Source organism: Triticum aestivum, chromosome 3D, assembly GCF_018294505.1.
Source record: "Triticum aestivum cultivar Chinese Spring chromosome 3D, IWGSC CS RefSeq v2.1, whole genome shotgun sequence".
Lineage (NCBI taxonomy): Eukaryota > Viridiplantae > Streptophyta > Magnoliopsida > Poales > Poaceae > Triticum > Triticum aestivum.
Genome location: NC_057802.1, coordinates 527,802,560 through 527,874,648, shown reverse-complemented (window position 1 = coordinate 527,874,648; position 72,089 = coordinate 527,802,560). Strand labels below are relative to the sequence as shown.

The window sequence follows — 72,089 nt, the reverse complement described above, 5'->3', positions numbered from 1 at the left end:
CTTTGTTGTAGGGAAAACCAGCTTTATGCAAATGATAACCATAGAGCCTCCACCAACCATATATGCATGTAGTGATAGCTGTTATTTTGTTCTTTGATCTATAGTGTTATCTTGCCAGCATATTCCATGTGCTGACCCATTTTTGCAGACTTTTCAGACGAAGAGTAAGGTGCGCTAGGGATCAAACCCTAACAAAACTAACTCGATTACATGATAAATCTCTTCCAACCCATCACGGTCCAGCAAGCCTACGATGGAATTACTCACGCACGGCGATGAGCATCATGAAATTTGTGATGGAGGATGGTTGATGATGACGACGGCGACGGATTCCCCTCTCCGGAGCCCCGAACGGACTCCAGATCAGCCCTCCCGAGAGAAATTAGGGCTTGGCGGCGGCCCTGTATCATAAAACGTGATGAATCCTTCTCTCTGGTTTTTTTCTCACCGAACGTGAAAATATGGAGTTGGAGTTGAGGTCGGTGGAGTCTCAGCGGGCCCACGAGGCAGGGGGCGCGCCCTCCACCCTCGTGGACAGGGTGTGGCCGCCCTGATGCTGATTCTTTGCCAGTATTTTTTATAAATTCCAAAAATAATCTCTGTGAAGTTTCAGGTCATTCCGAGAACTTTTATTTCTGCACGAAAATAACACCATGGCAATTCTGCTGAAAACAGCCTCAGTCCGGGATAGTTCCATTCAAATCATGCAAGTTAGAGTCCAAAACAACGGCAAAAGTGTTTGGAAAAGTAGATACGTTGGAGACGTATCAACTCCCCCAAGCTTAAACCTTTGCTTGTCCTCAAGCAATTCAGTTGACAAACTGAAAGTGATAAAGAAAAACTTTTACAAACTCTGTTTGATCTTATTGTTGCAAATATGTAAAGCCAGCATTCAAGTTTTCAGCAAAGATTATAAAATAACCGTATTCACAATAACATTTAGGTCTCATGTTTACTCATATCAATGGCATAATCAACTAGTGAGCAATAATAATAAATCTCGGATGACAACACTTCCTCAAAACAATCATAATATGATATAACAAGATGGTATCTTGCTAGCCCTTTCTGAGACCGCAAAACATAAATGCAGACCACCTTTGAAGATCAAGGACTGACTAGACATTGTAATTCATGGTAAAAGAGATCCAGTCATACTCAATGTAAATCAATAGTAATGCATGCAAATGACAGCGGTGCTCTCCAAATGGTGCTTTTTAATAAGAGGGTGATGACTCAACATAAAAGTAAATAGACAGGCCTTTCGCAGAGGGAAGCAAAGATTTGTAGAGGTGCCAGAGCTCGAGTTTTGAAATAGAGATAAATAATATTTTGAGTGGCATACTCTCATTGTCAACATAAAACCCAAGAGATCTCGATATCTTCCATGCTACACACATTATAGGCGGTTCCCAAACAGAATGGTAAAGTTTATACTCCCCCAGCGCCAACAAGCATCAACCCATGGCTTGCCCAAAACAACGGGTGCCTCCAACTAACAACAGTCCTGGGGGAGTTTTGTTTGCAATTATTTTGATTTGAGCATGGGACTGGGCATCCCGGTTACCGGTCATTTTCTCATGAGTGATGAGCGGAGTCCACTCATCATGAGAATAACCCACCTAGCATGGAAGATATAGACAGCCCTAGTTGATACATGAGCTATTCGAGCATACAAAACAGAATTTCATTTGAAGGTTTAGAGTTTGGCACATACAAATTTACTTGGAACGGCAGGTAAATACCGCATATAGGAAGGTATGGTGGACTCATATGGAATAACTTTCAGGTTTATGGAAGTGGATGCACAAGCAGTATTCCCACTTAGTACAAGTGAAGGCTAGAAAAAGACTGGAAAGCAACCAACTAGAGAGCGACAACAGTCATGAACATGCATTAAAATTAATCAACACTGAGTGCAAGCGTGAGTAGGATATAATTCACCATGAACATAAATATCGTGGAGGCTATGTTGATTTTGTTTCAACTACATGCGTGAACATGTGCCAAGTCAAGCCACTCGAATCGTTCAAAGGAGGATACCACCCTATCATACCACATCAAAACTACTTTAATAGCATGTTGGCACGCAAGGTAAACCATTATAAACTCCTAGCAAATTAAGCATGGCATGAGCAACTATAATCTCTAATTGTCATTGCAAACATGTTTCATTCATAATAGGCTGAATCAGGACGATGAACTAATCATATTTACAAAAACAAGATAGGTCTAGTTCATACCAGCTTCTCTCATCTCAATCAGTCCATCATATATCGTCATTATTGCCTTTCGCATGCACGACCGAACGGTGTGGATAATAGTAATAGTGCACGTGCATTGGACTAAGCTAGAATCTGCAAGCATTTAATACAAGGGAGAAGACAAGGTAATATGGGCTCTTGGTTAAATCAACAATAATGCATATGAGAGCCACTCAACATTTTCATCATGGTCTTCTCCTCTCGACCCCAAAGAAAAGAAAAGAAATAAAACTATTTACACGTGAAAGCTCCCAACAAACAAAAGAAGAACGAGAAATCTTTTTGGGTTTTCTTTTAATTACTACTAGACTACAGGCATGGAAAGTAAACTAGCTAAAAGCTACAACTAATTTTTTTGGTTTTTCTTAAGGTTTATCAAACACACAAGGAAAAGACTTAGAAGAGAAAATAAACTAGCATGGATAGTACAATGAGTATGAGCACCGACAACTAGAATGAGTGTGTGAACATGAATGTAATGTCGGTGGGAAATACGTACTCCCCCAAGCTTAGGCTTTTGGCCTAAGTTGGTCTATGCCCACGGCTGGCCTGGCGGATATCCAAAGTCGTAGCTGGGGTTGTACTGAGATCCAACAGCTACTGCCTCAAGAGCTGCAGCTCGGAGGCGAGCTGCTTCCGTACTCCGATCATACTCGTTCGCCTCCTCCCTAGTTATAACATATCTCTTTTTTGCCTAAAAGTTAAAGAAAGTAGGAGCAGGGAGGGCAATATGGACAGTGCGACGTCTGATGTCTACTACGCAACCTTCTTCTTGTAGACGTTGTTGGGCCTCCAAGTGCAGAGGTTTGTAGGACAGTAGCAAATTTCCCTCAAGTGGATGACCTAAGGTTTATCAATCCGTGGGAGGCGTAGGATGAAGATGGTCTCTCTCAAGCAACCCTGCAACCAAATAACAAAGAGTCTCTTGTGTCCCCAACACACCCAATCCAATGGTAAATTGTATAGGTGCACTAGTTCGGCGAAGAGATGGTGATACAAGTGCAATATGGATAGTAGATATAGGTTTTTGTAATCTGAAAATATAAAAACAGCAAGGTAACTATTGATAAAAGTGAGCACAAACGGTAATGCAATGCTAGGAAACAAGGCCTAAGGTTCATACTTTCACTAGTGCAAGTTCTCTCAACAATAATAACATAATTGGATCATATAACTATCCCTCAACATGCAACAAAGAGTCACTCCAAAGTCACTAATAGCGGAGAACAAACGAAGAGATTATGGTAGGGTACGAAACCACCTCAAAGTTATCCTTTCTGATCGATCTATTCAAGAGTCCGTAGTAAAATAACATGAAGCTATTCTTTTCGTTCGATCTATCATAGAGTTCGTACTAGAATAACACCTTAAGACACAAATCAACCAAAACCCTAATGTCACCTAGATACTCCAATGTCACCTCAAGTATCCGTGGGTATAATTATACGATATGCATCACACAATCTCTGATTCATCTATTCAACCAACACAAAGAACTTCAAAGAGTACCACAAAGTTTCTACCAGAGAGTCAAGACGAAAACGTGTGCCAACCCCTATACATAGATTCCCAAGGTCACGGAACCCGTAAGTTGATCACCAAAACATACATCAAGTGAATCAATAGAATACCCCATTGTCACCACGGGTATCCCACGCAAGACATACATCAAGTGTTCTCAAATCCTTAAAGACTCAATCCGATAAGATAACTTCAAAGGGAAAACTCAATCAATTACAAGAGAGTAGAGGGGGAGAAGCATCATAAGATCCAACTATAATAGCAAAGCTCGCGATACATCAAGATTGTGCCACATCAAGAACACGAGAGAGAGAGAGAGATCAAACACATAGCTACTGGTACATACCCTCAGCCCTGAGGGTGAACTACTCCCTCCTCGTAATGGAGAACGCCGGGATGATGAAGATGGCCACCGGTGAGGGATCCCCCCTCCGGCAGGGTCCCGGAACAGGGTCCCGATTGGTTTTTGGTGGCTACAGAGGCTTGCGGCGGCGGAACTCCCGATCTATTCTGTTCCCCGATGTTTTTAGGGTATATGGATATATATAGGTGAAAGAAGTCGGTCAGGGGAGCCACGAGGGGCCCACGAGGGTGGGGGCGCGCCCAGGGTGCAGGCGCGCCTCCCTGCCTCGTGGCCACCTCGAAGCTTCCTTGAGTTCTACTCCAAGTCTCCTGGATCACGTTCGTCCCAAAAATCACGCTCCTGAAGGTTTCATTCCGTTTGGACTCCGTTTGATATTCCTTTTCTGCGAAACACTGAAACAAGGAAAAATAGAAACTGGCACTGGGCTCTGGGTTAATAGGTTAGTCCCAAAAATCATATAAAAGTGCATATTAAAGCCCATTAAACATCCAAGATGGATAATATAATAGCATGAATACTTCATAAATTATAGATGCGTTGGAGACGTATCAGCATCCCCAAGCTTAATTCCTGCTCGTCCTCGAGTAGGTAAATGATAAAAGAAATAATTTATGAAGTGTGAATGCTAGCAGGTGCACAATTTTGATCAATGATAATTTCAATCACCTTTTCTAGCATCATCATATGTCATAACAGTAGCTCAACTCATAAAACTTTTCATGATCAAGTAAAAAGCTATTCACATGTTAAAGTATAGATCAGAAACTTTCTTGAAAACTAACAAACCGTGTTATTAGTCATCAAACAATTACAATTCATCTTATTTTCAGGAAGAATCTATGTCAGAGCTTTGATTTAGCAAATCCCACATACTCAACTATCATATAGTCTTCCATGATTGCTACCACTCAAAGCATATTTTTAGAACAAATAGCATCCATCGAACACAGAGAAAGATAGGGGCTTAATGTTTCGCCTCCCAACTTATTTATCATGTAGATAATTGTCAACAATAATAATTCATGATCAAATATATTTGAATGGCCATATATGCTTAGATCTTTCCATCACATGATGCTTGCGAGCTAAAAAGTAGGTTGGAATGAGAAGGAATACTACTGACTCTTGCATAAAAGTAAAAGATAGGCCCTTCGCAGAGGGAAGCGGGGATTTGCAGAGGTGCCAGAGCTTGAAGCAAAAACAGAGATGAAAATAATTTTAAGAGGTATGCTTTCATTGTCAACATAACGACCAAGAGTTGACAATATCTTCCATACTAGATACATTATAGGCGGTTCCCACGCAGAAAGGTAAAGTTTTTTACTCCCCCTCCACCAACATTCACACTCCACGGCTTGTCCGAAACAACGGGTGCCGTCCAACTATCAACATTCCTGGGGGAGTTTTGTTTAAATTATTTGCGAATTTGTTTTTGATCTTTTGATCATAGGACTGGGCATCCCAGTTACCAGCCATTTTCTCGTGAATGATGAGCGGAGTCCACTCATCGTGAGAATAACCCACCTAGCATGGAAGATACTGACAGCCCCTAGTCGCTACATGAGCGATTCGGGCATACAAAACAGATTATTATTTGAAGGTTTAGAGTTAGGCACATGCAAATTTACTTGGAACGGCAGGTAAATACCGCATATAGGTAGATATGGTGGACACTCATGGAAGAAACTTGGTTCAAGGATTTTGGATGCACAAGCAGTATTCCCGCTTAGTACAGATATTTTGGCTAGCAAAGGATTCTAAATAGCAAGCACCACATGTTAGAGGATCCATAACAATATAACTTCTATACAAATATACCCAAGCATAACTCATTATGTTGTCTTCCTTGTCCAACTTCAACTAATTTGATCAAGTTTGAAAATAATTAATGGGGATCACAATCATAGAAGATGTCCAAGATAGTATATTATATGTGAAATCTCTCTTCCTTCAATATTCTTTCAAGAATTGTTCAAGTGACCAATACAATGTTTGCTAAACTTCAATAAATTTACCACCTCTACTTCCTATATGTGAAGTCATTACTCCCCATGGGAAAGGCATATGAAACATATATAATTTCAGATTCATGACATTCAAATCATTCAACCATTTACTCATAGGATATAAGTGAAGCACACGAGTAAATGACAAACTACTCCAGAAAGATATAAGTGAAGATCAATGAGTAGTTAAATAATTATGTAGCTATGTGAAGACTCTCTCTAATTTAAGAATTTTAGATCTTCGTATTTTATTCATACAGCAAGCAAAACAAAATAAAACGACATTTCAAGGATAGCACTCATCATGTGAAGAAGCAAAAACTTAGGCTCAACCGATACTAACCGATAATTGTTGAAGAAGAAAGGTGGGATGCGTACCGGGGCATCCCCAAGCTTAGATGCTTGAGACTTCTTGAAATATTATCTTGGGGTGCCTTGGGCATCCCCAAGCTTGAGCTTTTGTGTCTCCTAAATTCCTCTCATATCAGGTTTCCTAAATCTCGAAAGCTTCATCCACACCAAACTCAACAAGAACTCGTGAGATAAGTTAGTATAAACCAATGCAAAAACCTTATTATTTTCTACTGTAACAAATCACTAAAATTATTATTCAACATTGCATACTAAATGCCTCTGCATATTTAATACTCCTATCCTCAAATAGAATCATTAAACAAGCAAACATATGCAAACAATGCAAACATAACAGCAATCTGCCAAAACAGTACAGTCTGTAAAGAATGCAAGATTCATCATAATTCGCTAACTCCAAACATTATGGAATTCTACCACACTATAGAAAATTTATCAGATCTCAATATGCAAAAAGTTTCAACATTTTATCATATTTTGACTCTTCTAGAGAATGTTTGCAACAGCGGTAAACTTTCTGTTTTGAAACAGCAACATGTATACTTGCAAAATAAGCATGGTAAAGGCTATGCTTGACATTTTTATTGAAAATAGAGATGCAAAACATTATTCTAAATAACAGCAAGCAAATACTAACAAAATAAAATGATGCTCCAAGCAAAACACATATCATGTGGTGAATAAAAATATAGCTCCAAGTAAAGTTACCGATGAACGAAGACGAAAGAGGGGATGCCATCCTCTCTCATAATAATTTTCAGTAGCATCATGAATGAATTCAACAATATAACCAGCACATAAAGCATTCTTTCCATGATCTACTTGCATAGAAATTTTACTACTCTCCACATAAGCAAATTTGTTCTCATGAATAGTTGTGGGAGCAAACTCAACAAAATAATTATCATGTGAAGCATAATCCAATTGAAAATTAAAATCATGATGACAAGTTTCATGGTTATCTTTATTCTTTATAGCATACGTGTCATCACAATAATCATCATAAATAGGAGGCATGCATTCATCATAATAAATTTGCTCATCAAAACTTGGGGGACTAATAATATCATCTTCATCAAACATAGCATCCCCAAGCTTGTGGCTTTGCATATCATTAGCATCATGGGTATTCAAAGAATTCATACTAACAACATTGCAATCATGCTCATCATTCAAAGATTTAGTGTCAAACATTTAATGCATTCTTCCTCTAGCAATTGAGCACAATTATCAGAATCCATATTTTCACGGAAGACATTAAAAAGATGAAGCATATGAGGCACCCTCAATTCCAATTTTTTTTGTTATTTTCTTTTATAAACTAAACTAGTGATAAAAGAAGAAACAAAAAGATCCGATTGCAAGATCTAAAGATATACCTTCAAGCACTCACCTCCCCGGCAACGGCGCCAGAAAAGAGCTTGATGCCTACTACGAAACCTTCTTCTTGTAGATGTTGTTGGGCCTCCAAGTGCAGAGGTTTGTAGGACAGTAGCAAATTTCCCTCAAGTGGATGACCTAAGGTTTATCATTCCATGGGAGGCGTAGGATGAAGATGGTCTCTCTCAAGCAACCCTGCAACCAAATAACAAAGAGTCTCTTGTGTCCCCAACACACACAATACAATGGTAAATTGTATAGGTGCACTAGTTCGCGAAGAGATGGTGATACAAGTGCAATATGGATAGTAGATATAGGTTTTTGTAATCTGAAAATATAAAAACAGCAAGGTAACTATTGATAAAAGTGAGCACAAACGGTAATGCAATGCTAGGAAACAAGGCCTAAGGTTCATACTTTCACTAGTGCAAGTTCTCTCAACAATAATAACATAATTGGATCATATAACTATCCCTCAACATGCAACAAAGAGTCACCCCAAAGTCACTAATAGCGGAGAACAAACGAAGAGATTATGGTAAGGTACGAAACAACCTCAAAGTTATCCTTTCTGACCGATCTATTCAAGAGTCCGTAGTAAAATAACATGAAGCTATTCTTTCTGTTCGATCTATCATAGAGTTTGTACTAGAATAACACCTTAAGACACAAATCAACCAAAACCCTAATGTCACCTAGATACTCCAATGTCACCTCAAGTATCTGTGGGTATGATTATACGATATGCATCACACAATCTCAGATTCATCTATTCAACCAACACAAAGAACTTCAAAGAGTGCCCCAAAGTTTCTACCAGAGAGTCAAGACGAAAACGTGTGCCAACCCATATGCATAGATTCCCAAGGTCACGGAACCCGCAAGTTGATCACCAAAACATACATCAAGTGAATCAATAGAATACCCCATTGTCACCACGGGTATCCCACGCAAGACATACATCAAGTGTTCTCAAATCCTTAAAGACTCGATCCGATAAGATAACTTCAAAGGGAAAACTCAATCAATTACAAGAGAGTATAGGGGGAGAAGCATCATAAGATCCAACTATAATAGCAAAGCTCGCGGTACATCAAGATCGTGCCACATCAAGAACACGAGAGAGAGACTAAACACATAGCTACTAGTACATACTCTCAGCCCCGAGGGTGAACTACTCCCTCCTCGTCATGGAGAACGCCGGGATGATGAAGATGGCCACCGGTGAGGGATCCCCCTCCGGCAGGGTGCCGGGACAAGGTCCCGATTGGTTTTTGGTGGCTACAGAGGCTTGCGGCGGCGGAACTCCCGATCTATTCTGTTCCCCGATGTTTTTAGGATATATGGATTTATATAGGCGAAAGAAGTCGTTCAGGGGAGCCACGAGGGGCCCACGAGGGTGGGGGCGCGCCTAGGGGGGCAGGCACGCCTCCCTGCCTCGTGGCCACCTCGAAGCTTCGTTGACTTCTACTCCAAGTCTCCTGGATCACGTTCGTTCCAAAAATCACGCTCCCGAAGGTTTCATTCCGTTTGGACTCCGTTTGATATTCCTTTTCTGTGAAACACTGAAATAAGGGAAAAACAGAAACTGGCACTGGGCTCTGGGTTAATAGGTTAGTCCCGAAAATCATATAAAAGTGCATATTAAAGCCCATTAAACATCCAAGATGGATAATATAATAGCATGAATACTTCATAAATTATAGATACGTTGGAGACGTATCAACATCTGTCAAAGATTAGTCAGTATTGGAGAAACTGTTCATTCCTCTCAACAAACTGGTGGCGAACCATAGCATTATAAGATAGATAAGCAGGAGGCAATTCCATATCATTTTCACGTATGGGTACATCAAGATAATTAGCTACACGAGTTGCATAAATTCCACCAAACAAGTCTCCACTTAAACCATTAAGATGCAACCTTCGTGCAACAATGGCTCCCAAGTTATATTGTTTATCACCTAATACTGCACTCTTGAGGACACTAAGATCTGGAACGCACATGTGACAAGCCTCATCTTTACCATTAATGCATCTACCTACAAAGAGAGCAAAATAATGTATGGAAGGAAAATGAATGCTCCCTATGGTAGCTTATGTGATTTCTCTAGATTCCCCCATAGTGATACTAGCAAGAAAGTCTTTATATTCAGATTTGCGAGGTTCACTAACATTGCCCCACTACGGGAATTTACAAGCAGTATTAAAATCTTCTAGGTTCAAGGTATATGATTTATCATAAGGATCAAATAAAACAGTACAAGAATTGCGCAAGGATGTAAATTTAGACCTTCTCACAAAGGAATCAGTTAGGTAATAGTATTGTGGGCACTTATCTGACACGAAGCCCTCAAGATCAGCATTACGCACATATGTGTCAAATTCATCCTTGATGCCTGCTTGGACCATAAACTCCTCTGACGACCATTCACAAGGCCGCACTTGAGCTTCCCTTGGTGGCTCATTGTCCGGCTCACGTATCGCGACCCTTGGTCCTTGCTTTCTTGAGGAACCACCTTGGTACATTTTCTAAACATTTTTATTTCTCTGAAAAATTTCTGAAATTTTTAGTGACTCAAAAATAAAAGTGAACCAAACTCAACAAGATTGATAGCAACTACTCCCACAAGTGCCTAGAAGCTATACCATGCATTAAAACTACTTTGGACCATATAAATTTGACATGCAAGCTCAAGAACAGGGTCACCTAAGCATCAAAAATTTGCAATAAATAAAGCACTAGAACAAAAACTAATTGGACCATTGGAGGAGTCACATACCGAAGAACAATCCCCCGAAACAGTTTTGTGAATGAAGCTTTGAGCAAGGAGATCGAAAATGGCAGCACGATGAGTGTCAAAATCGGCGGATCTCGGGTAGGGGGTCACGAACTGTGCGTCTAAGGCGGATGGTAACAGGAGGCGGGGGACACAATGTTTTACCCAGGTTCGGGCCCTCTCGATGGAGGTAATACCCTACTTCCTGCTTGTTTGATCTTGATGATATGAGTATTGCAAGAGTTGATCTACCACGAGATCGTAGAGGCTAAACCCTAGAAGCTAGCCTATGATTATGATTGTTGTTGTCCTATGGACTAAACCCTCCGGTTTATATAGACACCGGAGGGGGCTAGGGTTACACAGAGTCGGTTACAAGGGAGGAGATCTACATATCCGAATTGCCAAGCTTGCCTTCCACGCAAGGGAGAGTCCCATCCGGACACAGGACGATGTCTTCAATCTTGTATCTTCATAGTCCAACAGTCCGGCCAAAGCATATAGTCCGGCTGTCCGAGGACCCCCTAATCCAGGACTCCCTCAGTAGCCCCTGAACCAGGCTTCAATGACGATGAGTCCGGCGCGCAGATTGTCTTCGGCATTGCAAGGCGGGTTCCTCCTCTGAATACTCCATAGAAGATTTTGAACACAAGGATCGTGTCCGGCTCCGCAAAACAAATTCCACATACCACCGTAGAGAGTACAATATTCCACAAATCTAATCTACTAACAAATTTCGTAGCATGACATCACGCCATGGCCCGGTCATTATTTGAACCGTTTTTCTCAACCAGCTACTGCACATATTGCGAGGCGGTTTTCCTGGCACGTCTTGTCGAAGCAGAGATCGTGTCCCCTTATCACGGGATTCTCATCAATACGGGTGTGGGTAACCCGACCGCACCATCAATCGCGGCGCTTGGGGAATAAGCGAGTTTACCAGGCAAGTGGGGAGGCGCACAGTTTCTACCGCCCTTATAAAGGGATAAGGACTCCTCTTTTTCACCCACGCCTTCTTCTTCCCTACCCATCCATTCTTGCGCACTCGAGCTCCAGCACCCAAGTTCGCATTTTCCCCGCAAAACCACTCCAAACATGTCCGGAGCGGGAGGCAAGTGGATGGTATCCTCCGTTACGGAGGAGAACATTACGAAGCTCCAGGAAGCCGGATACCTAGCCGCAGACATCGCGCACCGGCTCCCAGACGCGGGGCAGATCGTCCCTACCCCAGAACCCCATGAAAGGGTTGTATTCCTTACCCACTTCGTCAGTGGGCTGGGATTTCCCCTCCACCCATTTGTTCGCGGGCTCATGTTCTACTACGGGCTGGACTTCCATGATCTGGCCCCTAATTTCATCCTAAACATCTCGGCGTTTATCGTCATGTGCGAGGCCTTCCTCCGCATCAAGCCCCACTTCGGCCTGTGGCTGAAGACCTTCAACGTGAAACCGAAGGTGGTGGTCGGCCAGCAAGCGGAGTGCGGAGGCGCTATGGTGGGCAAAATGCCCAACGTCACCTGGCTCGAAGGCTCCTATGTGGAGACCGTGAAGGGGTGGCAATCGGGGTGGTTCTACATCACCGAGCCGCGCGACACCAACTGGGTGGCGGCCCCCGAATTTCGATCCGGCATCCCCATGCGGCTCACCTCCTAGAAAGAGAAGGGCCTATCCTGGGGCTCATCGGTGGAGCTGACCGGACTCCAGAACTGTGTTAAAAACATGATAAGCAAGAAAATCAAGCTTGTCAATGTGGTCCAGGTCATGCTCTTCCGCCGGATCCTCCCGTGTCAAAGACGGGCATTCAATATGTGGGAGTTCGACCCGGCCAAGCACCAGACGCTGCGAGAGCTTTTCGACACGACGCACCAAGACATCTGGAAGGTGTTGTTCAAGTCCGCCGAGGTGCCTCCTCCCCTTACCGAGGATCGCGGACTCAGCGCCAAGCGCCCTGCCAATTCGGTAAGCTCCATATATCTTATAAGATGTTCCTTTCCCCAGTATAATCATGTGAAGGATCTGAGCCTCCATGCCATTTTAATAGGACTGGGTAGCGACAGCAGAGCGGATCGATTGTCCGGCCCCACTGCCCGAAGATCCAGCAAGGGCTCTCTTAACGGAGATGCTAGTTCTGGTGCCTTATGAGGCGCCGGAGAAGAAGGCCGCGGGGACCAGGAAAGGTCTCAGGCGCAAGGTTGTATTGGACTCATCGTCCGATAACACCGAGGCGCCCTCCTCCCACGAAAATGAGGAGGAGGAAGAGGAAAGTTCTCCCCACCCAGCCGGGGAAGACAAGAAAAGGAAGGCCGCCCCATCTGGGGAGGCTGAAGGGTCCCAGAAGGAAAGGACCCTCCTTCCGGACTGCTCCACAACAGCCGCTTTCAGCGACGAGGAGTGGCTACCCAGGGACAAGCCCCTGGCGAAGTCGTAAGTATCCAGACACCATAATAGGTCTGGTATGTTTTGTTTTATTGCTTCTTATCATGCCAAACATGATCATGCAGTCCATCCAAAGCCCATATCGACGTATCCTCTCCGGATGAGTCTTTGGGCCAGTCGGAGATGAACAACGATTCACTCCCGACCGCCTCCTCCCCCCGCCTTACGGACGACATCGAGGTGTTGTCTCAAAGGGCGCTAAACCAAGGGGAGATAGTTCCGGAGGTGCCCCAAGGCGATATTCCAGACGCTGGGCGCATGGGGGGCAAGACTCCCATGGGCTCTAATGCCGGGGGCAGCAAGTTTAGCCCACAGCCGAATACTGCACCGGAACCTCCAGTGGTTCCGGATTTTGTCAGGCGGCCCCTCGCCAAGGGGGGCAAGCTGTCTGTGCCGATGGTCTTTGTCCATCCAGAGGCATCGGACAATTTGCTGGAAGCGCTTCGTGGCGCTTCCATTGACGAAGAGCACCGCACTATCATGAGTGCGGTGGTCAAGAAGGTTCGGTCCACCAAAAGCGGACTGCTAAAGCCTGTACCAGCCTCCTAACAGGCTTTGAGGTAAGTAATCAAATTATGAGAAAATGTTACAGCATAGACAGTAGCCCCTCATGCCCTGTTTGGTGTTCGCAAAGAAAGGCCGAACAGAGGATCAAATAATAATCACAGGAGTCTAATCAGAATATGTCTATGTGAATAAGCAGGCTTCGCTGCTAGTCGCTGCCGCTCGCACGGCAGAGGTCTCCGCACTGAAGCGGGACCTTGAGCGGTCCGAGGAAGATCTCGGCCTTACCAAGAGGCAGCTCGAAGAGAACAAAGGTAAGTGATACCCCATCTGTTTATTGATAAAGAAAAAAGAAGGTGGTTGTTAGATCACAGGATCGTCATGAATTTTGCTAGGGGCCACGACCAAAGTGGCGGCCCTGAAGAAGGCGCTGTCCGAGGCCGAAGGCAAAGCGGCCAAGGAGCGCGCTGAGCGCGAGAAGCAAGAGGCCCGAGTCGGCGAGGTTCAGCAAGAGCTCCAGGAGTTTGTCAAAAAATACGAGTCCTTGGAGCGTAACTCTAAGACGCAAGGGTCCGAGCTTGCGAAGGCCCTCGAGAACGCAGAAAATGCCAAGGCCGAAGCCCAAAAGGCCCTCCAGGAAATTCAGGCGGTCAAGAAGATAGCGGCGGGTAAGGCATTCATTATGCAAAGCAAGCATGTGAAGGAAACTTTCCTTTTACTTACCCGAATTCGGAGCTCTCCAGGAGCGTTCGCAGATCTACCAGCAGTGCGTCGGATGCCGCGGAGTTCTACCGGGCCGAGGAAGGGAGCTCGACGGAGAAGTTGATATGGTCTCAGTATACTGGGACCGAACATCCGATGCCCTTGAGCGACCAGTTGAAGCAATTGGTCGAGCTTCACAAGGCGGCCGAACTGGCCATGAAGGGTCTCATAGTCCGGATGTGGCCTGGCAAGCCCCTGCCTGGCAGCTATTTCGGCCTAGTAAGGTGGCTTGTGAATGCCTGCCCATGGTTTGAAGTCATAAAGCGGTCCGTCTGCATTGAGGGTGCGCGCAGGGCTTTTGCCCGGGCGAAAGTGCACTGGGCGAAGATGGACGCCGAAAAGCTGGTGAAGGAAGGGCCGCCGGAGGGCAAGGAGCATCGCCACCCCGAAAAGTATTATGACAGTGTTCTGAAGGGTGCTTGCCTTGTGGCGGAGGAATGTGCTAAGGATATGATATTTGAATGAATGTACTCATGTGATCCTGTAATATGAAAATGAGTTCATGTGCGCTATATAACGCTTATTGATTTAAAATATTACCTTCTGTGCGGCCGTTTATAAAATTTGAGAGTTGGCGAGTTGTCGGCTTCTGCCCCCATGTAACTAGTACTGAGGTGTTCGGGATAAACCTGATCACTCTTTATCCCAGTTTTGGGTCCTTCGAAGGAGGTGTTCAGCACAACGAACCAGGCAATCGGACTATAAAGCTTTATCGCTCTCACTTAGCCATAGAAGTCTATAATTTTAAATTTTGGCGAAGCCCCTAGTATTCGGAAGGCCGAACTTGGGGCACTATGTACGCCTAAATCGGACAAGGCCGACTCTTCGCCCGAAGCGGAAAATATCTTTATGGATTTGAGACCTCTCGAACAGCGACCAGCTCTCGCCGCATCATGACAGTCAGTTTTCGGCTTTCTCTACTGAGGTGCTCGTCCGGAAGAACCAGGACATAATCGCAGTAGTTCTCCCAGTGCTACCTTAGCCGATATAGCGGAACGTAAGGTACCAAAACATGGGAGCCGGGCAAACCCAACTATTGACCCAAGACATGATTCGGAGCTGATGCATATAGTGCTATAAGTTCGGGGTGCCACACTGTCGAAAGTGTTCGGACTTTTCATGCCGTGTTATGGGGTACACTGAAGCCCCTGGATACTGGACGTATCAGAATGTACGGGTGCAATTTGTCGTAAATAAGCAGACAAGGGAAAAAGATGAAGGAATGCAATAATGAGCTAATGTTGTACATTGTTATTTAAGTGATACGTCAAAACGTATGTATACAAGTAGTGCAATAAGTAAAAATAGGACTATTTGACATGTCCTATCCAAGGGCAAGCTGTGTGTGGGTATGCAAAACAGGTATAGCGATCGTTGTCAGAGACCACCTAGGGATTCCCTTGTACGTCAAAGCTTCTTGCTTCCCCGGTGTTTCCTTCCCGTGACGGGTCCGATAATCAGACGACCGGAGAGGGCCTTCAGAGAATAGGGGCCTGAAATGAAGAAAATGTTAAAGGTATACGGGTCCTGAAGCGGTCGAGCCGCATTGTGGGTCGTGCCGTAGCCGTGCCTCCGCCTATGCCCACGGTATCTTGAGTGCGTAATTATGTACACACGGCGCAAATTTCGCCGCTTGACTGGGACTAGGACAAAGGCCGAATTGCTAGGCAAACTCTGAACGTGCCTGGCGATCCTCTTGCAGGGTACTCCGGACTCGCTTGAAGGTGTCCGGGGTCTTTTTCGCCGAATTGGCGGTTTGCCTCATAAGGCTGCTTTGCGCTTCTGCTGCGAGGGCCGAAGTGTGCTCCTCCGTGCGGAGCGAGTGTTCTGTGTTTCCATTAATTGTTATAACCCCGCGGGGTCCTGGCATTTTGAGCTTGAGGTATGCATAATGTGGTACCGCATTGAATCTGGCAAATGCGGTTCGCCCGAGCAGTGCGTGATAGCCACTACGGAAGGGGACGATATCGAAGATTAACTCCTCGCTTTGGAAGTTGTCCGGAGATCCGAAGACCACTTCCAGTGTGATTGAGCCCGTACAACAGGCCTCTACACCTGGTATGACACCTTTAAAGGTGGTTTTGGTGGGTTCGATCCTCGAGGGGTCTATACCCATTTTGCGCACTGTATCCTGATAGATTGGGTTCAGGCTGCTGCCACCGTCCATAAGGACTCGAGTGAGGTGAAATCCGTCAATGACGGGGTCAAGGACCAATGCGGCAGAACTGCCATGACGGATACTGGTGGGGTGGTACCTGCGATCGAAGGTGATCGGACAAGAAGACCATGGGTTGAATTTTGGGGCGACTGGCTCCATCGCATAGACGTCCCTCAGTGCACGCTTCTGTTCCCGCTTGGGAATGTGGGTTGCGTATATCATGTTCACCGTTTTCACTTGGGGAGGAAATTTCTTCTGTCCTCCTGTGTTCGGCGAACGGGGCTCCTCCTCGTCGTCGCTATGCAGCCCCTTTTCCTTGTTTTCGGCATTCAACTTGCCGGCCTGTTTAAACACCCAGCATTCTCTGTTGGTGTGGTTGGCTGGTTTATCAGGGATGCCATGAATTTGACACGAGCGATCGAGTATGCGGTCCAAACTGGATGGGCCCGGATTGCTTCATTTGAACGGCTTTCTCCGCTGACCGGATTTAGAGCCACTGAATCCGGCATTAACTGCCGTGTCTTCGGTGTTGTCGTCGTTGTTGCGGCGCTTGTGTCTGTTCCGACGTGGCCTGCCGTTGCTATCTTTGGCATCTGAATTGCCAGGGTTTCTTGATGTGTTATTGTTGCGAGCCAGCCAGCTGTCCTCGCCTGCACAAAAGCGGGCCATGAGTGTCGTGAGGGCTGCCATGGACTTCGGCTTCTCTTGGCCGAGGTGTCGGGCGAGCCACTCGTCGCGGATGTTATGCTTAAATGCCGCTAAGGCCTCGGCATCCGGACAGTCGACAATTTGGTTCTTTTTAGTTAGGAACCGAGTCCAGAATTTCCTAGCTGATTCCCCCGGCTGTTGGGTTATGTGACTCAAGTCATCGGCATCCGGTGGTCACACATAAGTGCCCTAGAACTTGTCAAGGAATGCGTCTTCCAAACTCTCCCAACTGCCAATGGAGTTTGCCGGCAGGCTATTCAGCCAATGCCGAGCCGGTCCTTTGAGTTTTAGTGGGAGGTACTTGATGGCATGTAGATCGTCACCGCGAGCCATGTGGATGTGGAGGAGGACATCTTCATTCCATACCGCGGGGTCTGTTGTACCATCATATGATTCAATGTTCATGGGTTTAAATCCTTCTGGGAATTCATGATCCATCACTTCATCAGTGAAGCATAGGGGGTGTGCGGCGCCTCTGTGCCGGGCTATGTCACAACGTAGTTCATACGAGTCTTGTCTGCTGTATTCGGCCCAGCCGGATTTGCTTTTAGTATATCCGGCGTGACGATCGTCGTCGCGTGTTGGGGCGTGCCCCCGTGATCCGTAGATCGATCTTGCATGTCCTGCTTTGTTTTCCAATATGTCTCGCAAGTCCTGCGTGTTACCCCGGACCTTGGCATTTTTATTTAACTGGCGCCGGGGTGCGGTCTGGACTTCGGCCTGATATGCCGCTTTATCTCGGCTACGAGGTGGCCGGTCAGCCGCATCATACGCTGGAGGCGTAGGCTTTAATGCTTCCTCCTCGAGTTGGGGTAGCAACCTGCACTTTGGGTAACTTTTGGTTGGGCGCTCGAGTTCGTATTCCTCGGCCGCCAGGACCTCAGTCCATCTATCCGCTAGCAGATCTTGGTCAGCTTGAAGCTGTTGTTGCTTTTTCTTCAGGCTTTTTGCTGTGCCTATAAGCCGGCGCTTGAAGCGCTCCTGCTCGATGGGATCCTCAGGCACGATAAATTCTTTGTCGCCGAGGCTCACCTCGTTTTCGGAGAGAGGCATGTAATTGTCATCCTCTGATTCTCCGTCTGCTGCCTGTTCCTTAGGGCTAGCTTGCCCATCCTCCCGCTCGAAGCCTGGCTGGAGGGGACTGTCTTCATCTTCGGCACTAACTACATCATTATTGTCTCTTGTGCTGGTATCGCTGCTTTTGCTATGGCGGGGCTTAGAGCGGCGCCGATGACGCCGGTGCTTAGATTGCTTCTAGGGGGGGTTATCCTTCGTTGCCTTATTGCCATCGCTTTCTTTGGGGGTGTCCACCATGTATATATCATATGATGAGGTGGCAGTACAGTGCCCTGTGGGCGGTGGTTCCTATTCGTCTCCTGCATCGTCGTCCATACCGTCGACGTCTTCGGAGCCAAAATTGAGCATGTCGGTTAAGTCGTCGACAGTGGCTATTAAGTGGGTGGTGGGTAGGGAACGAATTTCTTCGTCGTCCGCTTCCCACTCGAGCCGGACATAGTTCGGCCAAGGGTCTCCTGACAAGGAGAGAGACCTTAATGAATTTAGCACGTCGCCCAGGGGCGAGTGCTGAAAGATATCCATGGAGGAAAACTCCATGATCGGTGCCCAATTAGATTCGATAGGCACGGACGTAGGCGGTTCGGAGCCCGTGGCCGGGGACGAATCCAATTGTCCGGCAACACAGGTTTCATAGAACGTGAAGTCAGTATTCGGCTCTATCGCCGCTGAGTGTGCGGCCTCCGTGGCGGGGTCCATCCACCCGTCCTCGGACGGCGCGATCTGCTCCGGCTTGAGGGCCGGAGTAGCTACAGGTGTGATCTCCCGAACACCGTCCGACGACAGAGCTAAGTCATGCTCATCGTGACTGTGCGGCGCACCTGACATGGGTTCGAATCCGTCGAAGATCAAGTCTCCGCGGATGTCGGCAGTATAGTTCAAGCTTCCAAACCTGACCTGATGGCCAGGGGCGTAGCTCTCGATCTGCTCCAGATGGCCAAGCGAGTTGGCCCGTAGTACGAAGCCGCCGATTACGAAGAGCTGTCCGGGGAGGAAAACCTCACCCTGGATCGCATCGTTGCCGATGATCAAAGGGGCCATCAAGCCTTTATCGTGACGGCACAGTGGAACTCTCAATGAAAGCACCAATGTCGGTGTCAAAACTGGCAGATCTCGGGTAGGGGTCCCGAACTGTGCATCTAAGGCGGATGGTAACAGGAGGCGGGGAACACAATGTTTTACCCAGGTTCGGGCCCTCTCGATGGAGGTAATACCCTACTTCCTGCTTGATTGATCTTGATGATATGAGTATTACAAGAGTTGATCTACCACGAGATCGTAGACACTAAACCCTAGAAGCTAGCCTATGATTATGATTGTTGTTGTCCTACGGACTAAACCCTCCGATTTATATAGACACCGGAGGGGGCTAGGGTTACACAGAGTCGGTTACAAGGGAGGAGATCCCCATATCCGAATTGCCAAGCTTGCCTTCCACGCAAGGGAGAGTCCCATCCGGACACGGGACGAAGTCTTCAATCTTGTATCTTCATAGTCCAATAGTCCGGCCAAAGCATATAGTCCGGCCAAAGCATATAGTCCGGCTGTCCGAGGACCCCCTAATCCAGGACTCCCTAAATGAGCTAGAACACGGGTTTGAGCTATGGGAAGATTTTTTCTGGAGGAAGACAAAGTGAGTGGGTGCTGGAATAAGTGGAGGGGGTCCACATGGGGCCCACGAGGCAGGGGCGCGCCCTGCACCCTCGTGGCCAAATGGTGGGACCCTCTGGTGTGTTCTCAGTGCCAGATATTCTTAAATATTCTACAAAACATCATATTTCATTTTCGGGATGTTTGGAGAACTTTTATTTTCGGGGTAATTTTTTATTGCAAGGATAATTCAGAAAACAGATAGAAAATACTATTTTTGCTTTATTTAATTTAAATAACAGAAATTAAAAGGAGGGTACAGAGAGTTGTGCTTTCTAACTTCATCCATCTCATGCTCATCAAAAGGAATCCACTAACAAGGTTGATCAAGTCTTGTTAACAAACTCTTTTCGAATCGCATGAAACCGGAGAATTTTCGAATAACACTAGGTTACCTCAACGGGGATATGCATGTCCCCAACAATAAGAATATCATATTTCTTCTTGACAGTAGGGAGAGGAAATTCAAAACCTCCAATAATAATCGTTGAAGTTTTTCCAATAGAATTGATATTGTGGACTTGAGGTTGTTTCCTCGGAAAGTGTACCGTATGCTCATTACCATTAACATGAAAAGTGACATTGCCTTTCTTGCAATCAATAACAGCCCCTGCAGTATTCAAAAAGGGTCTACCAAGGATAATCGACATACTATCGTCCTCGGGAATATCAAGAATAACAAAGTTCGTTAAAATAGTAACGTTTGCAACCACAACAGGCACATCCTCACAAATACCGACAGGTATAGCAGTTGATGTATCGGCCATTTGCTAAGATATTTCAATAGGTGTCAACTTATTCAAATCAAGTCTACGATATAAAGAGAGAGGCATAACACTAACACCAGCTCGAAGATCACATAAAGCAGTTTTAACATAGTTTCTTTTAATGGAGCATGGTATAGTTGGTACTCCTGGATCTCCTAGTTTCTTGGGTATTCCACCTTCAAAAGTATAATTAGCAAGCATGGTGGAAATTTCAGCTTCCGGTATCTTTCTTTATTAGTAACAATATCTTTCATATACTTAGCATAAGGATTCATTTTAAGCATATCAGTCAAACGCATACACAAAAAGATAGGTCTAATCATTTTAGCAAAGCGCTCAAAATCCTCATCATCCTTTTTTTTGGATGGTTTAGGAGGAAAAGGCATGGGTTTCTGAACCCATGGTTCTCTTTCTTTACCGTGCTTCCTAGAAACGAAATCTCTCTTATCATAACGTTGATTCTTTGATTGTGGGTTATCAAGATCAACAGCAGGTTCAATATATACATCATTATTATCGCTAGGTTGAGCATGAACATCATCATTAACATTATCACTAGGTTCATGTTCATCACCAGATTGTGTTTCAGCATCAGAAATATAAATATCATTGGGATTCTCAGGTGTGTCGACAACAGGTTCACTAGAAGCATGCAAAGTCCTGTCATTTTTCTTATTATTTAATTCATTGAGCAAATCATTTTGAGCTTTAAGCACTTGTTCTACCTGAGTGGTAACCATAAAAGCATGTTTACTAATAAGTTTAAGTTCACCTTTAACTCTAGATATATAATCACTCAAGTGTTCAATCAAAGAAGCATTACGTTTCAATTGTCTACCAACATAAGCATTGAAGTTTTCTTGTTTAACAATAAAATTATCAAACTCATCTAAGCATTGGCTGGCAGACTTATTACGAGGAATATCACCTTCATCAAATCTATAGAGAGAATTTACCTTTACTACCTGTGTCGGGTTATTAAGACCATGTATCTCTTCAATAGGTGGTAAATTCTTAACATCTTCAGCTTTAATACCCTTTTCTTTCATAGATTTCTTTGCCTCTTGCATATCTTCAGGACTAAGAAATAGAATACCCCTTTTCTTCGGAGTTGGCTTAGGAGTTGGTTCAGGAAGTGTCCAATCATTATCATTACTTAATATATTATTCAATAGCAATTCAGCTTGCTCAACAGTTCTTTCCCTGAAAACACAACCAGCACAACTATCCAGGTGGTCTCTGGAAGCATCGGTTAGTCCATTGTAAAAGATATCAAGTATTTCATTTTTCTTGAGAGGATGATCAGGCAAAGCATTAAGTAATCAAAGAAGCCTCCCCCAAGCTTGTGGGAGACTCTCTTCTTCAATTTGCACAAAATTATATATTTCCCTTAAAGCAGCTTGTTTCTTATGAGCAGGGAAATATTTAGCAGAGAAGTAATAAATCATATCCTGGGGACTACGCACACAACCAGGAGTAAGAGAATTAAACCATTTTTAGCATCACCCTTTAATGAGAACGGAAATAGCTTAAGAATATGGTAGTAACGAATTTTTCCTCATGAGTGAATCGGGTGGCTATATCATTCAATTTGTAAGATGTGCCACAACAGTTTCAGATTCATAGCCATAGAAAGGATCAGATTCAACCAAAGTAATTAACTCAGGATCGACAGAGAAATCATAATCGTTATCAAAAATACAGATAGGTGAAGTAGAAAAAGCAGGGTCATATTTCATTCTAGCATTCAAAGACTTTTCTTTCAGCTTAGCTAATAGTTTCTTAAGATCATATCTATCTTTGCAAGAAAAAAAGTCTCTAGCATTTTCTTGATCCATAACATAACCCTCAGGTACATCAGGCAATTCATATCTAGGGGGAGAATATTCATCATCACTTTCATCAATATTATCAGTTTCAATAATTTCATTCTCTCTAGCCCTAGCAAGTTGTTCATCAAGAAATTTACCTAATGGTACAATATTATCAAGCATAGAAGTAGTTTCATCATAAGTATCATGCAAAGCAGAAGTGGCATCATCAAATAACATGTGACATATTAGAATCAATAGCAGGAGTAGGTGTCGCAAGTTTACTCATAACAGAAGGTGAATCAAGTGCAGAGCTAGATGGCAGATTTTTACCTCCCCTCGCAGTTGAGGGATAAATCTTGGTTTTTTCATCTTTCAAGTTCCTCATAGTGATCAACAGATATAAACCCCAAGTGACTCAAAGAATAAAGCTATGCTCCCCGGCAACGGCACCAGAAAATAGTCTTGATAACCCACAAGTATAGGGAATCGCAACAGTTTTCGAGGGTAGAGTATTCAACCCAAATTTATTGATTCGACATAAGGGGAGCCAAAGAATATTCTCAAGTATTAGCATCTGAGTTGTCAATTCAACCACACCTGAAAGACTTAATATCTCTAGCGAAGTATTTAGTAGCAAAGTAGTATGGAAGTAACGGTAACGGTGGCAAAAGTAACAATAGCAGTTTTGTAGTAATTGTAACAGTGGCAACGGAAAAGTAACTAAGCAAAGATCAATATGTGAAAAGCTCGTAGGCATTGGATCAGTGATGGATAATTATGTCGGATGAAATTCCTCATGCAACAGTTATAACCTAGGGTGACACAGAACTAGCTCCAGTTCATCAATGTAATGTAGGCATATATTCCGAATATAGTCATACGTGCTTATGGAAAAGAACATGCATGACATCTTTTGTCCTACCCTCCCGTGGCAGCGGGGTCCTATTGGAAACTAAGGGATATTAAGGCCTCCTTTTAATAGAGTACCGGACCAAAGCATGAACACTTAGTGAATACATGGACTCCTCAAACTACGGTCATCACCGGGAGTGGTCCCGATTATTGTCACTTCGGGGTTGCTGGATCATAACACATAGTAGGTGACTATTGACTTGCAAGATAGGATCAAGAACTCACATATATTCATGAAAACATAATAGGTTCAGATCTGAATTCATGGCACTCGGGCCCTAGTGACAAGCATTAAGCATAGCAAAGTCATGGCAACATCAATCTCAGAACATAATGGATACTAGGGATCAAACCCTAACAAAACTAACTCGATTACATGATAAATCTCATCCAACCCATCACGGTCCAGCAAGCCTACGATGGAATTACTCACGCACGGCGGTGAGCATCATGAAATTTGTGATGGAGGATGGTTGATGATGACGACGGCGACGGATTCCCCTCTCCGGAGCCCCGAACGGACTCCAGATCAGCCCTCCCGAGAGAAATTAGGGCTTGGCGGCGGCTCCGTATCGTAAAACGCGATGAATTATTCTCTCTGGTTTTTTTTTGATCGAACGTGAATATATGGAGTTGGAGTTGAGGTCGGTGGAGTCTCAGCGGGCCCACGAGGCAGGGAGCGCGCCCCAGGGGGGTGGGCGTGCCCTCCACCCTCGTGGACATGGGTGGGCCCCCTGATGCTGATTCTTTCGCCAGTATTTTTTATAAATTCCAAAAATATTCTCCGTGAAGTTTCAGGTCATTCCGAGAACTTTTATTTCTGCACAAAAATAACACCATGGCAATTCTGCTGAAAACAGCGTAAGTCCGGGTTAGTTCCATTTAAATCATGCAAGTTAGAGTCCAAAACAAGGGCAAGCGTGTTTGGAAAAGTAGATATGTTGGAGACGTATCAAGACACATCTCCGATCAATAACCAACAACAGAACCTGGATGCTCATATTGGTTCCTACATATTCTACGAAGATCTTTATCGGTCAAATCGTAATGACAACATATGTCATTCCCTTTGTCATCGGTATGTTACTTGCCCGAGATTCGATCGTCGGTATCTTCATGCCTAGTTCAATCTCGTTACCGGCAAGTCTCTTTACTCGTTCCGTAATGCATCATCATGCAACTAACTCATTAGTCACATTGCTTGCAAGGCTTATCATGATGTGCATTACCGAGAGGGCCAAGAGATACCTCTCCGATCCTCGGAGTGACAAATCCTAATCTCGATCTATGCCAACCCAACAAACACCTTCGGAGATACCTGTAGAGCATCTTTATAATCACCCAGTTACGTTGTGACGTTTGATATCACACAAGGTATTCCTTCGGTATCCGGGAGTTGCATAATCTCATAGTCAAAGGAATATATGACATGAAGAAAGCAATAGCAATAAAACTTAACGATCATTATGCTAAGCTAACGGATGGGTCTTGTCCATCACCTCATTCTCCTAATGATGTGATCCCGTTCATCAAATGAAAACTCATGTATGTGGTTAGGAAACTTAATCATCTTTGATCAACGAGCTAGTCTAGTAGAGGCTCACTAGGGACACTGTGTTTTGCCTATGTATCCACACATGTATCAAGCTTCCGGTTAATAGAATTCTAGCATGAATAATAAACATTTATCATGATATAAGGAAATATAAATAAAAACTTTATTATTGCCTCTAGGGCATATTTCCTTCACCCACGATGAGTCAAGAGTGAGGACGACCGCTCCGATGTGGCGTGATTGCCGGCAACACCATCATCACCGGCTGGGCCTCAGCAGCGCCACCATCTGCACCTGCCCTCCGCTTTCTTCCTCCCAACTGATCCTGGGGAGTCGCCGAATCCCAGCTAGGTCTTCCCTCCGTCTTTTTTGTCTCCCCTGCGGTTTCGAGGAGGGACAGAGCAAAGGCATCACAGGGCACTTATTTTTTTCAGTCTAAAATATGTAGGCATCTGCCGAACTTTAGTCTAAATTATGTAATCTTCTTTATCCATGTTTGTGTTCTGTAAGGTCTATACTTGCTTATCAGCATATTAATGAAAAAGATAAGCCTTGATGGGTACTTGTGCATGTTTCATGTGATTGCAGAGGTGATATGCCTCTATACATTTAAGTAAACAAGTTCTCCCCGACAGGCTATCCTGCCGGTGCCCTTAGTTTGTTGCCGCGGGGCTAGGCCTGCCCACTTTGGCGTCAACTTGTTTGTACCCTTGGTGGACTGAACACGCCTAAGGACAAGGCCGCCTTCCTCAAAGCTCACGAAGAAGCCAAGTAGCTTGCCGGAAGGAATGCCAAACACACACTTCTCCGAGTTCAGCTTCAAGTTGACCTTGCGTAGATCTTCAAAGGTCTCTTAAGTCCTAAATGAGAGTCAATCTGTCCTTGGTTTTGACCACTATATCATCCATGTAGGCTTCAATATTCCAGTGCAGTTGGGACTCAAAGCCAATCTGTATTGCTCTTGCAAAAGTGGACCCAGCGCTCTTTAACCCAAAGGGCATCCGTACAAAACAGTATGTGCCGCATGGGGTTATGAACATAGTCTTCTCTTCATCCTCCCTGGACATGAAAATCTGGTGGTATCCGGAGTAGGCATCCAGGAAGGAAAGCAGGTCACACCCGGAGGTGGAATCCACAATCTGGTCGATGCACGGCAAGGTGAACGGGTCCTTCGGCATGCTTTATTTAGATCCACGAAATCTATGCAAAGCCTCCACTTTCCATTTTCCTTGCGCACCACCACTAGATTTGCTAATCACATTGGATGCAATACTCCTCAGACCAGACCAGCTGCCTCAAGTTTCTTGATCTATTGGCAATAAACTACTACCGCTCCAAAGCTTGCTTCCGGACCTTCTGCTTGACGGGCCGGGCATTCGGGCAGATAGCTGGGTGGTGCTCGATTACCTCCCTGGGAACACCGGGGATGTCAGATGGTTGCCAAGCAAACACATCGACACTCGCCCACAGGAAGGCAACGAGCGCGCTTTCCTATTTGTCGTCAAGGGTGGCACTGATAGTAAATGTACCATCAGCGCTAGCCAGCCTTGTCGGGACCTTCTTCACAGCGGGTGCAGCAACTTTGGATCTGTTGCTATTGGAATTCTCCGACAAGTCATCAATAGGCGCAGCGCACTCCGAAGAGGTGCGCTTCCCGAATTCCTTGTTGGCCTCCTTGCTAGGTTTCTTCCCTTTCTTGCTTTCCTTGGTGGGAGCACTAGCTTCTGCAGTGATTGCTTCTCGGTACATCTTATCCATGCATATAATTGTGTCCTTCTTGTCTGATGGAATGGAAATGACGCCCATTGGCCCTGGCATCTTCAGAGTGTTGTAGGCATAGTGGGATGCCGCCATGAATTTTGCCAGGGCTCGGCGACCAAGGATTCCATTGTACGGTAGGGGGAGGTCAACCACATCAAACATGATCTTCTCAGTCCGGTAGTTTAACTCCCTCCCGAACGTTACCGGCAGTGTGATCTTCCCCTTAGGAGGACTCCTGCCGGGGTTGATCCCTTGAAAGGTACCAGTAACCCTGAGCTCTTCATCTGCTATCTAGAGTTTACTGATGAACTTGGGAGAAATCAGATTCAACCCGGCCCCGCCGTCAACCAACATCTTTGTGACCTTGAGGTTGCGGATCGTTGGTGAAACCAACAATGGCAAACACCCTACCGCGGTGGTGCGGTCAGCGTGATCCTCTTCATCAAGGATGATGGGCGTGCGGGACCATTTGAGCGGTTTTCGAGAATCCGCCACTAGCTCCACGACACTGACCTCACGCACCCACTATTTAAGTTGGCGGTGAGAGGAGTGCAACGACGCACCTCCGTCAATGCACAGGGCGTCAGTGGCCTTCTGGAACTCCTGCTCGTTGGTTTCCTTTTCACCTCCTTCATCACTTTCATCATCGCATTCCTTCTTCTCGCGTCCCCTGGCGGGTTTCCCTTGATACCGAGGAGGCTTGCCGGGGCGACCTAATATGCCGCCTCGGCCCTTCCCGTCAACGCCATCTTGGTCTTTCTCCTTGTCGCGGTACTCGTACTCAGCCCTCTGCTTCTTGACGAGTTGCTCAACCTGGTGACACTCCTGAGGATAGTGGCCCTTGGTCTGATGGATCTTGCAGTACGGCCCGTCAGCCTTGCCAGCCTTCTCGGCAGCCGCGACTTCCTGACAATCAGTGCACGCGGCAACTTCCTTGCCGAGAGCCTCGGTCTTGGCATTCTTGCCGGTACTAGGAGTGCTCGATCCTTCGACAGCCAACACTGCTTTGTCCTTGCGCTTCTTGTTGTGTTTCTTGTTCTTCTTCTTCTGACTGACGGCGTCGTCGTCGTCCTCTGAGTCAACGTCGACGCCATCTTCTTCACCGGGGAGTCGCCTCCCCTCCTCTACTTGGGCACACTTATCCACCAGAGTGTACAACTCATTCACAGTCTTGGGCAACCGGACATTCATTTTAGAATGTATCCTGCGGTTGCACACGTTGGACTGGAATGCAGCTATCACAGCTATCGGGTGGATGTCTGGAATGTTCATGTGCACCCGACTAAACCTCTGCATGTACTTCCGCAAACTTTCTCCTTCCTTCTGCGGGAGGAGCTGCAAGTCACTGGGCCGCCCTAGTTCTTGATGCCCGCCCGTGAAGGCGCCAACAAACTCATGGCATAGGTCAGCCCAGGTCGAGAGGGAGTTCTCTGGCAGGTGCATCAGCCACGACCTCACATTTGGCTTGAGTGCCAAAGGGGAAGTAGTTGGCGAATACCTTCTCGTCTCTTCCCCCGGCAGCTTGAACAACGATGGTGTAGATGCTCAAGAACTCTGTCGGGTTCAATATTCCATCTTACTTTTATGGTATCTATGGCTTGAATGTGTGAGCAGATGGCCAACGGAATTGTCGCAGCTCGCGAGTGAAGGCGGTGCACCAACCTCGAAAGGCAGGTACCCGCCTTCACCGGGCATGGGCTCGTCGACGTCGGGGCCGTTGCGCCTATCAAACTAGCGATGGGTTTCGCGGCGTCACTCGACGGTGACGCGCGCGTCTTCCCTCCGCCTATCTTCCAGGACTCGTCGCTGGTCTCGACATGCTCGAGGATCGGATGAAGCCATCGATACACCGTCGGGATCTTGGTCGTGCGGCTCTGGCTGCGGCCCCTGTGTTGGCTACCATGGAGGGGATTGCACCGTGGCGGTGGCCCCTTTGGTACAGCCAGCGGCTCGGGCCATTGTCGCCACCTGTGGAGGCCGTGATGGGCCCGCTCGCTGTGACCCTCCCGTCTCGGCGAAACCAATCAAGCTCTGAATGGTGGCCCTCCACTCATCCATCTGATCGGCCGCCGGAGGAAATCTCAACAGGAGTTGGGCCCGCGCCATGGCCTCCGAAGTGGTGCTTGGCATGGACGACGACGTAGATCATAATGTTGCTTGGCTTCTGACAGTGCCGGTAGTGGCAGCACCATGCTCTCATTGCCGTGAGCCAGTCGCCAGGGTGGCGGGTGGCGAGGTAGATGCGCTTGGGGATCGGCGGCCCCGTTTGGCACATCGGCTCAACCAGCTCATCCCAGGGGTGGCGCGTGTCCTGTAGCCGCTCCTGCAGCGGGGGCGGCCAGAGGGTTGCGGTTCGCCCCGTAGCGAGCATCCTCGCTGCGGCTGCGTCCTTCGATGGGGTGGAGAGGTGGGGACGGAATGATCTCTCCACCCGCACCTTGTGGAGCGTGGCCGCTGGGATGCTGTTGGCACTGTCCTTCTCCGGTGCCTCCTGCTCCTGTTTTGGCCGCAGGGGGAGTGGTGACGGCGCCACCTACGCCGGCCACGTCCCCGTGCGGCCCCGCAGCCCCCACAGCATCGGCCGTCGCGTGCGAAGGGGCCTTCAAGGTGGACGGGTGAGCTGCGGCACCAGACTTTTTCTTGGACGCCATGGATGGTGAAGCCGTCGATGAAGAAGATGATGATGAAGATGACGCGCTACTTAAACTCTCAGGTTCGCGCAAGCGCTTCGCCCTACCTGGCGCGCCAAAGATGTCATGGGAAAACACGACCACCTATGGGGCCATCGGTCCCTTGTGGTTCGGCAGGGGGGAAGAGCGCATTGCACAAAGAGCGGAGGGCGCAGAGCAGCACGGCAGTGATCACGTGGGCAGTTTTTACCCAGGTTCAGGCCGCCGCGAGGCGTAAAACCCTACTCCAACTTTGGTGGATTGATGAGAGGACCGTGGTGAAGACGCGGCGCTCTAGCCCGGCAAGGTCGCCTCGGGGCGAGAGAAGCTACGCGCGTATGAGTGTACAAGGGTCCGAATCCTTTCTAAGGTTGCCACAACCCTCCTTTTATAGGTCAAGGGGTCACCACAATGACAAATCAGTCATTGCATACTGATTAGATAGCAAACAGTGCTATCATACCTAACTCTGCAGACGGGACAAGGTGCATTAAATGCACCACTTAGTGTCACATCGTAGCGTAGCCCGGCAAGCCTTGTCGTGCCGTTCGGCCACGTTCTCGCCTGCCTGCGTGGCGCGTCCCTGGACGGGTGTCATTTGGAGGTGTTTTCCTTCGAAAATGGCTGCCACATGCCTAACAGCCACTTAGTCACTTGGGGGCTCGACAACGCACCGATCGGTGACTTGCGTTGCTGTGAGGTGGAGCGGTGGAGCCTTGGCAGGGTAATCCGCCCTCAGCGTTCCTGGCAAGCTTGCCGGGGCAGTCTTGAGACTTGTCTTCGAGGCAACCTCGACCCCGCCAGGCTCGCCTGCCCGGCAAGGGAGGTTTTTCCTTAGTGGTATCTTGCTCCTTTAGCTTGACTTGGTCTTCTTGATCCACCCTTTGATTTCTCAAAGGGCTATCTCTTCAGCTTGGCCTTGTCTTGGATGTTGCAACCTCGCTCTTGATCCTGTGTACAATCTAGGCAACATACGCCTGGGGTTTGTTGCACCGACACCAAGCATCTTCGAAACTAGGGGGCCCATCTGCCCCCAATCCGGTTCCTAACAACTTTTACCTCTCAATAATCCACAATGGCAAAGAGCCAGCACATCCTACCAAAAGGTCGTCATGTATCCATTGTGAACCTCAAATCGTGTTCCTAGAAGAAGCAAACACTTCATCTGTTTAGCTTTATTATTCACCAATCCTTGATGATGTTCCCCCAACCCAAGTACAGATTTCTAGGTACAATTTTTCCCAATCTAAGAAAAATGACATAGCTACATCTGTTATCTTGGGTTGATGCTTCATTCTCTGCGAGTAATATTGTAATTTTCATCGTGTACGCTACTATCATATTATGTCGAAATTTTGACATAACTACATCTGCTATCTTGGGCTCTGATATTGTACCCAACATGTTTCTGAGTTTTAGTTATCTTGCATCATTATACCGCGTCGTCCCCGCTAGGGCGACTCGGGCGGCGCCCAAACCCTAGCCATCGGGGGCACGATCTCCCTCTTCTCCTCCCTTCGCTGCCGCCGGGCTAGGCCCGGAGGCCGATGGCGGTGGCAGGGGACTCCCTCTCTCCCACGTCTTAGGGTGGTGCGGGGCCCCTAAACGCATGGTGGCATGGCCGATCCAATCTATGCGATGCGGCGATGTGGTGTCCCACCCTGCCTCGGGCGGCGACAGCTGCAGGCGCGACGCATCACTGTACTAGGAAGGGCGATGGCTACAGTCGGCGGCGATGGGCCATCGGGCGTCGGATCGGCGGCGGTGGCATGGAAGGCCTAGTGACTGTTCAGCGGCACCTCTAGTCAGATCTGATCTGGCGGGTGCAGCCAGCGGTGGTGGCCATCTCCTCCGTCGGAGGTGGTCGGCCTGAGACTGCATGGCTAGATCTCGAGATCCGTCATCTAGTCTCGGTTGCGAGTCGGGAAGACAGAGTTGCCGGTGAAAACCAAGCCGATGGCGGGTTCTGTGCCATTACCTTGACGAAGGCATCGTCATGTAACTTCTATCGACCCACTCGTGTTGATCCGGGGGAAACCCTAAGATATCGTCTTCTAGATCAGACGATGGCTGCACTGTGGTGTTGTTTCTCTCTTGGGAGCATCGTTTGTGGAGCAGCGCTGGAAGACAAAGGCAAGAGGTGGAGCGCTTTCATCTTGCATGGAGCTTCGGTGGAGATGTCAAGTCATGCCTGACCAGCAGGTGCTACGCTGTGTCATGCCTGATCGGCAGGTGCTATGCATGACAAATCCTCCAGAATCTTCGCGTCTGGATGGACGAGCGCAGGGTGGTGGCGCCGTTGGGTGCCATGGTGGTGTCGACGGATGGACAGACTGGCAAGGACGATGCGGATCTCTCTCTTGAAGATGGGCCAGCGCTTCGATGATGATGGTGGCTTGTAAAACATGTGCATGTGGTGTACGCTTTAGGTCTGCTGCACCGGCTTTAGTTCCGATACGTTATGTGGATGGATCAGTGACGACACGAGTTTTAGATATGGGGAGTGAGAGCACTCCACATTATCGAGTTTTGTAGGTGTGAGTGGTGGCTTCGGGTGGCTTGATGTATGTTCTTGTTAGACCTTTGTTGAATAATAAATAAAGATGGCCATATGCATCGATTGATGTAGAGGCCGAGGGTATTAACCTCCTTTTCAAAAAAAGTTATCTTGCATCAATATTTCCATCCTGTTCTCTATTTTTTCCTTATCCAATTTTTAGTATACAAGTGCTTACATCTTATTCCTTGCTTACATTTTCCTGCTACAATAATCAATTTTCCCAGTTATTTTTACATGCTTCCTATGTACTCCCTCTGTTCCTTTATATAAGCACTACTAGGGAAAACCTTATACACAGAAGCTTATCAGTAGCGCGGGCTAAAATGAGGCACTACTACACATTAGCAGTAGCGTGTGTATAGAAAGAATGCTACTCCTATGTGCATAGCAGTAGGGCGGCAAGTATAAAATGTGCTACCACTATACATGCCACACCGTTGCCAACAGACTAGGTACAGTAGTAGCGCCCCTGTGGGAACCGCGCTACTGCTAACTAGATAGGAGTAGCGCCGGTCCGCGGCCCGCACTACTGCTAAGCCGGCCTTATCCCCACGCCCTGCCCGTTTCCTCACTCTCCCTGTCTTACTGTCACCGTCGCGACCATCCTCCTCCTACCATCGCCATCGTCGCCGCATTGTCGCCGCCGTCGCCGCATTGCTGCCGGCGTCGCCGCCATCCCCCGGCCTTGGTAAGCCTCCTCCTTCTCCTCTTCCTCATCCCTCCTCTAGCTGCACCTCCTCCCTCCTCCGCCCCACTCCTCCCTCCTCTAGCCGCCTCTCTTCCTCCCCTCATCCCTCCCCCTGCTCCTCCCTCCTTTGGCCGCCCCTCCTCCTCCATCAACAGCCCCTCCTTCCTCCACAACCCCTCCTCCCTCCCCCCCTCCATCCACAGCCCATCCTCCCTCCCCTCCTCCATCCACACAGTTAGGGTTTAGTTGATAGCTTATCATGTTTAGATTTAGTTGACATGTAACACTTTGATTTAGTATGCTTCTAGGGTTTAGTTGATAGCTTATAGTGTTTAGAGTGAATTAGTAAAAATTCAAACATAGTTCATAGATTTAGTTGATATGTAACACTTTGATTGTAGAATGTAGGTTTTTTGAATAGTATAGATAGGTGTAGAAGGTAGATATAAATTTTTAGTAATACAAAAGTTTAGTAAAAAATTAGTAATATAAATTTTTAGGTATGTACTTTTTGAATTATAGAAATGTATTGGAATGCTATATGACAAATTTTTAGGTATCAAATTTAGTAATAGGAATTTCAGCAATCAAACTCTAAGTTATATTGTGAAATTAGGGCATTTTTCTATGGTTCAAGAAGTAGACAGTAATTTATAATCAAATTGGATATTTACTTGATAGCTTATAGGGTTTCACTAAGTCCTAACATGAGGATAATATTGTTTTTGTTTATATTTTGTTTTTTGCAGAAATGAATGAGCCCTACATCATTCCCGATGTCATCCCCGTCACCGAACCCCTCCGACCTCGAGGTGAGACCAGCCAAATCCCCATGTTGATGATGATGTAGATGTCTCGATAGATGTAGTAGAGTAGTAGATGAGTAGCTGTGACAATTTCCATGGAATAGAAAATTGTCAATGTAGGTCTTTCAAATATGATGGAGATTTAGACATGTCATATGTAGTGTTGTATACTACTAGTGCTTTCCCAAGTGGCCTATGTTTGCAGGGAACACCTCAGAGTGGCCTACGTTTTGCCGGAGTACTAATTAATTTCCATTCCGGCAAATTTCAGGCGCTCAATATATGTCGTTTTTAGCAAAGATCATGCCGTATTTTTTTGTGAATTTTGGCATGACTTGTGCTAGAATATGTAGGAAATATCGAGTGGCCTGGATTTTCTAGAAAGATAATTAAACGACATTTCAGGTTGACTTTAAGTCTGTCGGGACTCCACCATATATGAGAGAAGAAGAATGTCGACTGTTGTCGTGGGGGTCGTTCTTCCTCTTCTTTCTCGTGATAGACCTTTTGGTAATGCATGGGAAGGAAGAGAAGAACGACCATCATCGACGGTCGCAAAAGTCAAAGAGGAATCAGTGAGGGAGAGTCTCCATCATATATGAGAGGACGAGAATCTCGACTGTTGTCGTGAGGGTCGCTTCTCCTTCGTTCCCGTGTGCTAGAAATTATGGTGTAATGCACTCAGGGACGAAGGGAGGAGAGGCCATCACCAACGGTCGAATATATACACCACGGAGCTGAGAGTTTTCAAGAAAAGACTCGACAGACCGATAGTCAACCCGTGATGAATAATAATGATCTAATTTAGTTTTTGTAGTACATATATTTTATTTTAGAACTTTAATCTTTGAATTGTGAACCTAGGAAATGTCTGACGACGACGATAGGATCCCGTAGTGCAACTACTGCGGCAACGACCGGGGTCTGTGCGACTGGCCTCACCTGGTAGACGGTCGGCGCTTCAGTATTAAGCTCGACGAGACCTTCAATGTTGAAACGGTATGCAACGACAAGTCTTTTTCATAATTAAGCATGACTTTTGCTTCTTCAATGTGTAATTTTCGTCATTTACAATTCGACTAGCTTATCCCATGCCATGCAAGACGCTATGTCTTGGAGCATCTGAATTTCGAAGATCATGAAAATTTGGAGACAAAGATAGTTCATCCCAGGACCCATCATGGTTATGATTTTGCTGTCAAGTTATACAATTCGGAGAGCGTATCCCATTTTGGTTGCTCGAATTAGGAAGCACTGTGCAAGGCGTATGATTTTCAGGAGGGTATGCATGTCACCTTCGATCTTGGTGATCCTGAAGATGACATGAACGAAGATAATGTCAACGAAGATAATGTCGATGAAGATAATATTGATGAAGCTAATATTGACATTTGGGTCCTTGTTGATACGCTTCCACTTCTACCTCTATGTGAGTTTCTCAAACATATCTATTAAGTAATTTATATTGTTTATTTCAAAATAGTTGAGAGCTTATTTTTATTCTTCAAAAAATGTACGGAAGATGGTAGACAGAACCTACTATGGCGCTGAATTAACTTATGAGGAGAAAGATCATCTTATCTCATTTATTATTGATGTTGAGAATTACAATATCAATTATGAAACTCCTGCATATTATGGTCAATACGTGCCACTAGTGCACGTGTTGAACTATGGTAACATCCATGGAGATGGCATGGTAAGATTTTTTACTATGACGACACCCGTGCATCTTTTGCATAAATTTTTTTAAAGCTAAAATACATTGCTAACTACGATGTTATTATTATGTTTTTCAACAAAAAATCCCGAAGGATTGTGTGCCTATCTGATGTTTCCAAAAGGTCGGCTTGGTGTTATTAGCTTACGGCCAGGTCATCCTAGGCTTCACCGCTGTTCATACTGGATGTCTAAAACCTATGAATACATGACAATCAAAGAATGGAAAAAATGTATGTACAATCATAGGGAGCTACTTGGAAGCAACATTGTGCGAAACGCAATAACTGGAGACAGGACGATCTCCATTCTCCATAATGGAGCGTCAGGGCCTATCTTGTTTTATGCTATTTGACCTTAGAGAGGGTAGTAGGTCCTAGCTAATACTCATGATCATGTGCTAAGAACAATTAAGTAGGGTTGGTTAGATGACTATGATGATGATGAGTATGACTTGTTATTATGATAACGATGCTGAGTTATTAGATGACTATGATGATGATGAGTATGACTTGTTATTATGATAACGAGTAGAAGTTGTTAGATGACTATGATGATGATGAGTATGACTTGTTATTATGATAACGATGATGAGTTATTATTAATGATGATGATGCTTAGTTGTTATATCATTATGAGCATGATCAGTTATTATATATATTAGTGGGTGAAATAAACATGGATTAGATTCAAGTGGAGGCAACACATGTCCAAACTTGATCACGTGATCAAGTTTGAATTAGTAGTACTTTCGATCTGCACCATGTGTTGCCTCCACTTGAATCTAATCCATGTCTCTTTCACCCACTGAAATAATAACTCATCATGATTATAAAATCATATGATGAGACTACTATAAACCAGTACAAATATAGTGGCAATATGCAGAAAAAATAGCAAACTTTACAAGTAGCGCTGGTAATCCGACAGGCGCTACTGCTAGGGAGGTGTAGTAGCAGCGCTGAGTAGGGAAACACGTTGCTGCTAGGAATGTGTAGTAGTGGTGCCAGGTGGGAAAACGCGCTACTGTTATGCAGCATAGTAGTAGCGTGTCCCAACCCGCGCTACTGCTAAACAGTAGCTGTAGCGCTGTATCAGTAGCGCACCCCCCCCCCCCTCGCCACTACTATGCCTCCAACCCGCGCTACTGCTACGCTTTCCCCTAGTAGTGAAGGTGTATTTGTTTCTTGTTAAAATTCTAGAATGTAAGGTGCATTTCTTCTAATTTCTCATAATTCCCTTGTTAGCCCTCCAAAAAAAGGAAAGTATCTCTCTCCTAATTGTGTGTATCTCTCCTTGTAGCAAAAGAAGGAAACTATCTCCATGTCGATTGCATGTATCCCTTATTTTCCTGGACTAACTAATTTACTTGCCACTAACCAATAAATTTGCCAAGGGTACTTTCGTCCTAACACGTCTATAATCATGTGCCTTGGTCACCGTGCCAAAAATAATATACCTTAGATAAAGGAAAGGAGGGAGTATGAAGCTTCCAAAGTGTACTACAAATGCTTCTATAATATAGATAGATTTTGCTAGAAATTCTTCATGTGCCTTATTTTACTTTACAATTTAGTTATTGTCCTTGTTATCACCATTGAAACATATCATGCTCCCATATGATACTACATTTTTGTTTCTGTCTTTGGTAGTTTGTTTCCATAGTTTAGCCTACAAAATTTGTTTTAAATTTGTGTATGCCGTTTGAATGTAAACATTCTCTTCATCAGAAATGTAACATACATGTAGTACCGATTGTTGCTTCCTACCTTCGATACTTGAGCATCATGCCTAACTAGTGTATGCTTCAAACAATTGTATGCTGGCTTCGGGGCTGATCGGTGCCGGCGAGACAGGTATATATGGAGGCAACTAGTACATGCACTAAGAAGCATGACGACACCTGGATCTACTACCTCACAATGAAGATGGGCACACGCTAGATGAAGGGAAGCAAGTCCATATCATTTAAGAAACATACAGTATGAACCTAGGAAGCAAGAAAATTTGTGACTTGAAGAAAGAAAATGTGTAGCATGTCTGAAACATGTTGTATGAATTGACATAGCACGGTGAAAACTTATGTTAAGTTAGAAGCAAATTATATTTGCGGTCGAAGCACTTTTGTACTGGATGGAAACAAAATTTTCTTGTGTTGGAAACATAAAAAAAAGATAGATGGGACTCAAAATTTCCCGTGTGAAAATACTTGGATGCAAAGTTTTGTTACATTGAAGCAGCAAAAAGGAAATAGTTAGGTCCAACAAAATTTCACTTGTAAAATAAGCAAATAGCTTGATGGAAGCAAGTTGGAAGCCTGTGTAGGAGGGGACTTGGCTACATCGTCAAGGTTTACGGAAGCAAAGAGAAAGCAAGTTGGAAGCATGTGGCATAACAATGAAAATATTTGTGCTGCGGACCTTACAGTAAACAAATATTGTGATTACAGATTGAGATGTTTTGTCCATTAAAGCAAATTCTTCTTATGATGGGTGCAAATGTTTATTTGTTTAGATGCACATCGCCACTTCGGTTGAAGCATGTATAATCATGATAGTCAAAATACTTTATATTGAAGCAAATTTCATATATTGTGGGAAGCAAATTATCTGGTCAATGGAGACATTGAAAACAATATTTGCTTCCCCAAAATCTACAATAATTATCAATATTTGCTTCCAAAAATCTGGAATAACTTCCTAAAAATACAACGTAGAGTTGAAGCACTAGATAAGGGTCAATCTCACATTATGAGCGTTGGAATAGTTATTGGGAATAAAAGTGCAATGTATTGAAAACACCTAGGCCCACATCCTTTTTTCAAGACCATCGCTCGCTCCAGGCTAAATCATCATGGGTTTTTATCAATTTTGCCATCGGTTGTATAACGCTACTCAGTTTTGCCACTAAAAATTTTCACTACTCAAAAATGCCACTGTATCGTTAGACATGTGCTCAAAAAGACCATTTTTCACCATTACCATCAGGTCAATGCACGTTGACTCAAGGTAGATGTCAAAAATACCCCTATTCTGTTTGTCAACTCCCCTCTCTTTTTATTGACTTGTGGGGCCATCTGCAACGGGCGCATGAAAAGAGAAAATAAAGATGGGCTAGACAGGGTTTCGAACCCAACACCATGACCTACACGTTGCACAGGCTAACCAACTGAACTACGAAAGCCTTTGGCTGTATCGAGAGATATATCCCTTATATTGTTTAGACGAAATAATATGCCAACACAGCAGCGTACCATATCTTTTCTTGTTTGAAAGTTAGTTGGGATCACCCGCACGAGTGGTTAGCCAACTAGAAGAATCTCTCTACTACTAGTAAGCATAAACAACCGCCACGTCCAATCGATTGATGCGTCACACACTAATTGGCAGCAACACCACATATGACAGCAGGATCACATGGTTTTCTAATTTTCTCTGGAAATTTCAGCATGGTGGCTGCCTATTTTCCTGAAAACGACACAAACACAAAGAGGTTCACAACCCTCCGATTCAGGCTTGCTGTCCGTCGCCATTGCCGTGGAATAGCTGCACTTCAAGACTCGGGAGGAGCTGCAGAGTCAGGCAGGAGGAGCGCCGGAGCTGCCTGCGTTGAGTGACCGTGCTGGGCGGGAGGCAGAGCAGAAGCTGCGGCAGGTGGTGGCACTCGGCGTGCAACATGGCGGCACTCGGCAGGAGGCGCCGCAGCAACTGCGAGTGGGGGCACACTGGAGCTGGGAAAACTGGCAAAACTGGCATGAGCAGGTCGGCCAAATGAGTAGGGTCGGGATTGTTTAGGTAGGTCCAGATAGATTATAGCATAAGAATATTTCTAATTTCAAACGAATGCTTGTGTTAGTCGGAATGGTTGTCATGCTCCTCCATCCACAGTGAGGTCTTTGGTTCGAACCCTAACAATGCTATTTTTTCTTCGAAATTATGTATCCGTACTCCCTGACTAGTGGGGCCCACACTATGGAGAGAGAGTGTGCAAGATGAAACCAGGGGTATTTTCGTCATCTACCTTCTGTCAACTTGCATTGACGTGACGGTGGCGGTGAAAAATGGTATTTTTGAGTATGTGTCCAACGGAGCAGTGGCATTTTTGAGTAGTGAAAAGTTTTAGTGGCAGAACTGAGTAGTGTTATACAACCGATGGCAAAACTGATAAAAACCCAATCATCTAAAGGACAAATCATACGCTTCATCAGTACTCTGATGGAAGGTACCTATTAGTAGTCCGATGCCTACCGTTTCCCCTTAAAAAATGCAATGTATTGAAAACACCTAGGCCCACGTCCTTTTTTCATGAGTAGTCTGATGGAAGCTACCTATCAGTAGTCTAATGTCCCCCCCCCCCCCCCCCCCCTCCGGGGAGCAAATCGCCTGTCGCCACCCAATATGATATTTTTGCTTCCCATGTTTCTTTTGGCAAAACAATGACTACTAGTATAGTGACTAATCAATGCAAGCTATACCATCTTCTGAAATTTAAACCATGCACCAATAAAATGCTAAAACCATGGGTGAAACACATTCCACATGTATAATGATTGAGCAGTAGGACCAATCATATCTGTTCTGAACATTCGGCTAGCCCTGAAACTACGGGCGTCCTCTAGCCTCCTTTCAAGGTTGCAATTTGAGAAGCTATGCACCAACCTCTCTGGCAGTCCCTCTTGGAAGCAACATGGAAAACATCCTCGAACCTTTCTGAGCTCGCCTCGGATAAATTAGCCCAGGGCTGCAGGCATAATCGATCACTATTAAAACACGAAGCTAGCTTTGTATATTTCCAGCAACTTTCCCAGCCTCTTTACGCTCGGTCTGCGCCTGAACATTGTACTGCTTTTGCAGCTTCCGGAGCCTCTCAAGGAGTTCTTGGAACGAAGGGCGGCGTTGTGGGTCACTGCTTACAAAAATGGATACTCATTTCATGGGATCCGGAATAGGTTTGTTTAGTACTAGTGTGCAGACTGCTACGTACCTGTCCCAACAATTCTGGATCATCGATGCCCACTGAGGATCCACATCCGTTGGAATTTCCAGTCTGTAATCCATAAAGCCTACGGCTCCGATGACCTGCAACATAGGGGCCACAAAGCTTGTGTTGTTACATTAAAGAAAAGCTAAAAAGAAACTGAGTTTTCTTAAACAGCAACATTTGTGTGATTTCGCTTCTTGGAAAAGATTCACCATTCACCAGAAAGCTAGCAATTTTCAAGAATTCTTTTTGGCTCTAAGACGCCACAAAAGGGATCAACAGAAAAATCATCTCCATATCTATCACGCGCTACACTGAAAGGAGAATGGATGAACTATGAAGCAAAGAAACATTAAAGTTTGTTACTACGACTGGCTGTATCTAAGTAGATTACGTTGCGGAATTTGGCTGCCAACTTGCCACCAAATGTTGATAAAAATAAATCAGATTAACAGCTAACTAATATGCATAGCAAAAATTTACCTGCATTGTATTGTGAGTATCCCAGGGAATCCTCTGAGTAACAAGCTCCCACAGGACCACTCCATAACTGAATACATCAGACCTATACTTAATAAAATGTAAGAAACGGTTAATAATCCGTAGGTAATAAAAACATCGGTTGTTCAAGAATTTCAACGCTGAGCTTACTTTTCATTTGAAGGTTCACTCCGTAGCACCTCTGGAGCCATCCACTGTGGCTGGATGTGGAAACCAAGTTATCAGTTACTAGGTTAAAGTTTATGACAATTTTGTCAGTCTGGAGAATCCATGTCAAAAGTTAAGTTCGCTTATACTTACTGTTCCTTTTCCAGTTTTTGTTGTCAGAAATGTTTCGAGTTTCAGACGTGAAAGACCAAAGTCTGCAACCTGATAGAACCAAGTGAGAAGAGACAACATAAAGTATGGATAACAAAGTTTCACACTTACCTTTACAGTCCAATTCTTATCAACCAACAGGTTTGGCGATTTCAAATCGCGGTGCACAACAGTGGGGATGGAATTGTGAAGATAGTTCATGCCACTTGCCTGCAACAATATTAATTATTCTTCTAAGAATCTACATGGAAAAATGTGTGCTCGACAAAGAAAATATTAAGTAACTTCTATCTCGACGAGTTAAGAGGGTTAAGGTAACAATATTGCACATCATAATCACTTGAATCATGACTGAATTTGGCTGATATAATCTTCAGTTATGATGATAGAAACATAATGTGTGATATAATATATAGCACAAGACACCATGTTAGATGGAAGGTACTGTACATGATATTGCCTATTTTTCTGGATCATTCTTCCATATGCTGAAGCTACAACTATCGCTTAGCTTACATACAGTTCAACTTCGGTTTTAGGAAATTGCAAAAGTAATATCTCTTGAGATTTTCAAGTGAAGAATGTTTATCCAGTTCTTCTGTTACAACATGTTCATTTCTCAAAAAGTTCCATGTAGTATATTTGGCTGGACATTTCCTGATTCCTTAACCAGCTGTTAAAAGAAAAATACACTCACAATGTCTATAGCCATGTTAACTCTCCGTCTTGGATCCAGCTTGCCAATGTTAGTTCGGAGCAACCGAAACAAACTCCCCCTGCATTACAAGACTCGGAACTGTTATACAGAACAAGTTAAACAAAATGATCTCTTGTGAGATTCTAAATTCTACACAACTACAAAAGAATGCCAAAACTATATTTCCAAATTCCAATAGCAATAATGGTTTAAAACCTATGGAAAATAAAAACAACTCCACCTAAAACAAAATCAATGCATGGTATGTCAGAAGTGCTTTTAGTATCAACTGAAAAGAACTGGGGGTATTAGCACTCCCAACTTTTTGAACAAGAGGGAAGTATAAAACACGGGCTCAGGTTACAGAACCATGTGTGCCAGCCGTTGAGCTACCCATCAGTCCTTAGAAATGTTCTTACTAGTATCTATGAGAAACACATGTAGGAAGATATACAGCATACCGTGGGAGAAATTCAGTAACAATACAAAGTCGTTGCTGCGACAGAACTGCACCCATGAAAAGTATTATATTGGGATGTCGTAGTTTCTTCATCAATGAGACCTACACATTTGAAGGATACAAATACAGTCATGGCCACAAAATATGGAAAAGGGATCATATGATTTAAAAAGTTGTTGATGTGGTGCTAAATTGCTAATTGACCCACACAAAAATCAACAAAAGTGAAGATTTTTAACACCATATCTTTTCTTAATATTTATCCACATGGTTATATTAACATAGGATAGCAAAAATGGTAATTGTAGGTTCTATGAACATCATGGAGTGTTGGAGTCAAATCAAAATCTTGCACTTGGTTTCTTTAATGGAGTGTCTGTCTCAATAATATAGTAGATATCATGTAGTTTCATTGCCATTATACCCAAATGCTAGAGCAATTGTGTGTAGATATAGATGTCCACCTCTTGTCTGAAGGTATTTATCATTTCTTCTGAATAGTCCTGCTTGGAGAATACTTTAGCTGCCACGTCCTACAGGAACATGGATAGATACTGAAAGATTATGGTAAAGATGTAAAACTCCATTCATAATCATGCAACAGAAATGATATAGCAACTTACCGAGCCACGCCACAGAGCATGATACACTGTTCCGCAACAACCTGTATGCATCGAACATCAAAATACGAGAAAAGGACAATACCAGATTGCATACAACAGTCTAAGAATAGAGTATCATTGCTAATTCTGTGTTATTAACTTATTATCTACATGGACTTTCAGGAGTAAAAAAGTACATAAATAACCATACGAACAAAAATGCCATCACTGTTGTAGAAGCGTATAACTTGCAACTTGGAATCTCGGAATAGACATTCATGCCACCAGGACTACTGTAAAATCATGAAATTAACTGAACCATTATGATTATTGAAGATTAGAAGAAACATAACTGGTCTGGATTATGCCAACGATAAAAGGAGAATACACAAGCTTTTATAAAGAAGCATGAAGATCAAGGAATTTTACTGAAAAATAGCTGATTTGGACTATGCCTATGAGCTAGTAAGACGCATGCATAGTGTGAATTACTAACAAACAACAAACAGCTCAAGTACATGCCTAATACTGAATTGTTTGAAAAACATTTTAACAAGATATCTGAGTGCCTACAGATGAAGTAATTGCAAAGGGAAAATTAAGTAACTACCTTGACCTACTTGTTCTCCAATTACTAGGTCTTCCCAGAGAATCTCATAATCTAAGCAGTCTGCTTCATAATCTACCATCTCAATATCGCTGCTGTTAGTAGTCCCTGTAGTGCTGCTAATGCTACTCATGCTGTTCTTGTTGAAATCCCACCAGGAACCTGAGACCTCATATTTGCTAGCCCATGTGTATTCGCTGTTTTGGCAGTCTGGAATTATGATAGGCTCTAGAACTGTAACTCTCTGATGACTCTCTTCATTCTCTTGCTTATCATGTAACTGTGTTGAGTTCATGTTATTCTTTCCAGAATCCCCATCAACTTCATGTCGTTTCCAAGGCCATGATATGCCCTTCTTGGCCAATAATGCATCAGCCTTTGAATTAAAAATCTTGTGAAACCATACTTTTCGCTCTCCTGAATCATAATTACTTGTTTTGCACGATTTGCCAGGGGATTTTTCTTCGGCGACAAAGGCACGATGCGCTACATCCCCACTAGGGGTGTTTTCTTCACTTGATGCCAGCTCAGCCTGCAGGTCAAGTTCAGAGTACTGGCCCTTACCATACTGTTTATCGCTATTCTGACCTGTCCTTATCCGAGAACGAACTCTAGTTGTAACACTGGTAACCTGTGTTGTTATTCCAACATCAAGAAAAGAATACACTAATAAATAAATGAAGAATAAGTACCAGAAAGAGTAAGTTCCACTGAAATTGAACAGCAATAGAACTTACCAAAGTTACTATCTTGGAGGTAGTAGCAGATTGAAGAGATTGCTGGGACTGGGAGTGAAGGCAACCTATGTTCAGCGAACCACTTTTAGGCTGGTTGTTAGCATGGAACTTGGGCTTTGCTGTACTCGGAATTGGATAGGATTCCGCAGAGCCTGAGGGACTAAATATGTCCTCTAATGCCCGTATATCATGCGACAGACCAATGAGGCCCACCAAGCTACCATCGTCATCGTATAAAGGGGTGTTATGGATAAACATAAAAAACCTCTCTCCTGACTTTTTCTTAACAGGAAACTTCCCTCTCCAACACTTCCCTGTAAATATAGTCTGGATGAGGTCGTTTGCTGCATCAAAGTCACTAGGATGAACAATTAATTCAACGGCATTCCGACCAACTGCTTCTGATGCAGAATAGCCATACATATGCTCAGCATACCGGTTCCTAGATTACAGAACAAAAAGGAAGAATTTGGTAAACCATGCATTATACATAGAATCGACCGGAGACAATTGTGAGTAGGAATGCCTATTGCATAAACAATTGGATATACACTCATTACATGCATCAAAATATGCTATGTATTTTAATTAAAAAATGCTCCACATCTGAACTTCAATCTACGCATAACATGGCGCCGAATAAATAGAACAAAAATCTATGAATAGCACTGTTGCAGCATTTCGTCAAGCACCTGGTGAACAATGAGCATACACAACGGGACCAATATAAGCAAGGGACCTCACCAGTACAGGAGCGTCCCGTCGGGGGCAATGATGTGCACAGCCAGCCCCAGCGACTGCAGTATCCAGTGGCAGTGCCTGTCGGAGAACCTGCCGTGGGCGACGACGTTCCGCGACGACGAGGGCTGCGGCAGCAGCGCGTGGGAAGCGCGGCCCCGGGCCACGGACTGCGCGTCGCGGCGGTCCAGCATGAGCTTGCCTATCTCCCGCTTGAGCTCGGCCTGCCCTTCCTCCAGCAGCCGTATCTTCTTGAGCAGCTCGTCCACTTCCATGGCTGGCGACGATCAATGCCACAGTTGGATAGAATGGCAATGGCCCGGCCTTTTCACTGGAGATGTCGCGATTAAACAAGTCGATCGGAAGGGAAGATCTGGCCAAACGGCTTTGCTCATGCCTGACATAATCAGCGGGCGAGGTGCAGCTCTGCTGTACTCCTCACTGTTCCGCTTTGCTGAGATTCTCCTCTTCCGTTCCAAGTTTTCCTCCCATTCGCGGCCATGCTTTCGCGCGCTCTGTCCTCCACTCTCTACGCCTCCTTCAAATCAGCTAGCTTCCGGCCGGTGCCACAACTCATTCCTGTTGCCAGCCATCACTTTTTAAAACTTTTTAAAACACTGATCACGATGTAGACGTGCACGCGCACGCGTACACTCACACCACAACAAATACAACGCTTATAAAAGACCGGGTCAAAGTTGCCAAGCTTGAAGATTAAAATGAAGTGACCGCATGCATCTGGCTATCACGAAAATATCGTCTTTCGTTGAAACAATGATCCGCATTACCGAGACAACAAAACGTCAAATTCAAGATTTGATCTTATGGGTTGGGATACCGAAAAATGCTTTCACCCCGCTTTATAAATAAAGCCACGACCAATACATATGAAGCATACAAACACACAACTATACAAGACAAGCACCAATAGCTAAACAGGAAGCCAAAAGAAGGGACTAAGGTAATCTAAGAAAGAAAGCACAAGAACTAAGATAGCTAGTTCTTGACAATAAGCGCAAATCTTCTCGAAGCGCCTTGGCAGATCCCACCAAGCAGGCCACTCTAAGGCACACTCCAAACTACGGGTCAATAGAAATAAGATACCATCAGTTTGACGGCGGAGGGGCCAATAAACGACGCCTCCAAGGAGGAGACCGGCGTCCGCGGACGTCGTCGTCGTCGGCCTGACAAGGTCAACCACGGCATTTGTTGGAGCCACACCAATCAACCCGAGAGAGCATCGCGGCCAACCAACAAACACACCCAATGTAACTTGGCTAAAGAATATCTCCGCCAGTCAACTAGCATGACGCCAAGGGTACACCGAGGTACATTGCCAGTGACAGGAAGCCCCTAGAGGAACCTCAGTATAGATAACAGATGAGCACCACCGAAGAAGACGCCGAGGACGGGTGGACGTAGCAAGGGTGAGGATGTCAGATGGACCAAGGAGGAAGGACGACAAGCAACGCCTCCGAGGAGGAGAACGGCGTCCGCAGACATCGTTGCTGCCAGCAATGACCGAGGCACTACTACAGGAATGCCTAGCAGTGGCGGGTGGAAAAAGGCCAGCAGTGGCGGGCCAGGCTCCCAAGGCCGCCCGCCACCGATCTCTCGCCACTGCTATAACTGCATCAGTGGCGGGCGTCCACCGGCAATGGCGGTTCTCCCATAGCACCCGCCACTAGAGAGATAGGCTACAATATACCAATTGTTGACATTACGGGTTGACACACATTACTCCAAAAGCCATAGTCATATGATTCTCAATGTAACTGAACCAGATTGAATCATTTTGGAAACAAATGGCCAAATAATTAAGTAACAGTTCAAATTTGTTCGACTCAAGAAACAAATATATCAATGTATCGATCACATCCATATTAACATACTAATTAACTAACACTTCAGCTGCTGATATATTCATGACTTAAACCATATTTCTAAACATGGTCAACGACAACCATCATCTGAAAGTCGTTGCGGTTGCTCTTCCTTATGGTGATTATCACAAGGGTGTCTAGCCGTAGTTCTCTCTTTCCCGTCAAGAACTCCCGCCAGCCGGACTCATAGAAGGATATGCGTCCATTCGATTTTGTCTTGTACTGAACGTTGGTGACAAGCCCTATTGGTCCATGGCGTACTCCAACGATGCTGACGGCGGGGATGTCCACTCCGGAAAACATCTTCATAGGTAACTTCTGAACTCCCCATCATTAAGAGCAAATAAAGAGCACGCCCTGCCATGTAAAAAGAAACAAAACATTTAAGGAATAACAATGAAAAAAATGACACCAGCTTAAAGAGCTGAACTAAAAGACACATCAAGCCATAACCTGGTAAAAATAATTGTGGTAACTTGTATGCAAGTGACTGGTAATTTGAACTTATCAGCCATGATAACTTTCTTAATTGACATTGAATCTTATTACTAATACCACTGGTACTTAACATTCAGACAACAAGATAATTCCCACATAATACGCATGTTACAGAAAAGCAACAAAAGTACATGCCAATATAATACCCGTGGAAAGAAGAAGATCATGATAACAATAACGGGCACACAAACAACAAACAGAGAAATTGATACTCATGGACTGACAATAAATGCATTTTTTAGTCTAAATGCATATTGTCATAGCGAAAAATGTCACAATAACTAAATACATCTACAAAACAAATCATGAATGTCTCTTTAAATTCAAATGGAGCTTCCATTAAACTACTAACATTAAACAAGAAAAATTAACAAGCAATAAGCCAATCATAATTGAAAAGAAAATTGAAAATAAGAGAGGAATTTGATGATAACCACTAACAAATACAGTGGTAATTTCAAGCAATAAGCCATGGTAAATATCAAGCATTATGTTATATCTGAAGCAAGTGAACTAGCGTGGGATTTCAAGGTAACCACTAACAAAAATACAGTGGTAATGACAAACAAAGGGACATGGTAAAAAAATAAAGCATTATGCTCGATTTGAAGCATGAGAACTAGCACGCAATTTCATGGTAACCACTAACAAATCCAGTGGTAATTTCAAGCAACAGACCCTGGTAGATAAGCATTATGCACAGATTTTTGTTGCAATAATTAAGAATTAGACTAGAACCTTGACCAATACCTCATGGCACATCTACAACCAAAACACATCAAGGAGGGGATTGGGTATAGAGTTCAGTTCCACATACAAAAATTCACCACCCAGTAGGAACTAACCAATCCAGAATCTCAAAACAAACTTCCTCAGTTTGTGGAAATCCAAGTGCCAAACGAGAAATCCATGCACTCACACACAACAAAAATCTAAGTACACTGTCGGATTGAACCAAAAAACAAGTCAGGAACCAACAAGCACCCACCCTACCCGACCAAATCGAGCTTAAACTGCGGGGGAAATCAGACCCTATCCACCACCCGCCGACGACTAATCTGGATTAAGCTATTGCGGGTTCTCACCATCTACGCCTAAACTACAATACCACCCCAGCGTCAGACAAAAATGGAACGAACCCACAACACATCAAACTCTTTCGGCCCGTCAATCTCAAACAACCTAACACCCCTGAACAAAATGCTTGCTGCACTCTCCAAAAAATAGTATGCGCTCTCCAAAAATCCTCTGCGGAACCCCGTGTTTACCCCACGCCGCAAACACCAAGTGGGGTAGGAATCTCACCGGCAGGAATTGGGTCGCCGACTGCCACAGAAGCAACCCGCAGCCCCCGCCTCGATTCGCCGTGGAAGAAGCAGAGTTGCCCGCGATTCCGCCTCGATTCACCTAAGGGGGAAGAGATGGAGCCGGGAGCCAGAAACAAAGGAGTGGCGGAGTGGGGCGAAGTGGGAGCCATTGCAGAATCAACGCGCGCGGTTGGGGGAGAAGTGGAGAGGGGATCGTGCGCGAGAGGCCGCGGCGATTAGAGAAGAAACCGGCACGGGCCCACTTGCCATACACACATTACGTAAACGGCTATGAATGTGTGGGGCCATCGTGGTTTGACATATCGCATGGGGAACCCTGTGCGTACCATCCAAATTGGACGGGACCCACTTCGTTCGGATCTAATAACAAAATCAGAACGTTTGGAAAATACAAATTTTGCTTAAAATTTAAACCATGCATCAATAAAATACGGTAACACACATTCCACATGTATAATGATTGAGCTGTTGGGCCAATCATATCTGAACACCTATCCCAGGTTCTGAAAATTCGGGCTAGCCCTGAAACGACGAGAAGTCTATGTCATGTCGCCAGCGTCCTCTACCCTCCTTCCGTAAGACAAACCCTGTTCCAAAGCTTCAAGGTTGCAATTTAAGAAGCCATGCACCAACTCTCTGGCCGTCCCTCTTGGAAGCAACATGGAAAACATCCTGGGACCCTGCTGAGCTCGAGCGGATAAATCAACCCCAGGGCTGCATCCATAATCCATCACTTTAAAGACATGAAGCTAGCTATCTTTGATGCTCATACTTCCAGCAACTTTCGCAGCTTCTTTCCGCTGTGTCTGCGCCTGAACGTTGTACTGCTTTTGCAGCTCCCGGAGCCTCTCAAGGAGTTCTTGGAATGAAGGGCGGCGTTGTGGGTCACTGCTCACAAAAAAGGATAATCATTTCATGGGATCGGGAATAGGTTATTTAGTACTAGCATGAAGTCTGGTATGTACCTGTCCCAACAACTCTGGATCATCGATGCCCACTGAAGATCCACATCCCTTGGAATTTCCAGTCTGTGATCCATGAAACCTACGGCTCCGATGACCTGCAGCATAGGGGCCGCAAAGCTTGCATTATTATGTCAAAATAAAACGAAGCTAAAAAGAAATCAAGTTTTCTTAAACTGCAATGATTGTCTGATTTCACTTCTTGGAAAAGATCCACCATTCACCAGTAAGCTAGCATTTTTCAAGAATTCTTTTAGGCTCTAAGACGCCACAAAAAGGGATCAACAGAAAAATCATCTACGTATCTAGCATGAACCACACTGAAAGGAGAATGGATGAATTATATGAAGCAAAGAAACATTAAAGTTTGTTACTATGACGCTGTATCTAAGTAGATTACAGTGTACATTACGGTGTGGAATTTGGTTGCCAACTTGCCACCAAATGTTGATAAAAGAAATCAAATTAACAGCTAACCAATATGCATAGCAAAAATGTACCTGCATTGTATTGTGAGTATCCCAGGGAATCTTCTGAGTAATAAGCTCCCACAGGACTACTCCATAACTGAATACATCAGACCTAAACTTAATAAAAAGGAAGAAATGGTTAATAATCCGTAGATAACAAAAACATCGGTTGTTCAAGAATTTCCAAAGCTGAGCTTACTTTTCATTTGAAGGTTCACTCCGTAGCACCTCTGGAGCCATCCACTGCGGCTGGATGTGGAAACCAAGTTATAAGGTAGTACTAGTTTAAAGTTTATGACAATTTTGTCAGTCTGGAGAATCCATGTCAAAAGTTGAGTTCACTTATACTTACTGTTCCTTTTCCAGTTTTTGTTGTCAGAAATGTTTCCAGTTTCAGACGTGAAAGACCAAAGTCTGCAACCTAATAGAAACAAGTGAGATGAGACAACATAAAGTATGCAGACCAAAGTTTCATGCTAACCTTTACAGTCCAATTCTTATCAACCAGCAGGTTTGGCGATTTCAAATCACGGTGCACAACAGTGGGAATGGAATTGTGAAGATAGTTCATGCCCCTTGCCTGCAACAATATTAATTCTTCTTCTAAGAGTCCACATGGAAGAATCTGTACTCGACAAAGAAATATCAAGTAACTTCTATCTCAATGGGTTAAGAGGGTTAAGGTAACAATATTGCATATCATAATCACATGAATCATGATTGAATTTTGCTGATATAATCTTCAGTTATAATAGTAGTGACATACTGTGTGATATAGCACAAGATACAGTATATTAGATGGCAGGTACATGATATCACCTATTTTCTGTATCATTCTTCCATACACTGAAGCTACAAATATGGCTTAGCTTACATGCAGTTCAACTTCGCTTTTAGGCAATTGCAAAAAATAATTCTGTATCTATTCAAAACATCTCTTGAGATCTTCAAGTGAAGAATGTTTATCCAGTTCTTCTGCTACAACATGTTCATTTCTCAAAAAGTTCCATGTAGTATATTTGGCTGGACATTTCCTGATTCCTTAACCAGCTGTTAAAAGAAAATACACTCACAATGTCTATAGCCATGTTAACTCTCCGTCTTGGATCCATCTTGCCAATGTTAGTTCGGAGCAACCGGAACAAACTCCCGCTGCATTATGGGGCTCGGAATTGTTATACAGAATAAGTAAAACAAAATGACCTCTTGTGAGATTATAAATTCTACACAACTAACAAAAGAATGCCAAAACTATATTTCCAATAGGAAGAACAACTCCACCTAGAACAAAATCAATGCATGGTATGTCAGAATTGCTCTTAGTATCAACCGAAAAGAACCAGGGGCATTAGCACTCCCAACTTTTTGAACAAGAGGAAAGTATAAAAGACGGGTGGTTGCTTACAGAACCATGCGTGCCAGCCGTTGAGCTACCCATCAGTCCTTAGAAATGTTCTTACTAGTATCTATGAGAAACACATGTAGGAAGATATACAACATACCGTGGGAGAAATTCAGTAACAATACAAAGTCGTTGCTGCGACAGAACTGCACCCATGAAAAGTATTATATTGGGATGTCGTAGTTTCTTCATCAATGATACCTACACATTCGAAGGATATAAATATAGTCATGAACACAAAATATGGAAAAGGGATCACAGGATTTAAAATTGTCGATGTAGTGCTAATTGATCCACACAAAATCAACAAAAGTGAAGATTTGTCAACACCATATGTTTTCTTCATATTTATCCACATGGTTATATTAACATAGGATAGCGAAACTAGTAACAGTAGGTTCTGTGAACATCATGGAGTGTCGGAGTCCAGTCGCAATCTTGCATTTAGTTTCTATAGTGGAGTGTGTCTCAATAACACAGTAGATATCATGTAGTTTCATTGCCATTATACTCAAATTCTAGAGCAATTATATGTAGATATAGATGCCCACCTCTTGTCTGAAGGTATTTATCATTTCTTCTGAATATTCCTGCTTGGAGAATACTTTAGCTGCCACGTCCTACAGGAACATGGATCGATACTGAAAATTTATGGTTAAGATATAAAAATCGATTCATTACCATGCAACAGAAATGATATACCAACTTACCGAGCCATGCCACAGAGCATGATACACTGTTCCGCAACAACCTGTATGCATAGAACGTCAAAGTAGCACAAACTAGCCTGTTTGTTACAAAAAAAAGGACAATACCAGATTGCATACAACAGTCTAAGAATAGGGATATCATTGTTAATCCTGTGTGATTATCTACATGGACTTTCAGGAGTAAACGAGTAGATGCATAACCATATGAACAAAAATGTCATCACTGTTGTGGAGACGTATCACTTGCAACTTAGAATCTTAGAATAGACATTCATGCCACCACGGACTAATGTAAAATCATGAAATTAACTGAACTATTATGATTAATGAAGGTTAGAAGAAACATAACTGATCTGGATTATGCCAACGATAAGAGGAGAATACACAAGATTTTATTAAGAAGCATGAAGAGCGAGGAATTTTACTGACAAATAACTGATCTGGACTATGCCTATGAGCTATTAAGATGCATGCATAGTATGAATTACTGACAAAGAACAAACAGCTCAAGTAGTTCTTACGATTACAAGCTATGCCTATGCCTAGTACTAAATAGTTTGAGGTACATGTTAACAAGAGATCTGAGTGCCTACAGATGGAGTAATTGCAAAGGGAAAAGTAACTACCTTGACCTACTTGTTCTCCAATTACTAGGTCTTCCCAGAGAATCTCATAATCTAAGCAGTCTGCTTCATAATCTACTGTCTCAATACCGCTGCTGTTAGTACTCCCAGTGCTTCTCATGCTACTCACGCTGTTTATGTTGAAATCCCACCAGGAACCTGAGACCTCATATTTGCTAGCCCAAGTGTATTCGCTGTTTTGGCAGGCTGGAATTATGAAAGGCTCTAGAACTGCAACTCTCTGATGATTCTGGTCATTCTCTTGCTTATCATGCAACTGTATTGAGTTCATGTTATTCTTTCCAGAACCCCCATCAATTTCATGTCCTTTCCAAGGCAATATGCCCTTCTTCGCCAATAATGCCTCAGCCTTTGCATTAAATATCTTGTGAAACCCTACTTTTCCCTCTCCTGAATCATCACTACTTGTTTTGCATGACTTGTCAACAAAGACACGATGCATTACATCCCCACTAGGGGTTTTTTCTTCACTTATTGCCAACTCGGCTTGGAGATCAAGTGCAGAATACTGGCCCTCACAGTCACTACCATACTGTTTATCGTCATTCTGACATGTCCTTATCCGAGAACGAACTCTACTTGTCACACTGGTAACCTGTGTTGTTATTCCAACATCGAGAAAAGAATACACTAAGAAATCAATGAAGAATAAATACCAGAAAGAGTAAGTTTCCATTGAAATTAAACAGCGTTATCATATCTTCTGTTGTTCAGCAATGCAACTTACCCAAGTTACTATCTTGGAGGTGGTAGTAGATCGAACAGGTTGCTGTGAGTGAAGAGAACCTTTGTTTAGTGAATCACTTTTAGGCCGGTTGTTAGCATGAAACTGGGACTTTCTGGTACTTGGGTAGGATTCCGCTGAGCCTGAGGGACTAAATATCTCCTCTAATGTCCGTACATCAAGCGAGAGACCAATGAGGCCCACCAAGCTACCATCATCATCGTATAAAGGGCTGTTATGGATTAAAATAAGAAACCTCTCTCCTGACTTGTTCTTAACAGGAAACTTCCCTCTCCAACACTTCCCCCTAAATATTTTCTGGATGACAATTTGTGCTGCATCATAGTCAGTGGGATGAACGATTAATTCAACAGCATTCCGGCCAATTGCTTCTGATGCAGAATAGCCAAACATATGCTCAGAATACCGGCTCCTAGATTACAGAACAAAAAGGAAGAATTTGGTAAAACATGCATACACAGAAACTAGCAGAGTCAATTGTGAGTAGGAATGCCTACTACATAAGAATTGGATCTATACTAATTACATGCATCAGATATGCTATGTATTTTAATAAAAAAAGGGGGAAATGCACTTTGCACTAAGTAAATTGTTATTTCTGTCACTTTTGCAACAGTTTTTGCAAAAGTTTTCACTTTGCCCCAGGCGATTTTGATATATTGCACTTTGCACCAGGAATACTATGGACACGAATACAGAAGTTCTCATTTTGATTGTACTATGCAACGAAATATATCTGTAATTTTTGGTTGAAAAATATCAATATTGGAGACCTTCACGAAAATATGAGTATATGCTCCTCTAAAGATGGGTGTGGCTAGATCTCAGTCGACTGAGATGTAACCAAGTCTCAGTCAAGTGATAGAACATATAAAAAGAAAGAAAAAATAGTCTCAGTTGACTGAGATTTAGCAATCCCATTTAAAGATACGTGCACAATTTTTAACCAAAAAATGATTCTTTACTAAACTTTATGGGCATATACGTCATTGCATAATACACTTGTATATATTTTCCTTAGATTTTTGGAACTCTTTATATGCGTGTTTGAAAAGACCTGGTGCATAGTTATTGTACTCAACCAGCTGGTACAGAGCGAAAACTTCTGCAAAACCTGGTGCAAAATGACACAGTGGCAATCTACTCACAAAATAGCAAGGGCTCAAGATTAAAAAGAGCGATAATTTTCACTAGATGGTCCTTCTTAAATCTCATATCTTACATTAAACAGGTTGTCAGAAACCAGCATAACTTCGCCAACAATCGTTTAAGGCTTTCCAAATTGAAATCAGATAAAAAATTTATAAGAAATATTATGTACAGAGACTATTAATGGTTGATAAAAAAACACCATCAAAACTGATGTTCACGAAATATGCCACATTGAAAGATTGTCGAACATTTTATTCCAAGTACTGCTAGCCTTTCCTGTTCTGGGAGGGGGAAGCTGGCTAGTGTGTGTGGTTTCTGTAGTTCTGTTTGGCTGCGGTGGCTTGTTACCTTTTTTACATTCTGTATCTTTGTAGTACTGGTGATGGCGGTTTCTTTAATGGAAATCGACAAGGAGTCTCGTTGCTTCAAAAAAAAATATTCCAAGTAACTGAGACATTGTAGACCTCTAAGGCAGACACGATGCTTGCTAAAGGAAAATCGAGGGATCAAGTTTGCTTACTATCATGTGTAACATAAAATATTTCTTGAATGATATCACGATGAAACAGCAAGAGAAAAACATTGTGGTGATACCCCCCTTCAGTGCTTGAACTGACCTAACCAAGTTTATGTATGCACGATGAGTTGATCACAAGAAGCAACCAAAAAAATCCCATTGGTTTACTTCCAAAGTCACTTGTCAACGCAATGAAACACCGTAGCGTGATCACTTGAACAAGCTAGAGACTGCATTCATGCAGGGCCAGTTCAACACAACCCAAAGGGGGGACGGGCGTACTAGGTAGCAAAGATTGCATAACCAACTAAGCAAAAGCCCCATGTCTGAACTTTGATCTACGCATAACACTCGCCGCACCAGCTAAAAAGTAAAAGAAAATCTATGGATACCGCTAGTCCAGCATTTCGTCGAGCACCTGGTGAGCAATGAGCACGCACAGCCGAAACAAGATAGGCAGGGGACCTCACCAGTACAGGAACTTGCCGTCGGGGGCAATGACGTGCACGGCCTGCCCCAGCGACTGCAGTATCCAGTGGCAGTGCCTGTCGGGCAACCTGCCGCGGGCGGCGACCTGCCACGACGACGAGAGCCGCGCGCGGAAAGCGCGGCGCCGGGCCGCGGACTGCGCGCCGCGGGGGCGGTCCGGCGTCGGCATGAGCCTGCCTACCTCCCGCTTGAGCTCGGCGTGCCCCTCCTCCAGCACCCGTAGCTTCTTCAGCAGCTCGTCCGCCTCCATGGCCGGCGCCGATGCCACTGTCGGATGGAACGGCAGCGGCCCGCCATTTTACTCCGAGATGTCGGCATGTCGCCGATTAAACAAGTCGATCGGAAGGGAAGATCTGGCCAAACGGCTTTGCTCATGCCTGACATAATCAGCGGGCGAGGTGCAGCTCTGCTGTACTCCTCACTGTTCCGCTTTGCTGAGATTCTCCTCTTCCGTTCCAAGTTTTCCTCCCATTCGCGGCCATGCTTTCGCGCGCTCTGTCCTCCACTCTCTACGCCTCCTTCAAATCAGCTAGCTTCCGGCCGGTGCCACAACTCATTCCTGTTGCCAGCCATCACTTTTTAAAACTTTTTAAAACACTGATCACGATGTAGACGTGCACGCGCACGCGTACACTCACACCACAACAAATACAACGCTTATAAAAGACCGGGTCAAAGTTGCCAAGCTTGAAGATTAAAATGAAGTGACCGCATGCATCTGGCTATCACGAAAATATCGTCTTTCGTTGAAACAATGATCCGCATTACCGAGACAACAAAACGTCAAATTCAAGATTTGATCTTATGGGTTGGGATATCACCATCCTCCTAATAGTCCTCCTTCCGCCATGTGACGCCCCAAGACCGACGCTCCAGACGCCTGCCATGTTTTTCGTGTTCGTTGTGTGTATTTATTTGTTTGTTGCATTCATCATCCGCATTGCATCGGCACTCGTTGCCGTCATTGTTTTTAAAACTTGCATCCGCTCGTAGTTGCCGTGTCCCCCTTTGCTTTCGTTGACCATTCCGAGTCAAACCTTGTTATTCGTTTGCCCTCTTGCCTAAACCGGAGTCTCTCTGTACAGTGCACAAACCCCCTTGTGTGCGCGTCCGAAGTTGTCCCGAACCCGAACCGGACTTTCGTTACCGTTGGGTCCGGATCATCCCCAAACATCTATAAAACATCTCCGTTTTCTTATTTGGACTCCATAGCCTTTTTTTCGTCCGTCCGATTACGAACGTAGGGACGAGATAGCCCCTAGCCTAACCCACCCGCTTTATATACTAGTCTAAACCGAGACCAAATCCCTAATTTCTAGGGATCCTCCTAGTCGCGCCGCCACCCACTCACCATCTCCATCGGGATACTCCCAGATCCACCTCTCCGCCCGGCCGACCCGACCACCTCCCTCGTTTTCAGCACCGAGCCAACGACCTTCTCCTCTCGATCCATGGCCGCGTCCTCCCTGCCTTCTTCGCCAACCACCTCACAGCCTCGCGCCCGAACACCGGCAGGCCACCGGAGCACCACCACCAGTGACCTCAACCACGAGGGCGTCGCCCTCATCCACCACGCCAGGAGCCCGAGCTCCTTCTCCCGCGTTCGTGCCCTGCCTCCCCAAGCCACCTCACCTCCCTGTCCCCGAGCACCTCGTCCCCGCCTCCGGCCACGCCGCCGACCGCCTCCGGCGAACCCAGCAGATGAGTCGCCGCCCATCTCCTCTTTCTCTCCCCTGTTTCCCTATCCTTCCTTCTCTAATCTCTCTCCCTTCCTCGGTTGTTTTCTTATCTGCCAGGAAACGAACGGGGCTCGCCCCTGCTGCCATGGCCGCCAGCGACCGGAGCCGCCGTGTGTGTCCTTCCCGTCCCTGCCGTCCCTGCCGCGGGATCGGGCCGGCTCCTCTCGCCCCGACTTCCCGTGCTCGCCTCCCGCCGCAGGGCCTCGTCTCTGCTTCGATCAGACGAATGAAGCTGTCGCCGCCCGCTTCGTCAGTTTCAGGACGCCAGCGCTGCTTGCCTTGACCGCGCCCTGCACCGCCGCTGTTTCTCTTCCCCAAGTCCCTCGACCAGCCACTGCCTCCCCTGCGTCCTCTGCATCGTGCCGCCTCCTGTCTTCCCTGCTCCAGATCGAACGCCAAGCTGCAGCCGCACCGCTCCATCCTCTGCTTCGACCGTGGTCGAACGAGACGACTAGCGCTGCCCTCTCGTTGACTTGGTCCAGCGCCAGCGTGGACGAGTGCCGTGTCGTCCGCGCGAGCCATCCTTTGCTTCGCCTACGCCGTGGGCCGCCAGATCCGCCAACCTGTTTCCACCTCTCCACCGACCTGGGCCTCAGCCCATGGTGAGCTGCCTCCCACAACGCCTGTTCCTGTTGGCCCGATTCTGCTACTGCTGGTGTCCTAATCTGCCACTTAGTTTTTCATCTAGTTTCATAATCTGCCACTTTCATCTATGTTAAAAATGTTTAACTTGTTGTTTGCTTTAATTTGTTTAAATGCCATGTTAAAATGATTTATTTCATAACTAATTAACCGTAGGTCCAAATTTAATAAACTTTATATGTAAATGGGGTAGAAAAATGCCTAGTTTAACATGGTGCACTTTATTTTGCTGTTTAACAACTCTAAAATATAGTTTAGGGCAGAACAGTACTAAATTTGAAATATGCATATGGGGATTTACCGGAATTGTTGTTTATTGTTCTGGACTCATTTAAACTTGCCTAGATAGGTAGTTTTATTATGCTTCACCCCTTGCCATGTTTAATAACATTTAATATTGTTGGGTACATAAATGAGAGCAAACTAAATAACTTGAATGTGGTGTTTCGTTGCATATTGAGCTCCACTTAATTTGTAGTATTGTTTGTGCATTTTGCCATGCCATGCCTCATTAAATCGGACATGCATCATACTTGTTTGTGCGTCATGCCATGTGTATGTGGTGGTTGTTTACTATGTTGTTTGTTTCTTTCCGGGTTGCTTCTCTCGTTAGCTTCGGTTTCGTTCCGGAGTTGTGAGGATCCTTTCGACTACGTCCGTTTGTCTTCTTCATGGACTCGTTCTTCTTCCTTGCGGGATTTCAGGCAAGATGACCATACCCTCGAAATCACTTCTATCTTTGCTTGCTAGTTGTTCGCTCTATTGCTATGCCGCGCTACCTACCACTTGCTATATCATGCCTCCCTTATGTTGGGGAACGTAGCAATAATTCAAAATTTTCCTACGTGTCACCAAGATCAATCTAGGAGATGCTAGCAACGAGAGAGAGGGAGTGCATCTTCATACCCTTGAAGATCGCCAAGCGGAAGCGTTACAAGAACGCGGTTGATGGAGTCGTACTCGCAGCGATTCAAATCGCGGAAGATCCGATCTAGCGCCGAACGGACGGCGCCTCCGCGTTCAACACACGTACAGCCCGGGGACATCTCCTCCTTCTTAATCCGGCAAGGGGAGAGGAGAAGTTGAGGGAGAACTCCAGCAGCACGACGGCGTGGTGGCAATGGAGCTCGTGGTTCTCCGGCAGAGCTTCGCTAAGCACTACGGAGGAGGAGGAGGTGTATGAGGAGGGAGGGCTGCGCCAGGGAAGAGGTGCGGCTGCCCTCCCACCCCTCCACTATATATAGGGGCAAGGGGAGAGGGGAAGGCACCCTAGGGTTTCCCCTAGGGGGCGGCGGCCAAGCAGATTCGATCCCCCTAGGGAAAATCCTAGGGAGACTTGCCCCCCAAGCCAAGCAGGTGGAGGCGCCCCACCTCCCCAAGTAACGTGGGAAAGGGTGTGGGGGGTGCACCACCCCTTAGTGGGCTGGTTTGCCCCTTTCCCTTTGGCCCATGAGGCCCTCCAACACTTGCCAGGGCTCCCGAAACACCTTTCGGTCATGCTGGCCATAGCCTGGTACCCCCGGAACACTTTCGGACTCCAATACCCTTCGTCCAATATATCGATCTTCACCGCCGGACCATTCTGGAACTCCTCGGGATGTCCGGGATCTCATCCGGGACTCCGAACAACCTTCGGTAACCACATACTATTTCCCATAACAACTCTAGCGTCACCGAACCTTAAGTGTGTAGACCCTACGGGTTCGGGAACCATGCAGACATGACCAAGACACCTCTCCGGCCAATAGCCAATAGCGGGATCTGGATACCCATATTGGCTCCCACATGTTCCACGATGATCTCATCGGATGAACCACGATGTCGGGGATTCAATCAATCCCGTATACAATTCCCTTTGTCCATCGGTATGTTACTTGCCCGAGATTCGATCGTCGGTATCCCAATACCTCGTTCAATCTCGTTACCGGCAAGTCTCTTTACTCGTTCCGTAACGCATGATCCCGTGACTAAGTCCTTAGTCACATTGAGCTCATTATGATGATGCATTACCGAGTGGGCCCAGAGATACCTCTCCGTCATACGGAGTGACAAATCCCAGTCTCGATTCGTGCCAACCCAACAGACACTTTCGGAGATACCTGTAGTGCACCTTTATAGCCACCCAGTTACGTTGTGACGTTTGGTACACCCAAAGCATTCCTACGGTATCCGGGAGTTGCACAATCTCATGGTCTAAGGAAACAATACTTGACATTAGAAAAGCTCTTAGCAAACAAACTACACGATCTTGTGCTATGCTTAGGATTGGGTCTTGTCCATCACATCATTCTCCTAATGATGTGATCCCATTATCAATGACATCCAATGTCCATGGTCAGGAAACCATAACCATCTATTGATCAACGAGCTAGTCAACTAGAGGCTTACTAGGGACATGTTGTGGTCTATGTATTCACACATGTATTACGGTTTCCAGTTAATACAATTATAGCATGAACAATAGACAATTATCATGAACAAGGAAATACAATAATAACCATTTTATTATTGCCTCTAGGGCATATTTCCAACACCTTATTGCCATGTCAAGCCTCTAACCATCCTTTCCTAGCAAACCGTTGTTTGGCTATGTTACCGCTTTTGCTCAGCCCCTCTTATAGCGTTGCTAGTTGCAGGTGAAGATGAAGTTTGTTCCATGTTGGAACATGGATATGTTGGGATATCACAATATCTCTTATTTAATTAATGCATCTATATACTTGGTAAAGGGTGGAAGGCTCGGCCTTATGCCTGGTGTTTTGTTCCACTTTCGCCGCCCTAGTTTCCGTCATACCGGTGTTATGTTCCTTGATTTTGCGTTCCTTACGCGGTTGGGTGATTTATGGGACCTCCTTGACAATTCGCTTTGAATAAAACTCCTCTAGCAAGGCCCAACCTTGGTTTTACCATTTGTCTACCTAAGCCTTTTTCCCTTGGGTTCTGCAGACTCAAGGGTCATCTTTATTTACACCCCCCCCAGGCCAGTGCTCCTTCGAGTGCTGGTCCAAACCGAGCGATGTCCGGCGCCCCCTGGGCAACCAGGGTCTATGCCAACCCGACGTCTTGCTCATCCGGTGTGCCCTGAGAACGAGATATGTGCAGCTCCTATCGGGATTTGTCGGCACAGCGGGTGGTCTTGCTGGTCTTGTTTTACCATTGTCGAAATGTCTTGTAAACCGGGATTCCGAGTCTGATCGGGTCTTCCCGGGAGAAGGTTTATCCTTCGTTGACCGTGAAAGCTTATAATGGGCTAAGTTGGGACACCCCTGCAGGGTATAAACTTTCGAGAGCCGTGCCCACAGTTATGTGGCAGATGGGAATTTGTTAATATCTGGTTGTAGAGAACTTGACACTCGACTTAATTAAAATGCATCAACCGTGTGTGTAGCCGTGATGGTCTCTTTTCGGCGGAGTCCGGGAAGTGAACACGGCTTTTGGGTTATGTTTGACGTAAGTAGGAGTTCAGGATCACTTCTTGATCATTACTAGTTGACGACCGTTCCGTTGCTCCTCTTCTCGCTCTTATTTGCGTATGTTAGCCACCATATATGCTTAGTGCTTGCTGCAGCTCCACCTCACTACCCTTTCCTTCCCATAAGCTTAAATAGTCTTGATCTCGCGGGTGTGAGATTGCTGAGTCCTCGTGACTCACAGTTACTACCAAAACAGTTGCAGGTGCCGTTGATACCAGGGCAGGTGACGCAACCGAGCTCAAGTGGGAGCTCGATGAGGACCTTGGTCGTTACTATGTTTCGTTTCCTGATGATCAGTAGTGGTGCCCAGTTGGGGACGATCAGGGATCTAGCATTTGGGGTTGTCTTCTTTTATTTTGGTTCCGTAGTCGGACCTATGTGTGTACTCTGATTGTTGTATGATTTATTTATGTATTGTGTGAAGTGGCGATTGTAAGCCAACTCTTTATCCCATTCTTGTTCATTACATGGGATTGTGTGAAGATGACCCTTCTTGCGACAAAACCACAATGCGGTTATGCCTCTAAGTCGTGCCTCGACACGTGGGAGATATAGCCGCATCGTGGGCGTTACACGCCACCTCTCTCCCCCTCTCTCTTACCCCCTTTCTCTCCCATGAAGCTGATCTACTCCGCATCTTCCAGCCAGCCGCTCCTCCATTGATGATGCGTTGGACGCTCCTCGCAGGGGCACGATTCCTGCTCCGATCTTTGGGCCTCTCATCTGATCGTGTGCCAGATCGTGGCATCCCGACTACTCAGGGCATTGATGATGCATTGTTACCTTGTTGAAGGCGTTGCTCGGATATGTTTGGACTTGTTCTTCAAGATGAAAACCTAGATTCTGACCACTGCTGGTTGGGTCCAGTGACTGGCGGCGCTCGAGTGTCGTTCCCTTCATATCGGTGTTGTTGTTGAAGAATCTTGTTATCCTTGTGGTTTCAAAGAGATTATTGATGCGAATATGATCGCTATTGTTGTTTGTGGGTCGATACAAGGTTCTTTCTTTGTCCTCGCTTAGGCATAGCTTTGATCTCGTATGACTATGCTTTTGCCAGTGTTTTTGTGTGTCTTGATGTTGTTTGTGTGCATCTTAACTATTCAAAGGTTGGGTATGTGCTCATTATGTTTGTATCCGCTTGTTGCTTCATTTTGAGTCAATAAAATTCACCCTTTATTGAGAAAACCATCCAATAACTGATTTTTTTCTCTCGCTCAAACTCAACCGAGTTGATGGGGAAAAAAGAATAAAAAGAATCAACAATCTAAATGGAAACAATTTACATTTGTCATCCAATCTTATTGCAAGAATTGTCTCAATGATAGAAACAATTATGAATATGCAACTATCCATCATCATCCGGTGGACATGTCCAAACTACAACGATGATTTTACAGCAAATGGACTCCATGTGAATTGCACTAAAGCTAGATTCAGCTAATTTGATGTGACCACAGATCTTTGAAAACTTGCAATCGCACCTTCCTTGCCAATCGTAGAGCTTCCCTTCACCGGCTCTGATATGGGAGCGACGACAACGGTGCATCGGCGGTGGCAGCGACCGTTCAATGGTTCATGGATCTTCATGTATTTTTTTATCATGTTTGGTATTATTTTTGTGAACCTTCGTAAAATATTTGAGTCATGTTCACACACAAAAAAAAAACTTAAGGTAAGGAGACATTGTGAGAGGAGGAAAGAAGTGGGAGAGAGAATTGGCATTTTTCGCTATATGAATGAGTAACACATGTAGTAGATCTATTGTAAGGAATAGTGAATATAGTATTTTTAGTTTGCAAAATAAATATTGTTTACAGATAGTATTCTCAAACAATTATGTAAAAAATGAAAGGAGGATAATAAATTTCCAACGAAAAGGAGAATTGATTAAACTATTTATTTTCATTTTCCCATCCTCATGGCATTTCTATCTTTCTAATCTAATTTGAAATTAGATTCGAAAGAAATTTGTCAAGTTCAACTTAACTTATAACAAATTTAGTAGTGTATATGCATATGCCACTTACGTGGTCGGCCAAGCCAACCAAGGATTTCTCCTGAAACCCTACTCTCACCACCAAGCCCAACCACCATCAGCCCAACGAAACAAGGTCATCGGTGCTAGATCCGGCGGGATGTGAACCAAAAAGGGCAAGAGAAAACGGACCTTCAAATCTGACGTTGGAGGACTGCTGGAGCCGCCCACCGGCCATGCACCGCGCTCAGCGTCGCTACGCGCCTACGCCATCCACACGGCCAAGGACCCCAACCCACTCCCACGGACGCCCCTGCCGCTCAAGCAGCGCTGCCTCGGAGTCCATAGGCCCTCCAAGCAAAGCAGGAAGGAGTTGAGACCTCGTTGCTACCTTCACTGGCGACCACGCAGGCAAGGCCGTTAGCTGCCTTTGGCGTTAGGCATATCCGATAGATGATGTAAAATAGTTTGGGATTATTTTTTACATCACGAGAGGGCAAAAATGTTGCTTTAATAGATGATGTAGGTGTAAATATTTTTAATCCTCATACAGTGGTCCATAGTAAAATCTCTTTAAAGACTTATATTTAGGAACGGAGGGAGTAGTTTGCATCACTTGATGCTCTAGAGCAAATTTTACATTACTACGGGACCACTGTATCATCCTTCCGTTGTACGAAGGGGTGTCTGCATCGAGCAGTTTTTCCTTCCAGAATCTGTCCAACCATCTCATAATTTTAGCAGCGATACAGACAACTAAATAGATGATCCATTGTAAAAGTTGTCTGCAGTAAATAATTACAGAGACTAAATAGATGATCCAGCTTCGACCCCGGTCTTCCTGCCTGCTGCCACAGGAGGACTGCGGACATGTTTGCCCGGCAGTTCATCAACCTGGTGATGAAGGACCTCCGCGTCGGCGGCTCGTACTGGCTGAGCCGCATGATGCCCGAGGAGAACCTCTTCTACCCGTCCGTGGTGGAGGCAGGGGCGCAAACATCGCAAGGCAATAGGGAGAATCGGAAGACGTCGCCGCCATTTACGAGCACCCTGGACCTCCCCGGGCCGGTGGCCAGATTCAAATCATCCCGCACGGCCAGCTCGACGCTCGATTTCATGCCCTTCTACGGGCGAGACGGCGAGGGCAAGATCGTCGCGATCGACTCGACCGGGCACGCCGTCCTGCACGACGCCGACGCCGACGACGACGACTACGTCGGCTCCACCGAGATGCTGCCCCGCCTCAACGCGTCCAAGTGGCGGAGCCCCATCTCCGTCTGCGTCACCACCGCCAACCCCGGCGCCGCCAAAGACCATTACCCTGAGGCCCTCTACGCCCTCAACATGTCCAACTCGAGCGACTTCGAGGCTCTTGTCTACTGCAACCCACCCGGGTCCGGGAGGAACGATGAAGACAAGGCTTGGCACTGGCGCCGGCTCCCGCCGCCGCCCTACCTCGACGACCCGGCCTGCCGAGACCGCACCATCCAGTCCTACACGCTGCTCCAGGACGGCAAGACCATCTGCATCTCGTCGGTCCCCGGCGACGGTGGCTTCGGCACCTACTGCTTCGACACGTCCACGCACCAGTGGACCAACGTTGGCCGCTGGTCGCTGCCCTTCTCCGGCCGCGCTCTGCACGTCCCGGAGCTCCATGGCCTATGGTTCGGCTTCCTCGGCGAAGACCAGCAGAAGCTCGGCGCTGTCGACCTCTCCTCTCTGGACAGTGCTCCCAAGGTGCTGCACGAGTGGGGAGGCTTCGCCCCTCCCGAGGACTAGTCGTTGTTTTATAGCGAGATGGTGTACCTGGGGCCAAGAGGTTTTGCATCGCCAAAACCTTCGACATTTACGACAGAGGTCAGCTAGTTGACACGGCTTCTGTCCTCATTGGTGTGGAGATTGTGAACGGAGCAGCGAAAAAGGCCATGCTGCGGATGATCAAGCACAAGAGCATCTGTCGGTGTAAAAAAGAGGGGCACACTTTTGTACCCCTTTACCTATGCATGGGCAGTTGGAGCCGCGCCCGCGGTCACACCAAGCAGAACAGGGGAGGTGAGCCAAGGTAAGACCGAAGCTCAAGATAATCAGAGCAACGCCAAGGCCAAGACCACAAAGAGCAGAGGGACGAAGCAGGTTCCCCCGACAAGACCCTTGCCGGGGCAGCTCGCTCCACACCAACAGAGCGAGCCACCCTTGAGCCCACGGTCCCCAACGCCATCATCCACGTGGGGCCAGAGCTCGGAAAGGCACCTCTGTGGTGGCATGCAGATCTTTGTGAAGACATATTCAAGATCAGGTGAGGATTAGAAGACGACGATCCTCGGCAAGATCCTTGCCGAGGAACGCCACCAGACCCCCGGCAAGGTCCTTGCCAAGGACGACAACGCGCCGCGGCAAGACCCTTGCCAGGCCACACGGCAAGACCCTTGCCGGGCCACCCGGCAAGGCCCTCGCCAAGGACGCCAGCAGGGCCACCGCCAGGCCCGCACCAACCAAGTTTCCGCCGTCCTTCGCATGCAGCTGCCAGCTCAACCAGCTGAGCAGGCACCTGCGTGGCAACATGCAGCTCCCGGGCCAACTCGTCAAGCGCCTGCGTGGCGGCATGCAGATCTTCGTGAAGGCTCCACCACCGCGCCACCCCAGCTGCCTGCCTGCCTACATGGCACCGCACGCCTCACTGGCCAGGGCGCGTGTCGAAGCGAGAAGGAGCGGCGACGGACGGCCCGTCCCCGATAAAGCAAGGGGACACCTAAGCTACGCATTAAATGCGTCTTGTCCTGTAATACGAGCGATAAGCTCATAGCACTGTGCGCCTTTCCACCTCCTGTGTGCCACTGTGGCAGCCCATTTCGACTATAAAAGGAGGCCATGGCATACTGGAGAAGGATTCGGCTCTTTCGAACCAGGCACTCACCACAGCTAGTTCGAGAGCTCAAGAACTCTCTGAAAAGCACCCACCAAAGCAGGACTAGGGTTTTACGCATCCTCGCGGCCCGAACCTGGGTAACCGATCCTCGTGCTGGCTACTGATCCTGATCTTCTTGCAACCCTGCGCCCCGGCAACCGTAGTAGGGATTCTTGTGATCCCATAGGTGTCGTTTCCCCGGCATCTTTGGCGCGCCAGATAGGGGGCGCAATTGTGAGAATCTGATCTAGTAGTTAGCCTAGCAGTTCTTCGTCGCCATGGCTCCTAAGAAGAAGACGGCCGCGGCGATCGGCTCGTTGGGAGCCGAACGGCCCGTGCCGGTGCGGACGAGCAGTGGACCAGTCGCGGACAGGACCCGGGCCGCGATCCGCGAGCACCAGCATCGCCCTGGCAGTCAGAGCCTGGCGAGCGGCGTCGTTCACGCGCCAGACGACCGGCCGCACGTCGCCAGATCCAAAGACGGAGCTGGGCCCCCCGCAGGCGGTGCGGGCCCTCCAGGGGTGTCGTTGTGCCACCTCCGGGCGGCGCAGCGACCTCCAAGACGGCCACACGGCAACCACTGCGCGCTCTTCCCATGGTATGCGCGCCGAGCAGCGTCACCACATTGGTGACCCTGGGCACCGCCGTGGGAAGAGCCTTGTGTGTCATCCGCAAGATGAAGGGGTTCAACACGCTCGCCGAAGTGCTGGCAAAAATGGCACGCAGCCGCTGGGTCGTAACGGAGCTCCTTCTAACGTAGTTAGAAGTCGAAGCGCGCCGCGATCCACGCAGCTGTCGCCGCCGCCCACGCCAGCGGAAGCTTTGGCGCGCGCGCAGCTGCTCCTCGACTTCCCTCCTGCTGCGGAGAAGCTCGACGAGTGGAGGGCCATCATCCGGAGCCTCGTCGCCGTCGCGAACAAAGACGATCCGCGACCGGCGGGGCCCTCAGGTCGGCGCTCCACTGAGCCACCGCATGCTGGCGCTGGGAGGACCGGGGCAGCTGCGGCCACGGTGCACTCTCCTCCTCCTCGCCAGCCGCCGCGAGCATCGGCCGGTCGTGACAACGCTTGTGATAACATCTCCATAGCGTCGTCCGACCCGCGGACCCTCCGCGACCAGCGCCAGGTTCTTCGGGAACGAGCTCACGAAGACGCTTGAACCACCGTCGAGCGCCGACGCGAAACGCGCCGCCAGTCGGACAAGCGGGCGGGACCCGCTATGGACCACCCAGCACCGGGGGGGGGGGCGGCGGCCTACCTTACGAGGTGGGCTGCCCGGCCTTTACCCGTGAGCTGCGGCAGTTCCAGTGGCCGTCCCACCGCACGTTCAAGCCCGACGTCGGTGAGAAGTACACTAGCAAGACCCATCCGTCCGAGTTCCTCAGCATCTACACCATCGCGATGCAGGCTGCTGGAGCTCGCGACGACAAGGTGCTTGCCAACTATTTCCCGCTGGCGCTGAAGCCCAATGTGATGTCTTGGTTGATGCACCTGCCGGTGGATTCCATTTCTTCTTGATCTGATCTGTGCCATGAGTTCGTTGGCGCCTTCACAGGAGGCCACCAAGCTCATGGCCAGGCCAATGATCTGCATATCATTCCCCAAAAGGAAGGGGAAACCCTGCGCAAGTACATCCAGAGATTCAGCCGGGTGCAGTACAACATCCCCGACGTTCATCCCGCCGCTGTGATCAGCGCGTTCCACCAGAACGTGCGCAACCGCAAGATGCGCGAAGAGCTGGCGATGACCAAGGTTAAGGATGTGGCCGAGCTCTACGTTATGGCCGATAGGTGCGCCCGGGCTGAAGAGGGAAGGAAGTACCCCAGCGAAGACGCCGGCGCGGAAACCGACTCTACAGATGAAGACGCCGCCACCCCGACGAAGAAGGGCCGGCGTCGCAACAGGAAACGCAAAGGCAAGGCCGTGCTTGCCATTGAGGGATCTGACGACACCGGTGCCGGCAAGAAGGTCAAGGCAGACGCCCCGGCAAGGAGATTGTCGGGTGCGCCGCCTGCCGGGCCTTGGCGGCTACCGACAAGCCAGGAAGCTCCGGCAAGCAATACTGCAAGATCCACCGCACCAAGGGTCACGACCTCCAGAACTGCCGACAAGTCAAGCTGCTTGCTGAGAAGCAAAAGGCTGAGTACGAGAGGCGGGACAAGGAGAAGGACTAGGACGGTGCTGAGGGATCCGGCAAGAAGCGCGGCGGCCAAGGAAGCCGCCCCGGCAAGATCAACCTCAAGCTGAACCATGAGAAGTGTGTCTTTGGCGTTCCGTCCGGCAAGCTTCTCGGGTTCTTTGTGTCGCAGCGCGGGATCGAGGCAAACCCAGACAAGATCAATGCTATTGAGCAGATTGAGGCGCCCAAGCGGATCAAGGATGTGCGTCGGCTCACCGGCTGCGTTGCCGCCATGAGCCGATTCATCTCCAAGTCCGCTGAGCGCGCCCTTCCTTTCTTCAAAATCTTGAAGAAGGCAGGCCCAATGGAGTGGACCCCAGGAGCCGAGGCAGCATTGCAGGATCTGAAGAAATACCTTTCCTCCACGCCAATACTGGTTCTGCCTAAACCACAAGAGCCGTTGCTGCTGTATCTGGCGGCGACGAATCAAGTGGTCAGCGCCGCGCTGGTGGCACAGAGGGAGGTCAACGAGGAGGCAGTGACGGCAGCAGAACCAGCGGATGGCAAGCCCAAGATTCCCCCGGCAGGGCCTGGTGCCGGCAAGGCGAGGCCCCCGACAGAGTCTGATGCCACCGAGGCAGTGCCCGCGCAGTCAAGTGAGGTGGTGCAGAAGAAGAAGATGATGCAGCACCCGGTTTACTTTGTCAGCTCCCTCTTGCAGGGAGCTAGATCGAGGTACTCCGGTGTGCAAAAATTGCTCTTCGGCCTCCTTATGGCCTCGAGGAAGCTGCGTCATTACTTCCAAGCCCACGAGATCACTGTCGTCACCCGCCTCCCGTTGCAACGGATACTGCATAACCCAGATGCAACCGGAAGGATTGTGGAATGGGCCTTGGAATTGTCAAGCTTTGGTTTAAAGTTTGAGAGTACCTCGACAATCCAGAGCAGAGTCTTGGCGGAATTCATTGCAGAATGGACCTCGACGCCTGACGAAGAAATCCAGGAGACCACTCTCCCCGGCAAGGAAGCAGACCGCGACTGGATCATGTACTTTGATGGGGCTTTCTCGCTGCAAGGCGCCGGTGCCGGTGTGCTGCTCGTCGCACCCACCGGAGAGCACCTCAAGTACGTGGTCCAGATGCACTTCCCCAGGGAGATGTCCACCAACAACACTGCTGAGTACGAGGGATTGCTTGCCGGTCTCAGGATCGCGGCAGACCTCGGGGTTAAGAAGCTCATCGTCAGGGGTGACTCGCAGCTCGTTGTCAGACAGGTCAACAAGGATTATCAGAGCCCATTGATGGAGGCTTACGTAGATGAGGTGAGGAAGCTGGAGGAACGCTTTGACGGTATCCAAGCGGAGCACGTCCCCTGAATGGAGAACGACATCACCGATTACCTGTCAAAGCGTGCCGCATTCAAGCTACCTGTGGAACCAGGTACCTTTTTGCTCCGGTTAACTCAACCATCCGTCGAACCATCAACAGGGCAGAACAAGCGGAGGAAGTCAGGTCCCGGCAAGTACTTTCCAACCGAGCCCCCTGGGGCCGCCGGCAAGGGTGCTGCCGCGGACGCTGAGCCTGCCCAAGAGCAACTGGCTCCGGCAGGGCGTCAAGCCCTGGCCGTAGAGACAACCGCTCCCATGGCGGGAGAGATGCCTTTGGTCCCTGCCGTCGAGCCCCAGGCTCCGGTGTGGGCGCAGCATATCGTCCAATTCCTCCAAACAGGGGAGCTTCCTGAGGAGCAGGAAGAAGCGGAGAAAGTAGCCCGTCGGTCCGCCCTGTACCAGTTCGTCGATGACGTCCTGTACACGAGAAGGCCAAACAGCGTGAAATTTAAGTGCATCCCCCGGGAGGAAGGACTGGAGCTGTTGGCGGAGATACATGGAGGCATATGTGGATCCCACAAAGGGTCGAGGGCCCTTGCCGGAAAGGCGTTCCGGCAAGGTTTCTTCTGGCCCACCACCCTCCAGGATGTGACGGCACTAGTAACCAAGTGTGAAGCGTGTCAGTTCCATTCGAAGAAGTTTCATCAACCAGCTCAAGCCCTTCAAACAATCCCTCTCTCCTGGCCATTCTCGGTCTGGGGGCTTGATATACCGGGCCCTTTCCCCCGCGCTGTCGGGGGCTTTGAGTACTTGTACGTTGCGATCGACAAGTTCACAAAGTGGCCGGAGGTGGAAGCAGTGAGAAAGGTGACTGCTCAGTCAGCTGTCAAGTTTTTCAAGGGACTGGTCTGCCGTTTTGGTGTGCCAAACAGAGTCATCACCAACAACGGCACGCAGTTCACAAGCCACACCTTCATGCAATGCACTCAAGACCTCGGCAGCAAGGTCTATTTTGCTTCCGTGGCACACCCACGGAGCAACGGCCAAGTGGAGAGGGCAAATGCTGAAGTGTTGCGAGGCCTAAGGACAAAGACTTTTGATAAGCTGCGCAAGAGCGGAAGGCGCTGGATGTTGGAAATATGCCCTAGAGGCAATAATAAAATGGTAATTATTGTATTTCCTTGTTCATGATAATTGTCTATTGTTCATGCTATAATTGTATTAACTGGAAACCGTAATACATGTGTGAATACATAGACCACAACATGTCCCTAGTAAGCCTCTAGTTGACTAGCTCGTTGATCAATAGATGGTTATGGTTTCCTGACCATGGACATTGGATGTCATTGATAACGGGATCACATCATTAGGAGAATGATGTGATGGACAAGACCCAATCCTAAGCATAGCACAAGATCGTGTAGTTCCTTTGCTAAGAGCTTTTCTAATGTCAAGTATCGTTTCCTTAGACCATGAGATTGTGCAACTCCCGGATACCGTAGGAATGCTTTGGGTGTACCAAACGTCACAACGTAACTGGGTGGCTATAAAGGTGCACTACAGGTATCTCCGAAAGTGTCTGTTGGGTTGGCACGAATCGAGACTGGGATTTGTCACTCCGTATGACGGAGAGGTATCTCTGGGCCCACTTGGTAATGCATCATCATAATGAGCTCAATGTGACTAAGGAGTTAGCCACGGGATCATGCGTTACGGAACGAGTAAAGAGACTTGCCGGTAACGAGATTGAACGAGGTATTGGGATACCGACGATCGAATCTCGGGCAAGCAACATGCCGATAGACAAAGGGAATTGTATACGGGATTGATTGAATCCCCGACATCGTGGTTCATCCGATGAGATCATCGTGGAACATGTGGGAGCCAATATGGGTATCCAGATCCCGATATTGGTTATTGGCCGGAGAGGTGTCTCGGTCATGTCTGCATGGTTCCCGAACCCGTAGGGTCTACACACTTAAGGTTCGGTGATGCTAGAGTTGTTATGGGAAATAGTATGTGGTTACCGAAGGTTGTTCGGAGTCCCGGATGAGATCCCGGACATCACGAGGAGTTCCGGAATGGTCTGGCGGTGAAGATCGATATATTGGACGAAGGGTATTGGAGTCCGGAAGTGTTCCGGGGGTACCAGGCTATGGCCAGCATGACCGAAAGGTGTTTCGGGAGCCCCGGCAAGTGTTGGAGGGCCTCATGGGCCAAAGGGGAAGGGGCATACCAGC

At 46.4% G+C, this 72,089-nt stretch overlaps 2 protein-coding genes across 5 annotated transcripts; both read right to left on the bottom strand.

Annotated features, from left to right (window-relative positions):
* Positions 1-39,798: 39,798 nt before the first annotated feature.
* LOC123080245 (tyrosine-protein kinase HCK) lies at positions 39,799-45,409 on the bottom strand. 2 transcript variants are annotated; one of them, XM_044503154.1, is made up of 13 exons: positions 44,877-45,409; positions 44,133-44,574; positions 43,399-44,026; positions 42,810-42,850; positions 42,651-42,719; positions 42,188-42,288; positions 41,727-41,805; positions 41,141-41,239; positions 41,012-41,080; positions 40,862-40,911; positions 40,694-40,775; positions 40,214-40,308; positions 39,799-40,135 (listed from the first exon to the last, which is right to left on the bottom strand). In XM_044503154.1, the coding sequence occupies exons 1-13, from the start codon at positions 45,143-45,145 to the stop codon at positions 40,006-40,008; spliced, it is 2,154 nt and encodes a 717-aa protein (XP_044359089.1). In that variant the 5' UTR covers positions 45,146-45,409; the 3' UTR covers positions 39,799-40,005. The 2 variants fall into 2 exon arrangements, 1 of the variants encoding a protein (XP_044359089.1); XR_006438265.1 differs by lacking the exon at positions 39,799-40,135 and having other exon boundaries at positions 40,234-40,308; positions 41,012-41,073.
* Positions 45,410-48,895: 3,486 nt separating this feature from the next.
* Positions 48,896-56,186, bottom strand: LOC123080246 (dual specificity protein kinase shkB). Of its 3 annotated transcripts, none has more exons than XM_044503155.1 (13): positions 55,652-56,186; positions 53,495-53,924; positions 52,750-53,362; positions 52,124-52,164; positions 51,965-52,033; positions 51,514-51,614; positions 51,085-51,163; positions 50,493-50,591; positions 50,364-50,432; positions 50,211-50,260; positions 50,042-50,123; positions 49,545-49,639; positions 48,897-49,467 (listed from the first exon to the last, which is right to left on the bottom strand). In XM_044503155.1, the coding sequence occupies exons 1-13, from the start codon at positions 55,918-55,920 to the stop codon at positions 49,329-49,331; spliced, it is 2,136 nt and encodes a 711-aa protein (XP_044359090.1). In that variant the 5' UTR covers positions 55,921-56,186; the 3' UTR covers positions 48,897-49,328. The 3 variants fall into 3 exon arrangements, 2 of the variants coding, with proteins under 2 accessions (XP_044359091.1, XP_044359090.1); XR_006438266.1 differs by having other exon boundaries at positions 49,426-49,467; positions 50,364-50,425; XM_044503156.1 differs by lacking the exons at positions 50,042-50,123; positions 50,211-50,260; positions 50,364-50,432; positions 50,493-50,591 and having other exon boundaries at positions 48,896-49,467.
* Between the last annotated feature and the right edge of the window lie 15,903 nt (positions 56,187-72,089).

Bases quoted from the DNA above. Each gene is read 5' to 3' on its own strand.
- LOC123080246 (XM_044503155.1), bottom strand. From the start codon at position 55,920: ATGGAGGCGGACGAGCTGCTGAAGAAGCTACGGGTGCTGGAGGAGGGG. The intron at 50,592-51,084 runs GTGAGTGTATTT...ATATTGTTGCAG, and splicing joins TTAACATGGCTATAGACATT to GCAAGGGGCATGAACTATCT. The intron at 50,433-50,492 runs GTTAGCATGAAA...TGTTTCTATTAG, and splicing joins ATAAGAATTGGACTGTAAAG to GTTGCAGACTTTGGTCTTTC.
- LOC123080245 (XM_044503154.1), bottom strand. From the start codon at position 45,145: ATGGAAGTGGACGAGCTGCTCAAGAAGATACGGCTGCTGGAGGAAGGG. The intron at 42,720-42,809 runs GTAAGTTGCTAT...ATGTTCCTGTAG, and splicing joins ATGCTCTGTGGCGTGGCTCG to GACGTGGCAGCTAAAGTATT. The intron at 40,309-40,693 runs GTAAATTTTTGC...CCTATGTTGCAG, and splicing joins ATACTCACAATACAATGCAG to GTCATCGGAGCCGTAGGCTT.